The following is a 57,809-nucleotide window of genomic DNA, read 5'->3' as shown; positions in this document are numbered from 1 at the left end:
CAGGATGGAGGGATGACAATATTGTAACAGCCACTGCGGGCTTGCTGGGTGCACCTGTTGAATATCAGCTCTATACACAGCCGGTTGTAATCCCACCCCACCTCTCACCACTACTCCAGAAGCCCCCCACCAACTCCAGGGACCCAGTGGGAATGCTCTTCTCCACATCTTTTTCTTTCTTTCTTTCTTTCTTTTTTTTTTTTTTTGTCTTTTTGCCATTTCTTGAGCCGTTCCCGCGGCACATGGAGGTTCCCAGACTAGGGGTCGAATTGGAACTGTAGCTGCTGGGCTACGCCAGAGCCACAGCAATGCAGGATCCGAGCTGCGTCTGCGACCTACACCACAGCTCATGGCAACGCCGGATCCTTAACCCACTGAGCAAGGCCAGGGATCAAACCCGCAACCTCATGGCTCCTAATCGGATTTGTTAACCACTGCACCACAACAAGAACTCCTTTCTCCACATCTTTACTCGATCTTGTGTCATTGGAGGGCAGCCTTCCCTGGTCCCCAGGCCTCAGTAATCTCCTTGCTCTTCCACCGGGATCCTAGGATGCTCGGTCCATAATCAACTTGTGGTTCTTCTTCCCTCTCCTCGCCTCACCAGTTGCAGGATCTTTGCCTTATCTGTCACTGTCTCCACCATCCTAGCAAGGGGACTGGCCCACAGAGGAGGATCCCTAGGTATCTGTACAATGGAGCAGAAGTGAACCTTAGGGTTGGGGGAGCCTGCAGCTGATGGCTTGGGACAAAGCTACGCAGCAACAGTGACTTGGTGGCGTTTGCTGTATAACCCACGACCACATGCAGCGCAAAGAAAGGCCTTCACAGTGTTTTACTGCACACCTTTCCCAGTAAGCTCTGAGCACTAACTACACATACCCCCCCCACACACACTCACACACACACTTGTAAATACTTACATTTATACATTTTACTTATGCCTATTAAACTCTATGTACATTAAAAAACTAACGTTTTGAACATTAGGAAATAATTAATATATTTTAAAGGATAAAATGATGATATACGTAAAAGTTCTAAACTTTTCCTTCCAGGCATTCCTGTTGTGGCGCAGGGGAAACAAATCTAACTAGCATCCATGAGGTTGCAGGTTCAATCCCTGGCCTCACTCAGAGGATTAAGGATGCTGCATTGCTCTGGCTGTGGTGTAGGCTGGCAGCTACAGCTCCAATTCTACCTCAAGCCTGGGAACCTCCATAGGCCGCAGGTGCGGTCCTAAAAAGTAAATAATAATAATAATAACAATAATAATAAATAAAAATAAATAAACTTGTCTTATATCTCAATGGGCCATCTTGTGTATCCCATACTGGAGGCTGCTATTAAGATGCTGCGTATAAGTTCCTGTCATGGCTCAGTGGAAACGAAATTTGACTAGTATCCATGAGGACGCAGGTTCGATCCCTGGCCTCGCTCAGTGGATCAAGGATCTGTCGTTGCTGTGAGCTGTGGTGTAGGTCGCAGATACAGCTTGGATCCCATGTTGCTGTGGCTCTGGTGTAGGCCTGCAGCTACAGCTCCTATTTGACCCCAAGCCTGGGAACCTCCATAGGCTGCAGGTGCAGCCGTAAAAACACATAAGAAAAAGATGCTGTGTGCTTTGCAGGCACTATGCATAGGGCCCACAGCAACCTTATTGTTCAGGGCCAATTTGCACAAAATTCTAGGTTTCCACCAAAGATCAGATCAGATGCTGAAGCAGATTATTAGTATACCTGGGAGCTACCTGAAACCCCACATATTTAACTTCTATTTTAAAAAAGAAAGAAAAAACTCTCAATAGCATCCTCTAAGGATGGCAATTAAAGAAGACCTCTAAGACCACGGGGTAGTGGTACTTAAATGGCAGATTTTTTTCCCCAGGGGGATATTGAACGATGTTTAGAGACATTTTTGGTTGTCACAAGTGGAGGTGTATTGCTGTCATCTAGTGGGTGGAGACTAGAGATGCTGCCAAACATCTTTTTTTTTTTTTTGTCTTTTTGTCTTTTTAGGGCCATACCCTCACCATATGGAGGTTCCCAGGCTAGGAGTTGCATTGGAGCTATAGCCGCCAGCCTACATCACAGCCACAGCAATGCCAGATCCTTAATCCACTGATCAAGGCCAGGGATCAAACCCGCATCCTCATGGATGTTAGTCACGTTCGCTAACTGCTGAGCCACGATGGGAACTCCAAGCTGCTGCCAAACATCTAATAAGGCACAGGACAGCCTCCTACAACAAAGAATTATCTGGACCCCACCCACCCACCCCACTCCCAAAATTGAGAGTTCGAGGTTAGAAAACATTGGTTTCAAAGAAGATTTAGAAGATCTGTCTTGGTCTTGCCCAGTTCTGCTATTTATGAGCTATGTGACCGTGAGCAAAGCACTTAGCTTCTACAAACCTAGTGTCACCTCTTTAAAGAGTATGGAGTCATTCCTTTGTTCACCCATTCATTCATTCAACAGATATTTCTCAAGAAATGAGGACACACCAATAAATAATACCCAATCTACGCGCAGAAAATGGCGAGAACAAGAAAATGAGCCTACGACTGCTCCCCTTTCTTTTTGGCATGCAGAAGTTTCTGGGCCAGGGATGGAATTTGCACCACAGCAGAGACAATGCTGGATCCTTAACCTCTAGGCCACCATGCCTCCCTTTATAATTCTGTGCTTCACTCAGCAAACCCAAAGCAGAGGCTCTGAGGACCACACAAGGTAATACAGAGGGGAGAGTGTTCTCTCAGTTCCCTAGCACTAACTCTAGCTATTGATTTTCTCTACCTATTCTAAGCTGTAAATGGATTTCTTTTTCATATGTTACCAACTTGAATTAAAATGAGTATGCCTTACAGTTGCCATCAGCCAGGTGGCAGTCACACCATAGCCGTCACTAACTACATGCCTGCGAACTTGGTCAGTATTCCTGGAGGAAGAGTTCCCTCTGTGGCACAATGGGATCAGCAATGACTCTGCATTGCCAAGATGCCGGTTCGATCCTCAGCCCAGCACAGTGGGTTAAAGGATCTGGTGTTGTCAGAACTGTGGCAGAGGTTGCACCTGTGGCTGGGATCTGATCCCTGGCCAGGGAACCCCACATGCTGTGGGGCAGCCAAAAAAGGGGAAAAAAAATATGTCTTCTTGGGGGACTAAAACTCTTTGGTGAACCACTGAAGGATGGTTCAAGGTAGGATTGAGATCCACTGTTGTCTGCAGGCTTTCCATGGACACCTCATGGCAGGAGCAAGAATGTACCAGCATTGGTTTAGATGCTTGCAGACAGTTCAAACTTCTTTCCTCATATGGAGCCCAAGCCTACCTACTTTCAGTTTTGGTTGTGCCCTTGGGAGATACACAGGCAAACCGAATTCTGCTCAGCTATACCGTCGGTTCTCAACCCAGGCTACATAATTAAATACATTAGTAAGTTTGGGTATATATATGTATACATACATACATACATACATACATACATATGTATGTATACATACATACATACATACATACATATGTGTATGTATACATACATACATACATACATACATATATTGTGTATATACACATACATACATATATATGTGTATATACCCATACATACATATATATGTGTATATACATACATACATATATATGTGTATATACCCATACACACATATATATGTGTATATACACATACACATATATATGTGTATATACACATACACATATATATGTGTATATACACATATACACATACACATATATATGTGTATATACACATACACATATATATGTGTATATATACATACATACACATATATGTGTATATATACATACATACACACATATATGTATATATACACACACATACATGTATACATACATGTATGCATACATACATACATGTGTGTATACATACATACATACATACATGTATATATATATATAGCCTTTTGTGTTTTCAGGGCCGCACCTGCGTCATATTGCGGAAAGTAACCTAATGTCTTTTCTATCAAAGGAAATCTTGGTTACCCATTTTGCTCTGGTTTCCACGAAATGCCCCTGTGACCCCCTTCCTCTTTACCTCTTTTCCCAGCAACAATTTGTTTCAATTAGCCAACCCAAAGAATGTGCACCCTGACCTGACCAATGGGAAGGGGACAGGTACATCACCTGCGTTAGCGATAAACAGGGGAGGGTCCTTTGTTCCTCGGGCATGCTTTTTGGAGTACCCGCACCCTTCTGCAGAAGTAAAGAGCCTTGTCGAGATTTCTCCTTGTCCACATGTCTCACTTTCCGACACTGGTGACCCGAGCCAGAGTTATCTTAATTTCCAACAATGTGGAGATTCCCAGGCTAGGGGTTGAATTGGAGATACAGTTGCCAGCCTACACCAGAGCCACAGCAACGTGAGGTCCGAGCCACGTCAGCGACCTACACCACAGCTCACAGCAACACCAGATCCTTAACCCACTGACAAGGCCAGGGATTGAACCCACAACCTCATGGTTCCTAGTCGGATTCATTTCCACTGCTCCACGATGGGTACTCCAAGTTTGTATATCTTTTAAGCAAATTTATTTATTTACCTATTTACTTGTCTTTTTTAGGGCAGCACCCAAGGCATATGGGAGTTTCCAGGCTAGGGATCGAATGGGAGCTACAGCTGCCAGCCTACACCACAGCCATAGCAATGCTGGATCCGAGCAGCATCTGCGACCTACACCACAGCTCACCGCAACTCCAGATCCTTAATCCACTGAGCGAGGCCAGGGATCAAACCCCCGTCCTCATGGATACTAGTCAAGCTGGTTACCACTGAGCCACCAAGGAAACTCCCATTAGTAAGGTTTTGAAAAGGCTCATACTGGACTCCACTCTAAATCAATGAAATAAGAATCTCTGGAAGTAGGCCCAAGCAGCTGTCATTTTTAAAGCCCCACCCCAGATATTCTGATTTCATGACCCAGTAAGAAGAAAGCCTTTCCTGACCACCCCCAAGAAACCACTGCTTCCTCCTCATCTCCTAAAGCAGTGGGTCCCAGTCCTAGCGGTGTATTAGAGCCATGTGAAAAACACTGAAATGCCCGAAGCCCTGGCTGCACCCCAGACCATTCACTCAGAATTTCTGAGCTAGGGCCCAGGCACGAGTAATTGCTAAAGTTCTCCAGCTGAATCCCAGCGCACAACCAAGGGCGGGAACCACAGACCTCAGACCTACAGCATATGCCATCAAATGCTGGTCTCCTGGAAGAGGGTCAGTCCACACTGGCTTGAAGCTGCATTTGTTTAAAACACATTTACATAACCTGTGACTTACTTTCTGCCTCTGGGCATACAGTCGTCACTTGGTATCCACGGGGGGATTGGTTCCAGGCCACCGAGGGTACCAGAATTCTAAGATACTGAAGTCCCTTCATGTGGCTTCGTAACTGTGGGTTCCACATCCGCAGATTCGACCAACCGTGGATCAGAAACATAATACTACACATTGGGCGGTTGGTTGAATCTGCGGATGCGAAACAGCAGATATGGAGGGCTGAACTTAATACATTTGCCAACTAGCCTTCGCCAAAAAAGCTGGACGTCTTTTTTTTGTTTGTTTGTCTTTTTCTAGGGGCGCTCCCGCAGCATATGGAGGTTCCCAGGCTAGACGTCTAATCGGAGCTGTAGCCACCGGCCTACACCACAGCCACAGCAACAAGGGATCCGAGCCGCGTCTGCGCGGCTGCACGAAGCTCACGGCAACGCCGGATCGTCAACCCACTGAGCAAGGTCAGGGATCGAACCCGCCACCTCATGGTTTCTAGTCGGATTCCTTAACCACTGCGCCACAACGGGAACTCCCATAAGCCGCGCATCTCTTTAACATAACACTTTGAACGTCACAGGTACTCGGTATTCAAGGAAGAATGAGTAGATGGACAAACACATGGAAGGATGTATATTTATTTTGTCAGGAACTTTCTGATCACATGGATGCCACAACTAACATGCTAGTTTTGAAGATAAGGTAGAAATAAGGAGATTCTGCAATTTGAAAAATCATTACAAAATAATAGAATGGTCGAATAAGGCTCATGACCTCCCCACACCCCAAGTCAGAGAAAGAAATAAAAATGTGGGCGGGGGGCCTTCCATGCAGCCTAGCTCCCAGCCTACACCACAGCCACGGCAACGCCAGGATCCAGAATTGTCACTGCTGTGGCTCGGATACCACCCTTGGCTGGGGAATTCCTCATGCCCTGGATAAGGCCAAAAACAAAATAAATACAAGCTTGAAAATGTTTAACTCTAAGGTAAGGCCACACAGCCCACGGCTACCCGTAGAGTGGGCGTCAAGAGAGTGGTGCCAGAAATTCTGCAAAGTTCCAATAGCTTTATTACATAGAGCATTACAAAGTAACACAGTCTTTGTAGAAGCCTTCGCTACATAGGATCTAAATGAAGGTAGCTGAGACTTCAGAATTTGGTCATCAAGGAAGGAATATCATCATCACCTTCAAATACCATTTCTGAGCAAGGTTTTCTTTTTTTATCCTGTGTTCTAGACCTCTGTGGTTAATTCAATAATCTTAATATAGCCTTTGTTTTAATACAATGTTCAGAGAGCTCTGGCCTTCCTTAAAAATAGCTTGAGGCTAGACCAAGATTGAGGATTTCCTGGAAGGCTAGAGTGGATGAGAGCACGCATGCGCACCAGGTGTGGTACTGCTCCCGGGGGTCTCGGCCACCTGCTCCAGGGCTCGGGTGCCCTCTGCTGGCGGTTTGGGCAGATCCAATACGGTGGGCGCATTCTTCCTGGGATTCCCAGTCACCAACATCCAATGGTTCTTGGGCTTCTCCACTCTGTGTGAATCCAAATATGTGTGAGCAGCGACCTCCACTTCCTTTCCAAAATAGGTACTGGGGCAAGAAAGAAAGAACAGTGGTTGGGAATGGAATTTACAACCCTAAGTAAACTGTTAATTTCATCTCAAAAAAGCACCTAATTCAGCAGACTGCTGCCTAAAGCCCTTGAGGGTCTCTCAAACAGGATGTGTTTGCTGGCAAGTTTCACCCCATATGGGTAAGGATGAGCTGTACAGGATCCCATTATAGCAAAAATCCTCTGTGGGGAAGGACTTGTATAATAGAAGAGGGCCTAACAGGATTTTTCACACCATCAAAGTTCTTGCAGTGGAGTTCCCGATGCGGCTCAGGGAACTGACTAGCATCCCCATGAGGACACAAGTTCAATCCCTGGCCTCCCTCAGTGGGTTAAGGACCGGGCATTGTTGTGGCTGTGGTGTAGGCTGGCAGCTACAGCTCCGATTGGACCCCTGGCCTGGGAACCTCCATATGCCATGGGTGCGGCCCTAAAAAGACAAAAAATGAAATTAAAATAAAATAAAATCATTGGTGTTAAAAAAAGTTCTATGTGGTGATACTTCATTATCAAAGGACTTTGTGTGTGTGTGTGTGTCCATCCTCTTTAATAACGAGCTTTGCCTATATTCACAGCCCCCACCCCCCAGCATGGCATTTTGCTGAACCCTGCAATACGGTACCTTAAGAAAAGATGCCGGTGGGCCACCAGCCCTCGATTTGTGTGGCAGTGATTGATAAGAATTTTTGCATTTGCCTTTAAAGATAAAGAAAGTATGTTATTTGAAATATGAATTAAGGCCTCCAGTTTCCTAAAAGCAAAAATTTGGAAGTATGCTCTATATTCATTTATACATATGTATATGAAACATATGTGTTTCTATATGTATGTGTGTGTGTGTGTGTATATATATGGAGTAACCCAAAAGCCAAACCATAATGGATTAATTAAATACAGTATTATAGATACACGTATGATGGAACATTATAAAATCATTTAAAGTCATATTGGAGAAGATCTTTGACAACTTGAAATATAGCCAATGGTGTTTTTAAGTGGAAAAAATAAAGATATTCCTGACTCTTATTTTTTTAATTAAATTAAAAAATATATGCATGGGACAAGAAATGCTAACCATGGGCTTTCTCTGAAGGTGGAACTATTGGTAATCTTCATATTATTTGTTGTGCTTTTCTGACTTTCCATAAGAGGACATGTATTGTGTTTATAATCAGAAAACAAAAGGCTGAGTTCCCATCATGGCTCAGCAGTTAACCAACCCGACTAGTATCCGTGAGGATGCTGGTTCCATCCCTGGCCTTACTCAGTGGATTAAGGATCCAGCATTGTCATGAGCTGGGGTGTAGGTTCCAGATTCAGCTTGGCTCAGCTCAGATCCCAAGTTGTTATGTCTGTGGTGTAGGCCTGCAGCTGTAGCTCCGATTCAACCCTTAGCCTGAAAACCTCCATATGCTGCTAGTGTGGCCCTGAAAAGCAAAAAAAAAAAAAAAAGAAGAAGAAGAAAGAAAAGGCATATTACTTCAAAATCCTGACTCATGTAAGCTAAAAGCAGTGTGAGATGAGAAAAAGCAAGCCCTGACATCTGTGAGCTGGCCTGGCATCCAGGGCTATTATGCCTTAGTGTTCTCCTGTGGAACATGATCAATTTCATACGATGCCCACATCAAACAGGACCATGCTGCGACCACGATGGGTAAAGACAAAAAGAAGGCCACTTTGTAATCATGTCTGAACACAGCAAAAAACATAGGCATTGTCCAAGCCACAACATACAAACACCCTCCTCTCCCAGAGGACAGGAGTGACAGCTGCTTCTTTACTAAGGACAGCAGTCCCAAGCCCTGGCCTGCCCTCCATAGATCAGATGTATTCAGATACCCCTTCTTCCTAACAGTATCCAATCCAGGGCAAAGCCCCAATTCCTGGGACCCTTCCTAAAATCTCCCAAGCCTGGCCCTAATTCTATAACATGTCCTTCCTGACAGCCTCTTACTGAGACGCCTCCGCCCCCTCCTCCCCGCCCCCGTGACAAGTAATAAAAGCTGACTTTCTCAACCACAGGTGCTCCAGATGGTCTGGGTGGAGGGTGGTGACATGCGGACAGCAGCTGGACAGGTTATGAGGTGTCCCGTTTTGCAGCTGTGCCTGAGTGAGGCTCAGAGACCTGCCTCAGGCTATGGACGAAGTTAGTGAAACCAAGCAGGGCCCTGTGGGCTCCTGGGCACACAAGCCTTCCCAAGTCCCCTATTGCTTGTTTTTAGGGAATAAACTTCAGCCTCCATGACCTTCCCTGAGTTCCAAGGGACAGGTTCAAATAGTTGCTAATTGGGGAAGGGAGGGGATGCAGAGACCCGGGAGGACAGTCAAGAAACAATAGTGCAGCTTTGGGGCAGGTCCTGGTCCCTCCTCAGGAATACAGACAACAAGATCTCTGAGTTCTTCTGCCGCACTAAACCCCCCACCAAAGGGAAGATGTTAATGAAGCTTTCTTTATGCTGCAAAGAAGACCACCAGACCACTGGACACCAGCCTTGAAAACAATGCAAGCTTGCCTCTAGCCTGATCCTTATCTGCAGTCCTATTTTTCACTCCCCAAACTATAAAACCATCTCCCAACCTCTCCTAAGGCGGGCACAGTCTTTGAGGCATTAGATTGCTGGGACCCTCTTTCGTCTGGCAAAGTAATAAAGTTATTTTTTCTCCTTCACCCAAAACTCTGTCTTCTCCGTGTTTCTATTCGGCACCGGTGAGCAGAGGCTAAGTTCAGGCACCATTAGCCATGGAGACCAGCACTCCTGGTGGCCTGAGCTCCCCAACCATTCCAACACAATAACGACTTAGGACAACCACCACCGTTAAATTAATGACAATTCCCGCACAGGAGTGCCCTCTGAGCCAGGCACTTTATTCTAATAAGCACGAAATGTACTATCTGTGGGACTTCAAGGCTTCTCCAAGGAAATAAAATGAAAAAGCCTCTAGCCAAGATAACAAGCGCCAGACCCTTATCAGCCCGCCTGTCTCACTGTAATTGTGACAATATTCTTAAGGACCTCCCCACCCCAGCAACTTGGCCTACTCCTTCCTGCCCTTCAGGGGCAACATATGCCTCCAACCAACCAGCAAGAGTATCAGAAGACCCTCACCTTCCCCAGCCAACCAGCAGGTCAACAGGTGTATGGCAAGACCTCTCCTTCCACTCCTTTATCTTTGGGCTATAAAAACAGACACCACCAAGCACCCAGGGGCGGCTCTCCCTGATTATCAGGAAGTCAGCCCTTGTTGCAATGTTACGGTGTCTCTTGGCTCAATAAACTTGTCCTTTCTACACCTTGGTTTACATCTGGAAAATTATTTTTCCACTGCATGCAGAGACCACACCACTAACTTTATAGGTTAGGCATTATCCAAGAGAGTAGAAGTTGAATGTTCTCACGCACATAAAAAGTAAATATGTGAGGCGATGGATGAGTTAATGAACTCAGAAGCACAGGGGAAATCTTTCCACAGTGTGTGTGTGCGTGTGCGTGCGTGTGTGTGTGTGTGTGTATAACCATCGCAATGTATGTATACTTTAAATATTTTACAGTGTTGTCGATTATACCTCAATAAAGCTGAAAAATAAAAATTTAAAAATTTTAAAAAATAAGTTAGGCATTATCATCCATCCCCAATTTCCTGATAAGGAAGCTGAGATTACTGACAGTTTAAATCATGGAAATGAGAAGCACCTCCAAAGAGAGCAAAGGCCAGCAGAGGAGAGGAAATTCATTGAGGGTGCATGACTATGGACCACATATATATTCTCCATGTTGGTGGAAAGACCCTTGCGAAGCTGGGTCCACCTGCAGAGCCCCAGAGAGATGCGCACTGTGGGGGTAGATTCAAAGGGGCCCGTAACTGGGGTCCCCCTTGCTAGATGGCCTTTACATCTTTCCCGGCTCAAAGTCCACACTGCCCCAGGGATCTCTAACAGCACCTCGCTCCCCATCTTCTGGGCACCCCGTGAGAGCAGCATAGCCTCTGGTCCTCGAAACAGCTCCGTGCCCACCAGACCTGCCTTCCCATTAGGACTGTGCAAGGCCCAGGGTCTTGAGAAAATGTCCAGCAATGAAAATGAGAAAGATACCAGACCCCTGTACTCACATGTGCGGCTACCCTGCCCTCTCCTTCTTCAATTCCCCCAGATCGCCCAGTCTCTTTGGAAATGAAGACTCAGGAGTTCCCATCATGGTTCAGTGGTTAATGAACACGACAATTATCCATGAGGACTCGGGTTCGATCCCTGGCCTTGCTCAGTGGGCTAAGGATCTGGTGTTGTCATGAGCTGTGGTGTAGGTCACAGATGAGGCTCAGATCCCACAGTGCTGTGGCTGTGGTGTAGGCCAGCAGCTGTAGCTTTGATTAGATCCCTAGCCTGAGAACCTCCATGTGCTACAAGTAAGGGCCTAAAAAGCAGGGGCGGGGGTGAGGGGGAATGAAGACTTAACAGAGACCTGAAAGAAAGCAGTGTCATCTTCCTTACAATCTCAGGGGAGTGGTTCTCAGTCTGAGTTCAGGGGCAGGGCCCGGGCCTCTGTATTTCTATAAAGCTCAGCAGGTGATTCTGTGTGCAGCCAGAATCCGGAGGCACTAAGGCAGGATGCTGCTATGAGGCAAAATTGTGCCTCCTGAGCTTGAATTAGAAATGAAAGGGAGTAGTTCCCATTGTGGCTCAGCAGGTTAAGAACCTGACTAGTATCCATGAGGATGAGGGTTCAGTCCCTGGCCTCGTTCAGTGGGTTAAGGATCTGTCGTTGCCATGAGCTATGGTATAGGTCACAGACGTGGCTCAGATTGCTGTAGCTCTGGCTCTGGCTGGCAGCTGCAGCTCCGATTGGCCCCCTAGCCTGGGAACTTCCATATGCCACAGGGGCAGCTTTAAAAAAAGAAGAAGAAAAGAAATGAAAGAGAGAGAGTGGAAGTACATAAGGCATACACAGCATCAGAGCCAGGACAAGCTCTGCTTCCCACACAGGAGGAACTCACATCCCTGTCACAGCCTCAGCACATGTGCCATCTTCCCCAGGCCATGCTCACCGGGATGGGGAAGCCTTCGTACTCCAGGCGTAGCTGGGGGTCGGGGAAGGCAGCCTGCCAGCAGTTCAGGTAGGAGTCCTCATCTGTCAGGTACACCTCCTGGAGCCAAGACCTCTTAGACGACTTCATCAGGGTCCTGTGGTCACTTGATAAATAGAACTGAAAATGACAGCGTGCAGATGAACCAATCACAGCTCTTCGAAAAATTGGGGAAGTCGGCAGCCGTCAACTGCTGGACCGCTAGTATGTTCCAAAGCGGTCTTTGAAAAACCTTCTGATTATACGAGAACACTCCGTTTTTCTCTCCCTCGTAAATGTCGTCCCAGAAGGCTGAGACCACCCACCCTCATATCACCTCCAACTGCTTTCCCTTCCTTTGAAGACCAAACCCAAACTCCCTCTCCTTCTCATGATTCTTCCTCTTTGTCAAGGCATAGGGCCTAGATCAATATTTTACTCATCATAAAAAATGTCACATGAAACTTAGTGCATGAAGTGAATTGCTCTTAAAACCAACACCAGCATAGCCAACACTCACAGGTGAGCCTCCAAGGGGGGCCTCGGCCCCTCAGCAATTGATGTCCACACTTGGACTTAACAATCTGGCTGCCGTGAACTTTGCCAAGAACCACCCCGTCCTGCTGAAAAGTTCAAAACGTTTGTACCTTGTTAGCTGTTTACTGATTCACCCTCATCCTGAACCCAGAGGTTATTTCTGCATATTTTGCTAGATTTTCATTAAACACCTTTTATATGCAAAGCTGTTCCCTGAAGCACTATGGGGAAGGTGGAAATGAGTCATTGCCCTCAAGAAGTTTTCTGGGAGCTCTGGTGGGGGCACACGCAGCCTAGGAACCATGAGCTTGCAGGTTCGATCCCTGGCCTTGCAGTGGGTCAAGGCTCTGGCGTTGCCGTGAGCTGTGGTGTAGGTCGCAGATGCGGCTCGGATCTGGCATTGCTGTGGCTGTGGTGTAGGCCGGCAACTGTAGCTCCGATTCGAACCCTAGCCTCGGAACCTCCATATGCCACAGGTGCGCCCTAAAAGCAGAAAAAGGAAAGAAGAAGAAGTTTTCTGAACATCAGGAGAGATGACTGAGGGTAGAAATGGGGGCGCCTATAAGGTCTGGCCATCCTGCAGGGATGCAAAGAGCTGTGGGAGGACATGCTCTCCTAGCGGCTCAGGAAAGACTCCCAGGTAGTGATGTGGTGCCAGAGAGCCAGAGATGGGGGGACAAGGAGAGTGGGGCCACCCCACCTTAAATGCCACATTGAACGGCAGTGTTTAATTCAGAGGGCAATGGCGATGGGATGTGAGCGGAGCGGAGCTTTTAAAGGTCAACCTGACAGCACCCCAACTAGCATGGGATGAAGTCAAGCTAAACCTCAGGAACCAAGCTATGGGGGCCTGGACTGAGGAACCGGCCCTGGGGATGAAAAGATCAGCCAACGGAGTTCCCTGCTCCGCAGCAGGTTAAGGGTCCTGCATTATCACTGCTGTGACTCAGGTCGCTGCTGTGGCACAGGTTCAATCCCTGGCCCTGGAGCTTCCACATGCCCTGGGTGCAGCCAAAAAAAGAAAAGATTGGCCAAATTCCACTATGAAGGGAGAGCAAAGGGACTTGAAAGTTACCTGGACATGAGCAGGGAAGAGGTGGGTCCAAGGTACACTGTGGCTTTGGCCCTGGCTGACAGGGAGAGTGACAGTGCCATTCAGAGCAAATGGCAAGGACTGACTATCTCAAACCCCAAATTCATTCTGTTAATATAAAGAAAAAATAATAATGAAATCAGGAACAAACCTAGAGGGCCTCCATCACCAGATTTTTTATAAATACCTCTGCGTTGCTTGCTAATCCGAAGACAAGAAACAGGAATAAGAGGTATGAGAATGTGAGAAGAGATAAAATTAGCATTGAGATGATGAGATGACTGTCTACCCAGAAGTCGTTAGAGAATCAACTAGAATTAATAACAGTGATGTCGTCAAAGGTGAGTATAAAAAAATCAATGCCGTTCTTCTATTTCTGTAGCAGCTGTCAAAAGGACCTCCCTCAATAGCTTCCAAAATAGAAGATACCACGGAATAACCTTGACAAGATCAGTGTCTGATCCATGCAAAGAAAAGCACAAAATGCTACCGAGAGATAGAAAAGAATAAGTGAATAAATGGAGGGACATCTAAGAACAAATATTATAAAGCTACCTAATATGGGAATTTACTCAATCTTATAGTGCCCATCAAAATATCCTGTGATTTTCTTTTTTTACCCACAAGGGCAGAGGGACTTGAAAAAAAATTATTACATTTAACTGAAAGATTCATTCTTAACATGATTCAAAGAGGTGTAATGAGAAGGAGCTAGCCCTATAAGCCATCAAAGTGTATTATAAAGCTATAGTTCAGGAATAAACGTAGACAACTCTAGGGAGTTCCCAGTTGTGGTGCAGCAGAAACAAATCCGACTAGCATCCATGAGGATTCGGGTTCAATCCCTGGCCTTGCTCAGTGGGTTAAGGATTCCAAGTTGCCATGAGCTGTGGTGTAGGTTGCAGACATGGCTTGGATCCCGTGTTGCTGTGGCTCTGGTGTAGGCCGTTGGCTACAGTTCCGATTGGACCCTAGCCTGGGAACGGGAGCGGCCCTAGAAAAGACAAAAAAAAAAAAAAAAAAGAAAAAAGAAAAAAATTCCCAGCACTGATTTCCTTAGTGGTATTATGGTAATAATAATTATTACATAACAATAACAATAATGCCACATCATACAAAAATAGAATCTGTGATTGAGTGAAAAATATGATACCAGCTCTGCTTTTCAATAGCCGAGTGACTTGGAGCAAAATCACTTACCTTGTACTTCAGTTTCCCCAACAGTAAAACAGGGGTAAAAGAGTCCCTACTTCAAAGGCTTGTTGGAAAGAATAAATGAGTTAATATATGTGAAGCACTTAAACATGTAATAACATATAATAATCTCCATCTTATAGAGGAGAGAGATTCAAAAAGGTTAAGTAACTTTCCCAAAGTCCCATCCCATAGGTACACATCTCAGCTGGAATTCGAACCTATATTTAATCTGGTTCTATTATATCCCCTAGCCTCCCAGATAGAGGTTAAAAAAAAAAAATCAGACTTATGTGCCCTGATTTATACAAATTTGTGAGCATTTGCGACATTAAACAGATGTCAGATTATTATTATATAACCTGATCATTTCATTTACAAGTGGAGGTGGTATAAATTTTTGCTTTATACCAGCTGCATTGCAAAAAGGGTTTTTCCCCCTTGCTCCTTAGCTCTTAAGGATGTTATTTTGGTAATTCGTGAGGTTAGAAGGAAAGAATTGGCCCCAAAATTGGAAAAGCTGCTGGTTGAAGCCATAATGAAGCCAGAGAGGGGAGCCATGCCTGTGGAGTTCTCTGCCCACTTCAGTTCATCGGCCCCCCGTGGAAACAAAAATGACTGGTCCAAAGGAGACATGCAGGGTGATGACTCACCATTCTGCCCTCAAATCCTCCTGCTATCCCCAGGCGAAAGTTCTGCCCGTATCTGACGACTTGACCAATGACCTCTCCAGCAGCACTGTCGGCGAAGAATGAGTAAGATGTAAATTCTCTGTATTAGGATCGTTCTCCAGCTTTTTTGTTGTTGTCCTTTTGTTGTTGTTTTTTGACTTCCCTGAGGCAATATGGAGTTCCCAAACCAGGGATCATATCCGAGCCACAGTTGCAACCTACAGATCCTTTCACCCAGTGTGATCGAATCTGTGCTCCAGGGCTGCAGAAATACTGCCGATCCTCTTGCACCACAGGGGAAACTCCAGCAGCTCTTTTTTGTGTATGCGGTTTTGTTGATCATTTCTTGATACTATCTATTCATGCGCCATAATGAAATAAGTCACTACCGCAAAGGTCTTCTCTTTTGGCCGTCAAATCTTGCTGGCACCTTATTCTCTGCCTTCCAATAGAGTCAAAACACAGTGTTCCCACTTTGTGAGTCTGGGGTGGGGTGGGGGGGACTGAGCCTGTCGCCTGTCCTGCTTGGAGGAATTAGGCCACATGCACTGACGTCTCTTTCTAACTGAAGTACAACTGTTACATAATGTTATATTTCGTTTTAAGTGATTCCACATTCATACACATTATGAGATGATCATCACAATAAATCTAGTTACCATCTGTTACCATTTCCAATGACTGCTGTAGGAGTTCCAGACGTGGCTCGGGGGAAAGAACTGGACTAGTATCTAAGTGGAATCAGGTTCAATCCCTGGTCTCGCTCAGTGGGTTAAGGATCTGGTGTTGCCATGAGCAGTGATGTAGGTCACAGATGCGGCTCAGATCTGGTGGGGCTGTGCCTGTGGAACAGGCCGGCAGCTGCAGCTCCAATTCCATCCCTAGCCTGGGAATTTCCATATGCTGTGGGTGCAGTCCTAAAAAGACCCAAATAAATAAATACATAATAAAATTACAATGATAGCATTGACAATATTCCCTGTTCTGTATGTGACAACCCCGTGCACTGACATCTTTAGAGGGAAGCAAAATAATATACACTTGTAGACACTTAAAACAGTCTTCCCTCCTAATCTTCCAGAATACGGGAACTGTGATCAATTTTTAGTTGTTTTAACAAAAATTATCTGTACTCCAAGAAAAATCTAAATTCAAAACTTAAAGGACTGGTTATATCCCCATCATATAAACTTGCTATCACAGTTTAGTAACAAACTGAAAGCAATGATTTTTCATTGTAACAACATATCTATTCTCTAAAGATTTAAATGCTCATAAAAATTCAAGTATATTCTTCGTGGACAATTAATTTCAAAATAGCAAATACTGGAGGTCCCGTCATGGCTCCATGGTTAATGAACCCAATTAGGAACCAGGAGGTTGCAGGTTCAATCCCTGGCCTTGCTCAGTGGGTTAAAGATCCGGTGTTGCTGTGAGCTGTGGTGTAGGTCGCAGACGAGGCTCGGATCCTGCGTTGCTGTGGCTGTGGTCTAGGCCGGCGGGCCATAGCTCCGATTAGACCCCTAGCCTGGGAACCGCCATATGCCGTGGGTGTGGCCCTGAAAAAAGACAAAAAGACAAAAGATAAAATAGCAAATACCCATGTATTGCCTCTTTGCATTAAACTATATGTAGCTGATGTGGAAAAAAACATAGCAACATAAAAACAATGAAAGTGCTCAGAGGAGCCCAGAGCATTCTGAAAGGTTATTCAGAAAACCCACTTTACTTCTAGGCAGAATCTGAATTTAATTCCCTAACTCCAATATGTTTGAATTAAACATTTGGAATTGAACTCAAATTACGCATCATCCTAATGTGACTTGAACTCAGATTACCCATTAGTCTGATGTTTAAGGTAAAGGGATTCTAAAGGCCCCTTGACAATAGTTCTCAAAATAAGCAAGCAAGACGAAAAGCACAAAGTATGTTCATACAACCGTTGCCTCCAATCAGCACTGCTCAGTCCCAGGTGCATCCTTAAACTGCAAGTGAAAACAGATATTTGTGACAAAAATAAGCTGAAAATTAAAGTATCTTTACCACAAAATGGTGAAAGTGTTTCTGCCAACCGGGATCTTGGTTTGAGCTGCGCTCAGGCCACAAGGCACCTCTAATTCATCACTCAGATAGGCTTTAATTTCATCTGGAGTCATACACAGGCTCAGGTCCCCACCCAGAAACAGATCGGCTTCCACCTCAGGATGGTCGGGATTCACAAGCATCACTTTGTCGCCATAGTGAATGTATCCATCTTCGGATACAGAAAGCTGCATCTACAATTTAAAGAGGAGTTTTTCAAGTAAACCACGCAATTCCTTAATAGCCAGTGTCAAGGCCACTGTGAGGTCCCTCCTTTCCTTCTCAGACCAGGACCTATTTCAATAAAGGATTCACTTTAATTACATCAAAGCCTTATTCTTCCTTATCGTGCCACGAATCTGCTCCCCATTTGGCAACTCAGAGCCTGCAGTAATCCCACATGAAATAAAATAAAGCTGATGAAAAAAATTACATGCGTGGATTCCATTATTAACTTACTCAACATTCGCTGAAAATTTCTTGAGCACCAACCAAAGGGCACTTAACTTATGCCTGTATTAATCTAGTCATTTCTTAATTTGGGAAAGGCAGATAAACATAATAGCAAGCGTCTTGTGCTTCTAAAATCTTAGGGAATTACAAACTTTATGATCGTCATATCTAAAGAGAAACTGGTATTTTCCAAATGATACCTCACTTATGGAATTTTTACTTGCTTAACATATGCTCCCACTTAATTTGATAGACCTTTGAAAACAATGCTTGAAGTTAAAATTACCGGTCTCAAAAGATTCTCTTTCAGTCTTCTGTTTTTCTGTATGAGAAGCTGTCCCTCATCCCTCTTTGCTAAGAAGTCTCTCATGCGCTCCTAGTTCAAGAGAAAAATGAGTGAAACACAAAGCATCAACAACAGTCCTCGATAATACAGACAGATACAGAGAGATTTTAGGTCAAAAAGCACCCAAGTTGAAAAGCCAAAACTGGGGAACAGAAAACGAAATGTGAACATCATGGGAATGATGGAATTTTTTTAGCACAACTTATTTTTTATTTCACTATAGAATGTTCAGAAAGATGAGAAAGACATAAAAAAAAGAAACATCACCTGTAATTACTCCAACAGGTGACAATCATGAGAAAAACATTTGAAAGCCATATAACTCCTCTACTGAGCTCTCCGCTGGTGTATGATGGATACTGAAAGTGCCTCGGCCCCACTTAACTAGCTCCATAAAGGAATGGCCCCGGGTCTTGGTAGGAGAATTTCAAGGCAGTGAATTTAAGGTCAGTAAACGGGCTACTATAGGGACCCTCAGGAGAGTCTGTGTGACACGGTGGGGGTGGGGCAGTGTTTCTGCTTACAGCCTGCCTGCGCACTGGACCTCCGCTTCTGAAATTTTAAGTCTCTAAGGAACTGCGGGAACTTTGCGGGGCTCTAGACTGTGGGAGAGGCAGGGGCAGGTGCCTCGAGGGTTAGGGGACCTGCGTTTGGGAGGCGCGTGGAAAGAATAGACGGGCGTGAGACCTGAGTTTGCGTGGAGGCAGCGACATTCCTGGGGCGTTCAGAGAGAGGTGGGATTTTAGGGACTTGGGCGTGTGCTGGGTGACAAAGGAGCCTGGGAAGCTCAAAGCAGGGGCCCGAACTTAGGCGGGGCATGGGAGTGCCTGGGCCACCGGCGGACTGCGCCGGACGCACCCTCCGTACCTCTTCCAGATAGACGTCCTCGTTCCAGTTGCCCATCCGGACTCCGGGACCATACAGGTTCTTCGCCATCGCCCCCAGCTCTCCAGCTGACAGGCTTCTGGCACACAGTGGCCCTGTTAGTGTATCCGTCGCCATGACGACCCGGCCCCGCGCGATTGGCCATGGTCCGGGACCCTGCTGGCCAATAAGTGACAACACACTAGTTGCGCGGGCTGGGGAGGGCCGTCACCCCACCATCACCACCACCAGGGGCTGTCACCCCCCCACCACCACCACCCTGACCCACTTCCACCCTTAGGTTTTTCTTTAATTTAACTGCAAAGCAGGCTGGAGGAAAAACTCGAGCCTACGGACCTGATTGTCCTAAATGCTCGCTGGAGCGAAATTTAAAACTGTTTTTTTCTTGTAGAATTTAAATGAAAATTGCTTTTAAGTAGAATATCCCCCGCTTTAGGAGTCAGCAAAGAGTTTTTAAATGGAAGCATAGGTTGCTCGCAGCCTATTTTTATCAGCAGCAGCAGCAATTTCATTCTAATCATTAAAAAAATACATGCTCAGTGAAGAAATTTGGAAACCAAAATAATACAGGAAGAAGGAAAGGAGAATTATTAAAACTTTGCCTCCTAAGAAAGAAATAAGTCGTGTTATCGTATTTCTGTTTTTATATTTCTGAGGTGGTCCTTATTTTCACAGACTTTACAGCATTCTTCTTCTGTCCCCCAGTCTTTAAGTGCAAGGACAAGCCTATGATTTGCAAGAATTCTTGATAACACTGGAATATGGTGGAGTCCACATTTTCAAACCAAATACAGTTTTATGAGTAGAAGGGGTGACCAGTTACTGCAGGGTTCCCTGGGGCTTGATGCTGATTGAAAGCATCCAGTAATTCACCTTTATTTCATGTCTACTAGGACAGGACAGAAATGCAAGACACAAGCACATTTCTTGGTCCCTCATCATTTTGATTATGGTCTGGGTGGCAACCTCTTTGCATTTATCCTATTTGGAATTTATTGAGCTTCTTGGATGTGTAGATTAATGGGGTTTTCTTTTTAATCAAACATGGGATTTGCTGTTATTTCTTTGAATATTTTTCTGCCCCTTTCTTTTGCTTCTGGAACTCTCTACGACTTGTATGTTGGTGCACTTAATAATGTCCTCATTTCTTTAAAACTATGTTCATTCTTCTTCCTTCTTTTCTCTCTCCATTCTTCGAACTGCATACTGTTTCTATTGCTTTATCTTCAAGTTTGCTTATTTGTCCCTCTGCCAGCTCCAATCTATTATTCCATCTATCAGGTGAACTTTTCATTTTGGTTCTGATTTTTTTCAACTCCAGAATTTCCATTCGGCTCTTTGTTTTTAATCATCTCTTTATTGACCATCTCTATCTGATGAGGCATTGTCCTGAGACCTTCCTTAAATTCCTTAGCCATGGTTTCCCTTAGTTTTTGGAACATATGTATGATAATTGCTTTGAAGTATTTGTCAAATAAGTCCAACATTTGAACCCACTCAAAGCCTATTGTTATTTTCCTGTTTATTTGCAGGTCTCATAATTTCTTGTTGAAAACTGAACATTTTAGATATCATATTGTAGGAACTCTGCAGACTAAATTCCTGCCCCCAGTGCCTGTTGTTGTTTATCCAACCATGTATCGGTTTAGTGACACTGACTAGACTAGTTAGGTGAGGTCTGTTCCCCAACAGTGGGCAGCCCTCTGATGTCGCTCTTCAGGGGTACAGCCTTGAACAGGCACAGGGTCCCCAAGCCCCTAAATAAATCAGTATGATAACATAGCATAAAGAAGCATCTCACAACTGATAACACAGGTGGATTTAAAAGCCAAGCGTTAGGAGTTCCCATCGTGGCGCAGCGGAAACAAATCTGACAAGCAACCATGAGGTTGCAGGTTCGATGCCTGGCCTCCTTCGGTGGGTTAAGGATCTGGCGTTGCTGTGAGCTGTGGTATAGGTCGCAGACATGGCTCAGATCTTCCATTGTTGTGGCTGTGGCACGGACTGGCAGCTGTAGCTCTGGATTCGACCCCCTAGCCTGGGAACATCCATATGCCGTGGGTGCAGTCCTCAAAAGACAAAAAACAAACCAAAACAAAACAAAACCTCTCAAATCTAAGATTAAAACAGAAATAAACACTTGTGGTGCAGTGGGTTAAGGATCCACCACCTTGGCTCACTGCTGTGGTGTGGGTTGGATCCCTGGCAGAGGCGGTGCCACATGCCATGGGCACAACCCAAACAAAACAAAACAAAAGCAAAAAAAAAAAAGAAAAAAAGAAGTGCACCCATACATTGGTAGTCTCTGAGTAACTTACTCAGTTCATTGCATAGCAATAAATATCTTTATAAATTAGGCCACCATTCCTTCCTTTTTATAGTTACTATGATTTGACATAAACCACATATATACTGGAAAACTCATTTGCTATTTTTTCCCGCGATTTGACGACGCTCTTGGAAAGATTTAATCGGAGCCTCTCGTTACTTGTGAAACATCTGGAAAGAAAGAAAAGCCAAAGAAATACTTGGACATGATCATTTTTAGAAAAGATAAGTAGGACAAAGTTCAAATATTGAGAAAGAGAAAGGAGACTTGAAATCTTAGAAGCAAGTAACTTCCAGGCTGCTGAAAATAAGTTTTCAAGTCCTCATTGGACAAGAAACATTGTTATAGTCATCAGAGTGTCCTAAAGGAAAAAATGAGATTGAAGCTCCTTTCACTCAGCTCGTGCAACCACTGTTGTCTCTGAGCCTCAGTACCTTCATCAATAAAACTGAATGAAGGCTGGAGTTCCCATCATGGCTCAGCAGAAACGAATCTGACTGGCATCCATAAGCATGCAGGTTCGATCCCTGGCCTCGCTCGGTGGGTTAAGGATCCGGCATTGCCACGAGCTGTGGTGTAGGTCAAAGATGCAGCTTGGATCTGGCGTTGCTGTGGATGTGGTGTAGGCTGGCAGCTACAGCTCTGATTCTATCCCTAGCCTGGGAACCTCCATATGCCGAGGGCACGGCCCTAAAAAGACAAAAAAAAAAAAAAAAAAAAAAAAAAAAAGGATCATTTTACTGATAATTCCCTAGGAAGCATTTCCAAAATACTCTGTGGTATGTTCATAGGGAGAGAGGGGGAAAAGTTCTGCTGCAAATCTGTTTGGGAAATGTTGGGTTAATAGTATCCTTATTGCAGCCCTTCTCAGAGCCTTGAAGCAATAGCTCTCACTATAAACCCACAGAAAGATAACTCATACAGCATAACTCAAGCTAAGTTCACCGTGGAATAAAACTTTTTAAAAATAATCTGGAGTTTCTGTCCTGTGGTTAAGGAACCCGACTAGTATCCATGAGGACACGGGTTCCATCCCTGGCCTTGCTCAGTGGGTAGAGGATCGGGCATTGCTGTGGCTGTGTGGTAGGCCGGCGGCTACAGCTCCGATTCAACCCTAGCCTGGGAACCTCCATATGCCATGGTTGTGGCCCTGAAAAAGCCAAAAAAAAAAGGAGGCCACAATTCTGGACAAGTTAGTTACCTATGTGAGGCCTGGCGCCAAAGGTCATGCATTAAGCCTCCTCCAAAAGGATGTCAGCAAAAGTTTCCACCCTAAATAACTGGCCTTTGACAAAGTAGGCGGGCTACGGACAGTCTTGATTTTGTCAATGCCTCATCTATTCTGTCCTCTCCAAAGACCACAGGGTGGTTGTTGGTGTGTGATGGGAAAAAGGTCACTCATTCTCTTTTGTGTTCATTTTCCTTTCTGATTGCACCAGACCCCAGGGGAAAGACCGACAGTGATGCACCTGTAATTCTCCCTGTCCAGACGTGGGCACCCGCACCCCAGGGGCAAACCTGCAGGACCCAGGCCTCTCCATCCCTCCTTATCGCCCGTGGCCATGTTGCCGAAGATCGGCAGTCCCCCTCCATCAAGGCTGACCTCTTGGATGAGAGGCTTGCATGTACTCCGAAGTCCGGATAGCAGAAAATGTTCCTTCTGTTTATTATCTTGACTTCTGAGGAGCATATACCCTGCTGAAGAACCCCTCCTGCTCTACTCATCTCCCCGGTGGGCCAAGGGCAGGGCTTGGCAGCAGGACCTCGGCAGAGCCATTGGAAGAGAGCCGATGTCTGGTGGTGGTGGTGGTGCAGTCTGGAGGAGCAGCCAGCACCCAGAGCAAGGGCTGACCGGGAAAGAAGCTCCCCCAGGGGACTTTGGGCTGTCCCACAGGACGGAAGCAGGCAGCCGGCCGTCTCTCCTAGATCTCAAAGATCAAGGAGGATGTTTAGGTTCTAGGAGTGTTGTTCTTTTTTTTTTTATTTTTGTCTTTTTGTCTTTTTGCCATTTCTTGGGCCGCTCTTGCGGCATATGGAGGTTCCCAGGCTAGGGGTCTAATCAGAGCTGTAGCTGCCAGCCTACACCGCAGCCACAGCATTTTGGGATCCGAGCCACGTCTGCAACCTACACCACAGCTCACAGCAACGCCAGAACCTTAACCCACTGAGCAAGGCCAGGGATCGAACCCTCAACCTCATGGTTCCTAGTCAGATTCGTTAACCACTGAGCCACGATGGGAACTCCAAGGAGTGTTATTCTTTTTAAATCACCAGAAATTAATTTCAAACGCTCCCTGATTTTATTTATTTATTTGTTTGTTTTCACAGCCGCCTCGACAGCATATGGAAATTCCAGGCTAGGGGTCGAATGGGAGCTGCACCTGCCACCCTACGCCGCAGCGCGCAGCAATGCTGGATCCCTGACCGATGGAACCCGCATCCTCACTGACACGATGTCAGGTTCTTAACCCACTGAACCACAACGGGAACACCTTTTCCCCCTTTTTAAAGTAGGGGAGCCCCCTTTGCCAACAAAAGCAAGACGGAACTGAATATAAAAAACGGACTCAAATGGTGAGGCCCCGAAACATCCACCTTGCCCCCCCACTCCCCACCGGCCCCGAAGGACACTAAGAGTCTAGAGAACCTGGTTTGAAAACCACTGGTCTGGTTTGTCCCAAGCTGAATTTGACAGGTGATGAAGTTGAGGCTCACAGAGCGGGACGCAACTCGGCAGTGCCAGGAGGTCTCCAGGAGGAAGAAAGGCAGGGGCTGGGATTCATGGCACTCGCCTCACAGCCCAGGGATTTTTCTACCTCCCACCCCTTCCAGGCCCTTCCGTGGGACCCCTCCCCTGTTAACCCCCGACCCATTCATCTTGTCTTTCTGGTCAGAACAAAGGACTGCTTCAGAAAGATGGAAATGGAAGCTATTCTCACACTGAGGGCCAGGTTTAGAAGGCAACCAGGATGAATCCATGGGGTTCATGTCTCCTACCCTTTTACGATAGCGAAGCCAGTCATTAGAGATGTGCCCTGAAAGCGAAGCAATCATGCAAACATTTACAGTACAACAGGACACTGTTGAGAAATGAACGAGTTCCAGGAAATTCTGGAGGGTGTCAATGCGAAGACTCATTTCCCCAAACCGTCAGCGTTTCTAGTTCCTTTAATCTGATGGGAAAAGACAGCGTGTCCCTTCATTTCACAAATCAGGAAACGGAAGACCAGAGGTTATAAGAAATACCCAAGTTAGTCTCAGAGCCAGAGCTAAAACCCACCACAAGAATGCAGGGGGAGAGGGGGAAAAGAGAAAGGAGAGAAAACGGAGAAAAACACGGCCTCGGATTTTCATAGCATCTTTAGGGGTCGCATCCCTTGATATACATTATTTCATTTGAGTACTGCCATTAAGGGAGGCTGGAAAATAATTCTGTGTCCTATGGCTAGCTCTGAGAATTTTCTTTCTTTCTTTCTTTTTTTTTTTTTTTTTTTTTTTTTGTCTTTTTAGGGCCACACCCATGGCATATGGAGGTTCCCAGTCTAGGGGTCAAATCAGACCTGCAACTGCCAGCCTACACCACAGCCACAGCAACACAGGATTTGAGCCGTGTCTGCAACCTACACCATAGCTCACAACAACGCAGGATCCTTAACCCACTGAGCGAGGCCAGGGATCAACCCACGTCCTCATCGACTAGTTGGGTTCATTAACCGCTGAGCCACGATGGGAACACTAGCTCTGAGATTTAAAACACAAGCTCTGGGAGTTCCCATTGTGGCTCAGCAGTAATGAAACCAACTAGTATCCATGAGGATTCGGGTTTGAGCCCAGGCCTCACTCATTGGTTAAAGGATCTGGTGTTGTTGTGAGCTATGGTGTAGGCCACAGACATGGCTCGGATCCTGTGTTGCAGTAGCTGTGGTGTAGACCAACAGCTGTGGCTCCAATTAGATCCCTAGCCTGGGAATTTCCATATCCTGTGGGTGTGGCCCTAAAAAGCAAAAAACAAAAACGAAAAAACACAAGCTCTGGAGTTAAAACGTTCCTAGTTCAAATCCAAGAACTAACCACTTGCAGGCTGTGTGAGCCTCAGGCAATGTCACAACCTCTCTGTGACTCAGTTTCCCATGTGTAAAATGAGGAAATAGTACTACCTACTTCATATGGCTATTGTAAGGCATAAATAAAACGCTGCGTGAAACACCCTGGGCACAGTGCCTGGGACAGAGTAAGCGCTCAGTAACTATTGCTGCTTATTATTTTGGAAAAACCAACACTGAGCGTGGCTTAACTAGGGAGTTTTCTGTTTGCAAGATTTACAAGTTTGAAGTTCCAGGGATATTTCATTTTGCAAAGGGGAAAACAAAGAGCCAGCCACGAGAAGAGGCTGTCTCAGGTCAGCCAGCTCCTGGCCTTAGAATTCCTACTAATTTCTTCTGTTAGTCTCCAGGGTTCTAAGTAGGAAGCTGGGAGTCGAAGCATGTCTTCTGTACCTAATTCACAAATAGACAGTCATGGTGGTAAAGCCTAATATTAGGGCTCCGTGCGGTAGCAGCGCTCCATATGGGGAGTTCATTAGCTACAAAGGGACCATTCTCCCTTCTCTTAGGGTGAGAGCTGTGCGCCCGTCGCAGGGTGGCCTGAACTGCCCCAAAGCACAAAGCCAATGCCAGTGTACAGCCTGGGTGGAGCCCTGGACTCTGCCTCCAAGTCCAGTTCCCTCCTCCCATCATATGGCTATCCCCCCCCCCAACACACACACACACAAGAAACGGGGAGAGAAATTATACACACCACAATCCTTGCGTTGTTGAATGTCTCTTCCGATAGCCTTCCAGGGACTTCTGTGAGCTCCACCAAACTGTGGCTTCAACCAGAGCAGGGGATATTCTGTTTGTCAAAATCTGATAAATACCCTGAGAACACACCTGGGGAACACTTCCTCTGCTCTTGTGGAGACAGAGAACTGCAGCAATGACGCTGGAAGGCAATTTTGCATGACATTATGAAAAGCCATAAATAAATAAATAAATAAGAGGAGAGATGTACTAAATTCCTCTAAATCCTGCTTCCAGGATATCATACCAAAAAGGTGTTTATTTTACCAGAAAAAAAATTGCAAAGAACCCACAAGCCAAATATTCAATAGTAATAGATCATTTCAGTAAATTACAGAGCATGTATGTTTTGGAAGGTTATGCCACTATTAGAAATCATGATATAAGAGCAATATTTAATGATTTAAGAGATGCTCACAATATAGTAAATTAAAGTGAGATTGCAAAAGAATTTATGATGTAAGCTGTCCACTTTATGTTTAAAGTATGTATTCATAGGAAAAATAATAATAATTTATAAACACACATAATGATCTATGTGTACATTTATATATGCATACATGCTATATATAATATCATATATAATCATACCCTTGTATAATCTACATATCTATCTGTATATAATTATACACATATATAACCTATATATCCACAGCCAATGGGGCGCGGGCATTTTCAGGCTTTCCATATGAAAATACATTTTGTTCCTACAATGAGCATGCAGTTTATTTTGCAATCATAAAAGAAAAGGAAAATATTCTGAAGACATTCTGGCCCAGCGGTGTTCCACACCTACACTAAGCACAAGCGCAGGACTAGTGGATAAAATGTCCCGGTGGTTTGAGAAGTTAGGACCAGGAATGGGAGCCAGCTCTCTGCTCAAAGTCCTCCAAGCACTTTACTCAGCAGATGTTTGCAGCTTTTATATAATCACTTTGGACCATTTCTCACGCGCATTGGTGGTTTGTCAACCAGAAGAGCTTATAAGGACAAGGTCTTTTCTGACCTCTGGAGGGGCGTTGAGTCCATGATTGGACAATTGCGCCCTCGTGTGGCACCTCTTGGGTACAGCTTTTTGTCCATAACCAGGACAAAGACATGGTGACAAGATGGTCTATGAACTCAGGATGAGAGAGAAGTTCACAAGTGGGTCTCTGTTCTCAAAGGGAGTTGTTAAGTTGGGCTTCTAGAAATTATAATGCATCTTCCCTATAAATGGCATTAAACATTGAGGCTAACAACCAATTCAGTGTCAAAAGCCTATTCAATCATTGTCTGCTTGTAATAGTCTCAGCTTCCTCTCCTGTAAATAATACTGTTTTACATTATGTTCTGAGAATATCAAAATAGTTGAGGTTTCCCAACAGGATGCTTTTATTGCCCTTGATGTTTCCTCTATTTGAATTTCCTTAATCAAGGCACTTCTTCCCCATGTAATTTCTACTCATTCATCAGGACTATCCCAAAGGCCATCTCCCTCAACAATATCCCCAGACGGGATGAAGCCAGTTGTTCTTCCCCTGGATCTCAAGGTATTTGTACTTTCTCTGCAAATCGCTATGATTAGCAGTTTTTCTTGGCACTGAACAATTTGGACCAGTGTAAACTCCACGAGGGCTTTTGGTTTCACTGGTGTATCCTGAGCACTAAGCCCAGCGCTGATAGGTGCCCAAAACTGCATGTTCCGCTACGTATTCCTCCCTCCCAGCTCCCCAGTTCCATCTTTAAGGACGGTCTCCACACAGTCCAGTACAAGTACTTACCCTCAGTTACGGTCATAAATGTTATTCCCTGAAAATACCCAGACACACCCACCCAACACCAAGGCCGGCTGCACATGGACTTGGCCGTTTCTTGCCTGCCACCACCTATGAATGGCTGTCTACCCAGATCTTCTGTGAACCCCAAAGTGAGATCCCTGTGGCATTATACAGGTCTTGGCTTCCTCAGCATCATAGCCTGATGGCAAGGCTTCCTTCCTCTCATACTCAAAGCAGGCTCTGAATTCCTCTCCTGTCATCCAGGTGAATTCCTACCCCTTCACTTCTGCCAGCCAGCTTCCAGAGTGCCCGCCCCAGGTTTGGCTGCTTTGTCTGGTCTACTGAAAACCCAGGGTGTCTTCCCAGGGTCGATGCAGTCCCCCTACCCACACCCATGAGCCAAGGCACAGTCCTTCTACCCGACTCTAGGGACAGAAGGTGACTGGTGTTCATTTGATAAACAGATTTCTCCATCCCTGTAACCTGGGCGCCCTGGGACAGGCCGAGCAGCTGGAGGGATCGGGACCCCAGCCGGTCTGAAAACCACGCTGAGCCCCAGATGGGGGCTGGCCGCTGTCACGCTGGTCAGACCCCAGCCTTGTGAACCCAGGTCAGAACACATCCCGCTGCCAGAGCTGTTCCTTTTACAGAACATTCCCCCAGATGGTGGTGACAGGCCCCCCACGATGATATTGCCAGAATAGAACCCCCCACCGCCCCGCAGCATCTGCTGTTCCATCCTCCCCATGTGTTTGGTTCCCAAAGAAAAGTCACTGTAGAACATGAAGATTTTTCCTCTCTCTACCAAAACAGCACTCCAAAAACCCTACTAGTTTTCCCCTGGAAAATACCCATGTTCATTTGCTAAACCTGGATCTACTATGTGTCAGATCCAGAAGAAGCTCCTATAGTCTTGAAATGAGCTACCGGTGAGGTCATGGAATTTTCTGGAGACTCCCACACTCAGTGTGTAAGAGAAGAGTTCCTGCAGCCTATGGTCCCTCATCCATTTCCGGACCATCCTCAGTCAAGAGATGGCAAGATAAAAAAAAAAAAAAAAAAAAATTCTTTTCTTTTTAGGACCACACGTGCGACATATGGAAATTCCCAGGCTAGGGGTCGAATCGAAGCTACAGCTGCCAGCCTATACTGCAGTTCACAGCAACACCGGATCCTTAACCCCCTGAGCGAGGCCAGGGATCGAACCCTCTTATGTCAGGTTCTTAACTTGCTGAGCCACAACGGGAATTCCTATAAAAAATTTTTTTTAGTAAAGTAATTTTTTTTTAAAATTTAGGAGTTCCTGTCACAGCTCAGCAGTTAACAAACCCAGCTAGTATCCTTGAGGACGTGTGTTGGATCCCTGGCCTCGCTCAGTGGGTTAAGGATCCAGCATTGCCATGAGCTGTGGTGTAGGTTGCAGACACAGCTTGGATCCCGAATTGCTGTGGCTGTGGTGTAGACCAGCAGCTACAGATTCGATTAGACCCCTAGCCTGGGAAGCTCCATATGCCACGGATGCAGCCCTAAAAAAAAATAAATAAATAAACAAAAATAAAATAAAAATTTTTTAAAAATTTAAAGAGTTAGCAAGATAATAAAAGTGCATGCCCTGTGCATCACCAACCCTGTTTACAGTATTTAAAATCTATGCACAAGCGTGTATCTCGAACAGATGCTGAAAGTAGCCAAAAAGATAAATAAAATAATCTAGATGTCAAACCACAGGAGGTTGGTTTAAGTAAATTATAATACACTTTTCCAGTGACATATTAGACTGCCCTTAAAAATGATAATGAGGGAGTTTCTGTCATGGCTCAGTGATTAACGAATCTGACTAGCATCATTGAGGATACAGGTTCAATCCCTGGCCTTGCTCAGTGAGTTAAGGATCCAGCATTGCTGTGGGCTGTGGTGTAGATCGCAGATGTGGCTTAGATCCTGCATTGCTGTGGCTGTGGAATAGGCCGGCAGCTACAGCTCCAGTTTCACCCCTAGCTTGAGAAGCTCCATGTGCCGAGAGTGCGGCCCTAAAAAGCAAAAAAAAAAGAAAAAAAAGATAATGAGTATCTACATTTATTTACATAAAGAGATGTCCACGTGTACTAGACTATAGAATGACCTCCCCCCCCCAAATTCACGTTTACCTGGTTCCTATGAGCATGATATTATTTAGAAGTAAAGTCTCTGCTGATGTAATCAGGGTTCAAAGAGGTCATACTCGATTAAGGAAGATCCCCAAATCCAAATGAGTCGTGTCTTTATCAGAAGAGGGTCGTTTGGATGGATACACAAGGGAGACCACGCGGACCGTGTGAAGACGGAGGCAGAGACTGGAGCCCTGAGCGTAGCAGACAAGGGACACCAAGGATGTTCCGAAATCCTCAAAAGTTAGAAGGAAGACGTGGAACAGATCCTCTCAGAGCCTCTAGAAGGAAGCAACCCTTGATTTCAGATCTCCAGCCTCCAGAGATGTAAGGAGATGAACTTCTATGGTAGCCACAGAGTTTGTAGCAATTGGTTACATCAGTCATAGGCAACTAATCCATCATGTAAATAGCAAACTAGATAACATCCTATACAGTGTGATGCTATTTATGTGATGCTATTTATTTTATACAAACGGAAACCCCCATAGAGAAGCCCGGAGGGATGCCTAAAAATACGTATGCGTCCCCTGAGCCAGCTTTCTGAGCTCTGCCCTGTATTAGACAAAAACCAGCAAACAACACACACCACCAACTCTGACTCTCTCATGACTTTAGTGACTTTGCCGATGTTTGGATGCCAAGGAAAGAAAATGGGTCATGCCAGCAGAGCCTGCTCCCATCCTGCTCCCACCTCCTGACTTTCCCAACAGGTTATCGCCCCATGCAGGCTGGCAGAAGGCCCTGATGCTGCTGCTTCGATCCTGTGAGCGGCCCCCTGGCCAGTTTACATACCCAAGCCACCTTGAAATTCCATAGCTAATAGAGCTGGTTCTTAAACCCAACACAAATACCCACCGACGCCTCGGTAGCCCATAACTGGGTGGGGGGGCGGGGAGATGGGAAGCAATTGAACTTGTCCAAACTTGCAGCTTGGAAATGTATAAGGCTTAGAGATAAGACATTTAGAAAGAATTCTTTTCAATGCTTCCTCCCTGTGTGATCTCTAGAATACCCCTTGAAGGTCAGAAGTGTGCCTTATAACTGATGGATGCTGCACCCCTTTGGTACAGCCTGGGGCCCGCTCATGGGAGAAAACCCCTTCTCTGTAGCTCCTAGTTTCCCTTGCATGCCACCTTCCATGCCTTGAGAGTGTCCACAGCTGGGGCTAGAGCTATCTAAACCCATTTCCTCACCCCAGGCCCAGGGGGAGAGGGGAACCAGTCCCCATTGTCCTCAGCTCCTATCTGACCTCACACACTAGCTGGCACTTGAAGCCAGGAGTTGGCAGCAGGGCTGAACCCAACTCCCCAGGCTGCTGGCAACAACAGCATGTCCAGAATTTCCAGAGAAGTGTACTCAGCTACTCCTTCCAGATCCGTACACAACCTGCTAGCTTTTTCTTTCATTCTCACAACTCATCCAGAAATTCTAGCTTCACCAACGTGCACCTTTCCTGTAAGTCCTTATCAGGGAACATGGACGAGTTACCTCTTACAGAACAAAGTGGAAATGACCTAGAATCCAGCTCTGCCTGGCAAGTATCTCCATCTCTTCTGTTCTTGGGTCATTGCCCATGGCCTTGCCAACCCCAGTGGGAAGGGATTAAGTTTCCAGGGCAGCTGCTTCCTCAGAGGAATCTGGAGCAGCTGAGCAGGACTTGACCTAATGGGCTATGACTCCAGCCAGCCAGAGCCCATGATCTAACTCTTTTCTAAAAGGCGTGACTTGTCTACACCGAGGAAAGTTTCTCTGGGAGATTTTAGTCTGCCATCACATGTCGGTGCTTCCCACATCGGTAACAAAACACAGATCTACCTTACTATGGGTGACCTTAAACTTCATTTCAACCCTGCCTCTTCCGCCAAGAGGTTCTGGGTCCCCTGTCTTAAAAGTAGCTGCCAGCACCACAGCCTCCCTCTGTCCAGGTGTCAACAAGACTGGATTAAGGTCTGTGTACCCACGACCACTGCCCCCTGCCCCCCTGCCCCAGCTTTCTGGCCACCCAGGTTCATGGTACTCATGGGAGAATGAAGAATTGGGGAAGGAAGTTGGTTAAAAGCTCCTGTCTCTGGATGTTCGCTGGCAATTCCCTTTACTCATGCCGAATTCTACTGCTATTTTCTCTGCTTTGCAGAAAAATTCTTAATTTTCGTTACTTCGTTAGGAGTCTGTTTGCCCATATCTTTTCTTTTTAGAGTGGCACCCAAAGCATGTGGAGGTTCCCACACTAGGGGTCAGATCAGACCTGTAGCTGCGGCCTATGCATCTGCTGAGACCTATCTGCAACCTACACCACAGCTCACGGCAATGCCAGACTGTTAACCCACTGATCGGGGCCAAGGATCAAACCCTCATCTTCATGGATACTAGTTGTGTTAGTTACCGCAGAGCCACAGTGGGGACTCCTGTTTGCCCCTTCTTCACCAGTGGAAAAGAACTTGACAAACGACTCCATCAAGGACTCATTCTGTGCCTCTGATCCGATGTTTCCCCTTTCTATGCCCCTATTTCTCATCTATAAAGTGGGGATAGGCGTTCCCTGGTGACCTCGTGGTTAAGGATGTACCATGGCCACTGCTGTGGCTTGGATTACTACTGTGGTGCAGCTCCGATCCCTGGCCTAGGGAATGTCCACTTGCCATGGGCATGGCCAAAGAAAAAAATAATAATAATAAACGAAAAATAAAATGGGGATAGCAATACTTCCTACTTTGTTTACTGATTGCAACGAGTAAGTGAGGCAATGGATTTGAAGCGTGCCAGGCTCAGGCTAAGTGCTCATGAACGGTGGCTGTTACAACCATCGTCTCCTGGCCATCATCACAAAATGCTTCTTCTGTCCTCTTTTCCTCCAGCTAACAGTCCTGCAACAGGCTGAGATGTTGGATCTTCAACCCAAGCGCTCCGTGAGTACCTGTCTGGCAAACTCTTAGTAATCCTCCCTTACGCTCACCTCTTAGGAGGCTCCGTGCCTACAGCATTTCCTCACTGTAGTCCCTCCCATGGATCGAATGCTTCCCTTTTAAATGAAGTCCCATTTTAAGGATCCAACCTCCACTGCATCCCTCGCCCCCATCTCCTGTCCTAGTCTCTCCGCCCTGGGTCTTGCAGTGTCTGCAGCCAAAGCTAGTGTCCCTTTGGGTTCGCTTGCTAAAGACACCAGTCTGCCCACTGCAGATGCAGTCCAAGCGTCTATGAAATTTCTATGAGCCAGTTCCATGTGGGGTTTACGTAACACTCAGCATAGACTGTCTTCTCCCATGTTTCCCGCAAGACGTCTTTGTACAGGAACCAGCCTAAAAGATTTGGCCGTGGCCTCATCCCAGCGCCTTCTCAGATCCTTCACCCCGCAGCTCAGGTGTCAAGATTGCAGCCATTCTTTCCCTGATCCTTTCGCTGGATGAGAATATTCTGAGCACTACTGCAGGTTCTGCCAAATATAGCCATAATTCCTGGCACCTTTTCCTAACAGTTTGGTTGCCATGTGATAGAGCCACTCAGTTCTCGGGCAGGGTGAGATTCAGTAACTATCAAATGCCAATCTTTGTTCAATATGCAGATGGTCCTTGTCATCCCCCAAACTACCCTCACAGCTACACCTTTTCCCCTGGAAGAGAGCAGAGGAACAGGCTGCAGTGTGCTGAGGTCAGAGCAGCCACCTACCTAGATTCCTGGAGAATGTCCATTCCTTGTCCATCCTGACGCTGAGCTCCGGAGGGTGCCCCTGGTATTAAAGCAGCACTGCAGGGAGGTCCCGTCCTGCCTCAGCAGTTACGAACCCGACTAGTAATGAGGACGAGGGTTCTATCTCTGGTCTCGCTCAGTGGGTGAAGGATCTGCTGTGAGCTGTGGTGTAGGTCACAAACACAGCTCGGATCCCTCACTGCTGTGGCTGTGGCATAGGCTGGCAGCTGCAGCTCTGATTTGACCCCTAGCCTGGGAACCTCCACATGCCGTGGGTGTGGCCCCACAAAGGATAAAAAAAAAAAAAAAAAAAGGCGGCACTGCAAAGCACCCCTGTCAGAAGGATCCTGAGCAAGCAGAAGCGCTAATGGAGAACCCAGGGGAACAGAATACTCATCCTGCACTCATCCTCAACACCAAGGGCTGCACATGCCCTGGCATATGGCTATTCCAGATTTAACATGCTGATTCACACCCATGCTGCTTGGCAGAGAACCACGGACCAAAACTACCTAAGTGTCCCTCTGCTGCAGTGGCCTCCCCAGACCCCCATCTCAGCTCACCCAGACATCACTCCCCCCACCACTATTCATCAATGAAGGGCAAATATACAGCCCAAGAGGCTGTCCCTTGGCCTCTGCCCCATACCACCCGCTTCTTTCCAGCTGGTCAGGGCAGGCTGTTAAAAATACCTTCCTTGGCTACCAGCCCTGGCTGGACCCATTCACAGAAGCAAGGCTGAATTGATCTGACATTTGATAAGGAAACTTTGCCCCAGTAAAGCAGCATTAGAAAAAACAGAACATACAGATCTAAGGATTTCCTAAACTCCATTCTTGAGCCAACCAAGCTGGTGTAACACAGACTCAGTCAGCCAGCCCTCTACCATGGGAAAAAAAAAGAAGAGCCACCCACACTCAGAACAAATCAACTGGGGACCCAGGGGGATCAAAAATGCTATTTCTGGAGAATATACCTGGCCAGCTTAAACCTCTTTTTGGCAAGAATGAGAACTCCTAAGAGGGAAAAAGTGGGGGCATTTTTTTTTTTTTAATTTCAAGGAGAAAGGCAGAGGCTTATAATCATCCAGGCACATAAAACTTCATAAGCGAAGGAATAAAAACAGAACTGGCCTCAAACTCCTTGTCTACTGGATCAATAAAACTCTGAGAGGAGAATTTCCCATGATGGCTTATCAGGAACCTGACATAGTGTCCATGAGGATGAGGGTTCGATCCCTGGCCTCGAACATTGGGTTAAAGATCTGATGTTGCCACCAGCTACGGTGTAGGTCGCAGATGCACCTCGGATCCAGCATGGCTGTGGCAGACAGCTGTAGCTCCAATTCGACCCCTAGCCTGGGAACCTCCATATGCCACAAGTGCGGCCCTAAAAAAATTTTTTTTAAATAAATTCATAAAAACTGTTTTAAATGCTTTATGTGCATGTATTGTCTTATTCAGTTTAATCGCACAATCTATGAGATATACATTACCCTCATTTCATAGACGACAAAACAGATGCAGAGAAGTTAATTAAATGTATACATAAAAGGGAAAAAAAAGAGCCATGAGGAAGTAGACAGACTTTTATGTCTAATAAAATAGATTTTCAGAAATAAGGACTTTTGAGGAGGTCTTATGGTGGCTCGCACTAGCAGGTTAAAAACCTTACTAGCATCCATGAGGATGCAGGTTCGATCCCTGGACTCATTCAGTGGGTTAAGAATCCAGCGTGGCTGTGGCTGTGGTGTGGCAGCTGCAGCTCTGATTCGACCCCTAGCCTGGGAATTTCCACATGCCACAGGTGTGGCCCTAAAAAGAGAAAAAATACAAGGCTTTTTTGCAGTGACATCATTAATATGTTTGAGTACATACGGTTAGTCCTCTGGCCCTGGGTTTCCTCATCTGTACAAAGAGGGTGGGCGTTCCTTCCCCTTGTAATGTTCTAAGGATGCTAAGAGGATGTTCTAAGTATGCTAAGAGGATGTTCTAAGTATGCTAAGAGCCTTGCAGGTCGGGCTATTTGCGGAGCTCTTGGCATCTCCAGATCATGATTTCCAAGAGCTGAGATGTTCATCCAGAATTCTGAACGCAATCCGAAGAAAGGACCCAAACGCCCCTTTGCTCTCAGCAGTGACCTTCACGCCTCCACTTCCCATGTCATCAAGAGAGTCCTGAGGGGGCTGCTGGGATCCGGCTGGAAGCGTCCAGCAGGAAGAATTCTTTATTAACACACACAGGAAAGCCGAGCTCTCCTTGTCGCTGGTCCTCAGCTGGTGAGCCTCACTCTCCCCCCTCTGGCTAACTCATTCCCTTTGGGGCAAAGGATTGGGCAGGGCTCCTCTCTGGTCATCTGCTTCAAGAGATAAGTCTTGATGACTCTCTGTAGCCTCCCAGTCGGGAGATAAATTTCCGATTTGGGAGGAAATCACACCCCCTCGCCCCCAGTCCCCAGCGGAGTGGCTGCCTCTCCCCCGCCTTCAGCGATGGTGGGAAGTGACCACACCCACTCTTCCCAACCCTGGGGGATTCCAGCATTTGAAAGCTCAGAGCTGGAAAGATAAACATCATGGCTTATCCCTCACTCCCTCATTGTTCCTCTTCAGCAACAGAAAAGGAACCGAGAACCAGGCTGCTTGGAAACTCACCCATCCGCAGGCGTTGTTAAGGGAACCGCTGCTTTCATTTACACTCACGGGCTCCTCCTTTTCCTCCTCATCTACGCCCCCACCCACCCCTTAAGGAAAAACAAAACAAAACTTATTTCCAAGGTGAGCTTTATGCGTCTGGCCTTTTGAACCCCCTCCTCCTATATTTCCAGAGACAAAACTTTATTTTTATTTTATTTTTTTGTCTTTTTGGGGCCACACCCCCGGCATGGGAAAGTTCCCAGGCTAAGGGTCGAATTGGAGCTGTTGCTGCCGGCCTACACCGCAGCCACAGCAACGCAGGATCCAAGCCTCGTCTGCAATCGACACCACAGCTCACGGCAACACAGGATCCTTAACCCACTGAGCGAGGCCAGGGATCCGACCCGCTTTCTCGTGGATACTAGTCGGGTTGGCTAACCGCTGAGCCACAATGGGAACTCCTGGGGACAAAACTTTTAAAATGGTGTATTGAACCCCAATTCTGTCCATCAATTGCAAAGCACACATCACTGTAAAAGAACACGATCCTTCACTCCCACTGCCTCCCGCATGAGTCTTAGCTGCCGACTGAACTAGATTCCTAATGCGATTGCCAAATGTGGGGAGCAATCCATTTATTTCCAATCCCAGTCTTTATTCACTCTTCCCTCAGTCTGAAACATTCTTCCTTCCCTATCTCTGCCTCTCGAAACCCTTTCCATCTGTCCCAGGCCAGTTGATGAGACCTTCCTTCCAGAAGCCTTCCCCATGCTGGTATCTCTGCCCAGAGTCCCTCTCTCTTCTCCAGAAATCCTCCAGCCTTTCCTTTGTCCCTCGGTGTCAGCACTGACTCTATCCTGCCTCCTATTCAAGTTCTTTGTCCCTCTGCTTATCTTCCCGATAGACCAACGCTAAGCAATTCACAGGCAGCGTCATTTCATCAACGCGCTCCCGTTGCACTCCGGACATTCGGCCTGGACCGTGGCCAGGGCAGTGGTGATGGTAAGAAAGGGGCGGCGGTGGGATGGGGAGAGGGGCGGACCTTTGTGTCCTGTCTGTGGTCGGTGTGTGCATGGATTTATTGAGGGGACATTTACACCTCACGGTTTCCCAAAAGAATCTAAGGAAATTTTAGAAACCCAGCACCACCCAAAGACAAAGAGTAAAAGCAAGCACTGTGTGCAAGGCACCTGGGGTGAGCTGTTTCCTACAGTGGATTGCTGGATTTATCTCTGAGTTTCCTGGATGAAAGGGAAACATGCTGGCTCGTATACTTTGCATTGTACATAAACTCTGGAATCAGATCGGAAAGAGAAATTTTTCCTGGCACCGTGTTCAAGGAGAAATTTATCAAGTGAGTCCTTAGAGAACAGACGTGAGGGATCCCAGTGAGCAGCATCTCCCACTGGCTTTTTGCAAAAGGACACAGAGAGCCTCGGGTGGGCAGCGCTTTGTGTTCAAACACAGTTCGGAGGGAGAAGGGATTTCTGCAAGAGAAAGAGACGGCACGGCCCATCTCCCGGGGCCTTCCCAACATGTGTAGAAGTCTTGAGAACCCAGAGAAAGGAAAAGTTGGTTTGAGTCCGCTGAATGTCAGATCTCAAAGACCCCTTCGAGAGCCATCTTAAAGATCTTGGCAGCCAGCTTGCAACAACACAAGTCAGGCAGAGGCCCAGAGCGAGCCAGGAGCTCATACAAGAAGCCCTCCTGGGGGAGCAGACTCGAGAGGGGCTGGTGGGGCTCTAAGGACACACAGCGTGTCCCTCCACTGGTGACGTCAAGGGACCCACTGTTCATCCAGACGGTGTGCCCAACCCTGCCCAGCTTCAAAGAAGATTCCAGAGAAATGTGTGCACCACAGAGGTGTCAGACAGGCCGTGAGAGAGACTTGGGGAAAGACACAGTTTAAAACAATAACACCAGGCCCCAGGTCCGAGGGAACAACTAAACACGAGACCCCTGGAGAGATTCTGTTGTGGCGCAGTGGAAATGAATCTGACTAGTATCCATGAGGATGTGGGTTCGATCCCTGGCCTCGCTCAGTGGGTTAGGGATCCGGCGTTGCCGTGAGTGGTGGTGTAGGTCGCAGACGCGGCTCGGATCCCGCATTGCTGTGGCTGTGGTGTAGGCCAGCGGCTACAGCTCCGATTAGACCCCTAGCCTGGGAACCTCCATATGCCACAGGTTCGGCCCTAAAAGGCAAAACACAAAGAAGCACAAGACCACCAACACGGCAGTCAAGGATGCCTATTTCCTGAGTCAGAAGGGGCTGGGAGTGTCCCCCTGGGAGTTTCACAGACAGGAAATCGAGGTGGCAGTTGCTCGTCTCGATGGACCTGCTGACTTCGCATGGGAGCAACAGAGACTCTGAGGGAGAAACTAAAACGCAAGTGCTCACATCTGTCTCAGCCACAGAGAAAACTTACCATCTTCAGTTCTAAGTGGGCTGCTTCTCCCCTCATGAAGAGGGGGGCACTTGCCTTTGGAGACTTCATATACACCCCAGGAACAGCAGCCCCTCCCCACTCCTGCTGAAAGATCGCTAGGCTTTTCAGCTTGAGATTAGGATGTCTAGAAAGAAGTCTCTCTCTCTCTCTTTTTTTTTTTTGTCTTTTTAGGGCCGCACGCATGACATATGGAAGTTGTCAGGCTAGGGGCCAAACATTGCAACTCCAGATCCTAACCCACTGTGCAAGGCCAAGGATCGAACCTACATCCTCATGGATACTAGGCGGGTTCATTACCGCTGAGCCACAACAGGAACTCCCGAAGTCTCTCTCTTTTGCTTTCCTTTTTGTGCTTGACCACCTCCTGGAATGTGGCCTCAGCCCCTCTCACACAGGCGACACCAGAGGCCTGGCCCCTTCTGAAGGCCTTTCTGGATGAGAAGAAGGGCTGGTCTCTCAGTGTGTTTGACTCCAGTGAGACTGGGGAAGCAAGACCTCGTGGTCACCTCAGGCCACCACAGACATCGTGAGGTTGGCAAAGAGAGACTTCCTGTCGTCCTTATCAGTAGGTGCCATGGGAAGGGAGAGGTCAGAGACGGTGCATCGAGAGGCCCGAGGTGAGGACACCAGGATACCCAGAAGGAAAAGTAATCCTGCATTCCCTTTCCCGTGAAAGTGCTGTAGCTTTATTCTGGGTAGCCCCAGTGTGGATCTTTTGTAGCCATGACAGAGCACTTCCGTGATGGCAGTTCTTTCTCTGCATTTCGTTGCACAGTGTCCAGTTGATAAGACCAAAGACACACTGCCTGCTGAGCCCGAGGTGGGGGCATCGGAACCAGTGTACGGGGGAGGGTCGCTAGGTTGCTGACGCAGTGAGGATGCTAAAATGCTGTCCTGTGGAAGTGGATGCTAAAATCTGGTGCAAACCCCACCCCCCCATTCTTATCATTACCATCATTATTACCACTGCCAATAGCAACAACGGTCAGGGTGGTACCGTGGATCTGATGAGCTCGGCAGTCAAGTACAACCCTGGAATCTGTGTTTTCCCAGAAGAAATATTAGATTATTGGAGTTCCCATCGTGGCTCAGTGGTTAACAAATCCGATTAGGAACCATGAGGTGAGGGTTCAATCCCTGGCCTCACTCAGTGGGTTAAGGATCCGGCGTTGCCATGAGCTGTGGTGTAGGTCGAAGACGCAGCTCAGATCTGGCATTGCTGTGGCTGTGGTGTAGGCCGGCAGCTGTAGCTCCAATTGGACCCCTAGCCTGGGAACCTCCATATGCTGTGGGTGCAGCCCCAGAAAAGACCAAAAAAAATATTAGATTATGTGTTCATTTGGCCGAAAAGTCCAGAGCATCGAGTTCACTCATTGATTACATGTTTTCTTAAAACAAATTCTTAATAACTCATCCCATTACAGGACTACCATCTTAAGCATCCACTCTGCGCCCACCACTCTATCGCCACTTGACGGGGATACTGTGTTTGTTCTCCATGCCAAGTCCACAGGGCCGCTGTATCCCCTCCCATCATAGAAGAAAGGGCGTTGAGAGCTTGGGTACCACAGGGCCAAGGTGAGTAAGGCAGCTCTTAAGCTACCTGTTCGCATTCCTTGGTCCACTAGGAAGCAAAGGTCCATGTCAAAGGCACCCGCAATCCTGCCCTCCGCCTGCCAACCTAGAGGATGACTGGGAAAATACGAGATAAAGAAACCACCCTCAGAATGGCTTTCCATCACGTGAGATCCCCAGAGTCCGGATCCGAGAGCAGCCAGACCAGGAGATTGCCTGCAAAGGTCTTCAGCCAGCCTACCTGCAGAGCACCAAGGGGCTCTCGTATATTTGACTGCATTCCCTCCTCCCAGGACCCTTTGAGTTAGAGTTCTCTGTGTGGCTGAGAAAGAAAAAGAGCTACAAAGAATGGGTAAATTGCTCAAGGTCTTGGTTAATCTCTAACAAACCTAGGATTCAAGCCTCACCTTGCTTCTGGATGGAGGCAAGCTACTGAAATGCATGCTCAGGAAAGATCATCTTTTTTTGTTGTTTTTTTTGTTTGTTTGTTTGTTTTTTCCTTAAAAAAAAACGGGGGGGGAGTTCCTGTCGTGGCACAGTGGTTAATGAATCTAACTAGGAACCAAGAGGTTGTAGGTTCGATCCCTGGCCTTGCTCAGTGAGTTGAGGATCCGGCGTTGCACTGAGTTGTGGTGTAGGTCGCAGACGCAGTTCGGATCCCGCGTGGCTGTGGCTCTGGTGTCAGCCGGTGGCTACAGCTCCGAATGGACCCCTAGCCTGGGAACCTCCATATGCCACGGGAAGCGGTCCTAGAAAAGGCAAAAAGACCAAAAAAAAAAAAAAAAAAAGACAAAAAAAAAAAAAAAACCCAAAAAATAGGACTGCTAGCTTTGAGGGAGCCGTTGGGTACACACAGCACAGCAGCAAAGGGATAAGTATAGTTTAGGTCTTCTTCTTCCTTTTCTTTTTCCCTCTCCTTCCACCTCCTCCTCCCCTTCGTGTCTGAAAGGGACAGGGTCTCTGGGAGGCTAGAACTCCCTTTCTGCTTTCTTTCTCTCGGGCACGGGGTCATCTGGCGCTCACGTGACGGCTGCTATAATTATGAGCGCATTTGTGTGGCGCTGGGCGGAGGGAGAAGAGTTAGCTCAACAAACGAGGGGCCGGGAAAGGAACGGCCTTGATCTAAGCAGCAGCCTGGTTCTAATTTTAGCAACGACGGAGCGCTGGACTTCCTGGAGGTATCAGATTGCCTGCGCCAGGCTGACACCAGACATGTGGAAGCGATTCAGATCGCAAGAATCACCAAATCAGGTCACGCCCATGGCTCATCCGGCCCAGGCTGCTGTCTCCCAAAGTGGGGACAGGGAGTCTCAGACGGCCAGAGCTTAGCCATCTCCCTGTAAACTCCCTTCCTTTAGGGAGAAGTGCAGAGGGAAAGAGAGGGAAACAATTCTCCCTAAGGAATGGCCAGCAGAGCCGGATCTCCAACCCAGGGCTTCTGGCATTGAGTCTTCTGTGTACCTGTCTCATCACCTCTCCAGGTGAAGGTTGTAGCCTGAGGCTATATTCTTTCCCTTCTGAAGTGTGAGACATGAGGCATATTTTAAAGTAATTTTCAGAGTTCCCATCATGGCTTAGCAGTTAACGAATCTGACTAGCATCCATGAGGACACAGGTTCGATCCTTGGCCTCACTTGGTGGGTTAAGGATGTGGCGTTGCCCTGAGCTGTGGAGTAGGTTGCTGATGTGACTTGGATCTGGCGTTGCTGTGGCTGTGGTGTAGATGGTGGCTACAGTTCCGATTAGACCCCTAGCCTGGGAACCTCCATGTGCCGCGAGTATGGCCCTAAAAAGCAAAAAAAAAAAAAAAAAGTAATTTTCCCTCCTGATGCCATACATTTCTAACGAGGTAAAATTTATGTATGGTGAGGAGTTCCCTTCGTGGCTCAGCAGTAATGAACCCAACTAGTATCCATGAGGATACAAGTTCGATCCCTGGCCCTGCTCGGTGTATTAAGGAGCTGTGGTTATAGGTCAAAGACATGGCTCAGATCTAGCATTGCAGCTGCTGTGGCTGTGGTGTAGGCCGGCAGCTACAGCTCCGATTTGACCCCTAGCCTGGTAACTTCCATAGGCCACAGGTACAGCCCTAAAAAGACAAAAAAACAAAAACAAAAAAACTCTACATACGGTGAAATGCACAGGTATTATGTTTAGGATTTGATGGATGTGAAAAACATGTATACCACCCTGGAGATAAAGACCACTCCCATCAACCCCAGAAAATTCCATCACACCGCCCCTTTCCAATTGGTCCTCTGAGTCCACTACAGGCCACTGCAGTTCTGATTTCTACTGTCAGGTGTTTTTTGTGGTTTTTTATTTTTGCTTTTTAGGGCTGCACTCGGAGCATGTGGAGGTTCCCAGGCTAGGGGTCTAATCAGAGCTACAGCTGCCAGCCTACACCCCAGCCACAGCAACACCAGATCTGAGCTGTCTCTGCGACCTACACCACAGCTTATGGTAACCCTGGATCCTTAACCCACTGAGCAAGGCCAGGGATCAAACCCACATCCTCATCGATGCTAGTCAGGATTGGTAACTGCTGAGCCACGAAGGGAACTCCCAGTTTTCTGGTTCTTAACTTCAAATAGATGGCAGTGTGGTGTCTGGGGGAGGGAGAAGTTTCTAACAGGCTCTCAGCTTCTTGCAGTCCCTTCTCTGAATGGTTTCTGCTGCACTGCTCTTGTCCAAGCCTCCTCTTTGGGAGCTGAGGGGAAAAGAGCCTTAACTCTTGGGTCTCCAGCCTCTGAGCCCACGGTGTGGAAAAGGAGTTCAAACAAAGCCATAGTGATCCCTGGTATATTGTCAAGTTAGAAGTCACTCAACTGCGTTGCCTGCCTCAAGTGAGGCTGGCCCCCCTGAGAGTTTTTTATTCCCTCCTCCCAGATCTCCTGGAACAAAGTCTGCAGGCCTTCTAGTTACTGAATAATGACTCTTCATCCTACAATTAACCTGAATGGTTTTCTCATTAGAACACAAGCCCATGACTTTGTGCTTTCTCCCCAGTGAAGCCATTGAACCTTTGGTCAATAGTGCAAGTAACTCAACTTGAGAGCGCCTTCAATTTAATTCTGTGATCTCACTGGGCAGGGATTTTCTACATCCATTCTGAAAAATTTAGCATTGAACTTGATGTGTCAACACTGCTAGAAGTGTAATTCTACCAGCGGCTGGTCCTGGACTTGAGTCTTCTGATGTGTGTGTCCTGGGCAACTCAGTTGTTCCCAGTGGAAAGCACGTGTGCATCAGGAAGTGGTACTTCCCTGGGGGCATCTCTCACCTGGGCTCACCTGGGCTGTTTCTCCCCTCAGGGACAATGAATGTATATCTTGCATGTTCCCATGCTAGGACCCCATAGAACTCTCATAATGTTCTCAAGAGTTTCCCAAAGGACATTTCATTTCTATACCTCCAGCATTCAGCATAAGGCCTGGCTCCATAAAGACTAATAAACAAACTAATCCATAAACCACATTAACTCCATCTGGGGAAGGAGAGATGGGTTTGCCCAAAGCACTGGCTCCCCCTTCTCACAAACCAGGGTACCCTTTTCCTGGCCCTGAGCCAAGGCAGAGCCTCTGAAGACCCACTTTCAATATCGTGGTCTGAGGGTAAGTGATGGAGAACCAGAGGGGAATAAATCACCTACTGAATTTTTCCAATGTCATTTGACTGTTGGCTGTCCCAGACTCCCCTTCAACCGTCCCATCACCTGTGTGCCTCCCTTTCAGGTAATCACAGCTTTGTCCTCCTCGAGGTCCCTCTCACCACCTTTTCCATTGTCTCTGTCAGAGGCTGACTTTGGGTACCCAGCTCAAGGGACCGCACCTACCACAAAATCAAGGAATTGTCAGTTCTTTAAAGAAAGTCTTCCATTTTCTTAATGTTGTTTCTAGAACCATAATCCCATCAGTGAAATGCATCATTGCACCAACTGCAAGTTTCACTAAGCCTTCATCTTCCCCAATATCTTTTACAGTTTTCCCTTAGGCTCCCTCAATATATGCTTACAGGTCTCTTAATCACCCCAGTGAGAGAAAGAGAAATTTCCTTTCCAGTTTCACCATCCCTGCCTCCATCCTGAAGTCTGGTGCCATAACACAAATGCCCTGAGTTGTTCCATTAAGCATGTGATTTTTATCCACAAGCAGAACTCTAGCTTTCTGGGTCAACTCTGCACTCAGGAAGCATAAATCCTTGTATGGAAAACAGCTGACCTGGAGCCATGCACCTTACAAGGCAGGAACACACACTCTCCCCGCTCTGCCCCAGACTGCTACCCCAATAGCATTGAAATCATCCCCAGGCGTCACCAGCCATCACATGGCATAGTGCGGCAGCCGCTCCCAAAATAGAACCAAAAAGAAGTACTCACGGGTCACTAAGTGATGGAATCAGAGCCAGAAGGGAGCTTACAAATTTTTCTGGCCCAACTCGTTACATGTTTTAAAAGGAGAAATTGAGGGAAACGATTTGCCCAGGTCACCCAGCAAGTAAGCAGCAATGTATGCTTTTAGTTGATGTCTCTCCAGCTATGAAGCTGTCTTTGTAAGGAATATCCTGGGATGATACCAGACATGTGGGCACCTTTCTAGTAACCTGAAGAAATGAATGGAGTCTTCTATAAACCTGGACACAAAAAGCTAGGTGAGCAATGAAGCAGAGTTCGGTCAAAGTTCTTGGACGAACAATGATGGAAGCAGGAGAAACTCCTGGCAAGGGCAGCCTGCATTCTCATTGTTCTGGAAAGACCTGGGCCATGGCCAGTAGGACACCAATCCACTCAGGCCAGAAAAGCCAGCCCTTGCAGAGTTGGAGGGTGCATGTGAGGGGTTAGCCCTATCCAGACTTTTAATTTCTAGAGCAAATACCATCAGTGCCACTGGCAGGGTTGGGGGAGGGGATACAGTGGCAAGAAAGTGTGTGTGAGTGTGCGTGTGAGTGTGTGTGTGTTTGCACACCTGTGGGCATGAGTTGGGGAGATCAGAATGTACAGAAAAAAGGAAAGAGTCACGTGAGGAAAAGCCCAGACAGCAGGCACTTAAGGCATTCTCTGCCCTTGGAAAGTAAATGTAAAAACAGGGGTTCCCATCATGGTGAGCAGAAACAAATCCAACTAGGAACCATGAAGCTTCGGGTTCAATCCCTGGCCTCGCTCAGTGGGTTAAGGATCTGACATTGCTGTGCTTGTGGTGTAGGTCAGCGGCTGCAGCTCTGAGTTGACCTCTAGCCTGGGAACCTCCATATGCCGCATGTATGGCCTGAAAAAGCAAAAAAAAAAAAAAAGAAAGAAAGAAAGAAAGTAAGTAAATGTAAAAACAGCATAGCCACACTTGAGAAAAAGCAAAAAGAAAATAAAATCCCCCATAGTCCTATCATTTTGATGCAACAACCACTCAGCTATTCCCTTCCAATCACTGTCCAAATGCAGCCATTTTTGCATGTTGCTGTCACTGTGTGCAAATCATTTTGTAAAGTATAGTTAATCAATAAGGCAGAGAGTTCGTCCTCCGTATCTGTGGGATCTGTATTTGCAGATTCAACTAACCAAGGATAGAAAATAGTTGAAAAGAAGAGAATTCCATAAAGTTTCAAAAAGCAAAACTTGATTTTGCCCTGCACTGCACTTGATTTTACATAGCATTTACATTGTATTTACAATCATTTACATCAAATCATTTATATTGTCATAGGTGTTATAAGTAACGTAGAGTTGATTTGAAGTACAGGAGAGGAGGTGTCTAGGTCCTATGGGGATACCATGTTATATGAAGGACTTGAGCATCCACGGATTTTGGAACCCACAGGCGCTCTGGAACCTATCCCCTGAGGATATACCATGGGACAACTGTGGAAGCACTTTCTCCATATCGAGGGACCACCGTAAAATAGTGATGACGGTGAGCTTTCTGTCCTTACAAATTATTTGCTGAGGCTAATTCCCAGGGGTGGAGGTCAAAGATTATACAGTATTTTGAGTCAAACCCAAAAGAGTTCCCACCAATGACCCTCCTACCTGTTCACAGCAAAGAGGAGGCTCCGTTTCCCTAGAGCACCCTTCAGAGATGGAAAAAATGACTATTTTCACAAGACTAGAAAACCCTTACGTACAAGGACCAAGTCTGACACCTCCAGTGATGCCTTGTAACACCAAACACACAGTAGATGACCAAGGCCAATCCAGGCTGGAGACACTGAAGGTTCAACAAATTCTCTAAAGACTCATCTTTAAGAGAAAAAATATGAAATCACCAAACAGCACTCAATATGAAAGTGACTTTTTCAAATGAGGGGGTGGGGGTGGGAGAATCCAAACAAATCACCATCATTTAAAGAGCAGAAATGCAACAAATTCACAAAATTGAAAAAAAAAAAACACACACACACACACAATCTTCACTTATTAACTGCTTGACACCCCTTCTTTAATACCTTTTCACCACATCTTTGGCTGCATCCAGTGTGTGTGTGTGTGTGTGTGTGTGTGTGTGTGTGTGTGCATGTGTTTTAGGGCCTCACCTGAGGCATATGGAGGTTCCCAGGCCAGGGTCTAAATCAGAGCTACAGCCTCTGGTCTACACCACAGCCACAGCAACGGGGGATCCGAGCTGCGTCTACGGCCTACACCACAGCTCATGGCAACGCCAGATCCTTAACCCACTGAGCAATGCCAGGGATTGAACCCACATCCTCATGGACCCTAGTTGGGTTCGTCACTGCTGAGCCATGATGGGACCTTGGACGCATGCTCTTTGACGTCTTCTTCAGACAACGACAATTTTCAGTATCCTTTTCGGGAGCAAGAACAGAAAATGTATTCAGTCTTTCCTCTGGCACAGCTGATCAAAATTGTTTATTACTCTTCATGGGTTATAAACTTGTCTTTCAGCTTCAGGACTCAGTATTGGATAATATCAGATAGAGGTTTAGAACTGTAAACCCTGGGAAAACCCCTTGGTCAAATTTCTTCTGGATCTGAGAGAAGGTCATCTTCATTGGTTGATGATGATGCTTTTACCATAAGTTGAAGCCAGAATTTGTTTTCCTGATTTGGGCCCATCCCTTGCAATTGACTTTATGCTACGTGGAAAACAATCCAGGCTGAGTTTGCATCTCTTTCAAACGTTGTTTCCCTGCCAGTAGCAGACGCTTCCTGTGCTGGCGGCTGTAGGGCACATTCACACGGGGTACAAGCCCTGGCCCTACACTTGGTGACAACATGGCACTGATGAATCAGACAATGAGTGTTCCTGCAAGTCATTCCTATATGGAGGATGGGGCGTGACGATGTAACGCTAGGTGGAAGGGATTCTGAGTCACCAAGATGTACCCCCTCAAACCCAGACTAGGTGTATCTCTAAGTGAATTCCAGATCCCAAATCGACCTCAGTCATCCCAGCACCAAGTGATACGGAAGGAAATGAATGGAGAGGAAGTTGGAGTGGAAAGAGGCAGTAGTCTTAACCGAATGTGCTTAAAAATACCCTATTTGTTTAAATCGTGTAAACACATACGACCATGTGAACAGAATCCCAGGGCTCCTCCTAGGACTTGGAGAGGGTCCATGTGAGGAAGGGCGCCTGCGGCTGAAGCCTCATCTGCTTCATCTATGCATTACTCTGAATTAATTCATACATTTCTTGAAACCATGGAAATTTTTCTTTTGGCCGCACCCAAAAGAAGTTACCAGGCCAAGGATGGAAGTTACCCGGCCAAGGATTGGATCTGAGCTGCAGCTGCAACCTATGCCACAGCTGTGGCAACACTGGATCCTTAACCCACTGCACCACAGCAGGAACTCCAACAGTGAGAATTTTTAATTACCTTGGCTGTATAGGGTGTTCTGTGCAACTTCTTTTTGGCCACGCCCTCGCCGTGTGGAAATTCCCAGACCAAGGATGGAACCCGAGCCACAGAGGTGACAATGCTGAGTCCTTAACTGCTAGGCCACCAGGGAACTCCCTGTGCAACTTTTTTTAAATTGCAACTGAGAGAGTCTACTGAGGAGACATGTATTTGCATTTCAAATAATTATCATCCCCACTCCCACTGCCACCGAGGCGATTAAGAGGAAGCTGCAGAGTTCTCTGGTGGCACAACAGGTTAGAGATCTGGCATTGTCACTGCTGCGGCTCGGGTCACTGCTGTGGTGAGGGTTCGATCTCTGGCCTGGGAACTTCCACAGGACATGGGCATAGCGGGGGAGGGGAAAGAGGCGGGAAGCTGGGTCCCATCACCCTACTTACCCCCAACTTTATCTATTAAACAGACAACCACCAGGGGACAGGGAAGGAAGCTGGAAAACTGGTTGGAATTGGTAGCTACCAAACTATTTGGGAAGTACTGGGGGGTTTCCAACCCCCAATACCAAAGGATGGATGGTCCAAGATGACTAAAGGTGACTGAGGGTCTTGAAAAAAGGGGAGGATTGCTTAAAGTATTCGTGACTTGCTACCAGGCCTGTTTGAAAGGGAGAGAAAGAAAATCAGAGAGAGATGGCAGGTGGAAAGTGGGGTGGCAAGTGTGTTTGAATTCGCACAATTTGAAGGGTCAAGGATGCACGGATTTCCCATAGGGGGGCTGACACAACAAAAGCAGCCACTACTGTCTTCTTGCTGGTATGCCATTCAAAAGGGAGAGCCAGCAGATAAAAGAACCTCACCAATGGGAAGCCCAGAGGAGTAAGAAGGGGTCAGGCCAGGAGTCCCCATCATGGCTCAGAAGGTAATGCACCCAACTAGTCTCCATGAAGATGCAGCTTTGATCCCTGACCTCACTTAGTGGGTTGAGAATTAGCCATTGCTGTGAGCTGTGGTGTAGGCTGTAGACATGGCTTGGACCCGAGTTGCTGTGGCTGTGGCGTAGGACAGCAGCAGCAGCTCCAATTTGACCCCTAGCCTGGGAACTTCCATATGCCACAGCCATGGCCCAAAAAGAAAAAAGAAAGAAAAAGGGGTCAGGCCAGGCCAGAATGGATCTCCTATATGAGGGACTGTGAAGCTCAGAGGGCCCCTTTCAAAAGGACCTCTCCCAAGACTCACCCTTGGGCCCACAGAGGATCCACCGTCTGAGCACCTGCTACCCAGACAGCCCCGACGAGGCGCAGCAACCATCAGCAGAGAGAGGACCCTAGGAGCATCAATCCTCAATGGGCTGGAAGAGAAAGTAACCCCAACAAGGGAGAGGAAGCATGTGGAAGAGAAGGTCAGCCCCACACATTCCAGGTCCCCCAGGATGAAGCCAGGCTGGGCAAGGAGGGAAGAAGGCATTCAATTCAATGGGATCGTGAACGTTTACACCAAGGCTTCAGCTCTGCCGGACACACCACGAAGGGAAAGGAGTGGGAAATGTGTTGTAGAACAATTGCAGGCAAAGAGGAAACGTTTTTTTGGTTTTTGTTTTTTTTTTTTTAATTTAGCTCGAAAAGTTCAGTCTATTCAATGAGTTTTTCATAAGACTGAAGAAGTAGGGAAAATAGATTAGGAAGTCTGCAGTGGGACAAGGATCACCCTTCACACAGGTTTCTCTGTTCTCTTCCACATGCCACAGATGTGCCGGCCTGAAGCTGTCACGATTATCTTCAGTCTAATGAGTTCCCCAGTTAGTGGAAAAGTGTTTCTCTAACAAATCTCTGGTTTATTAATCAGAGTGATAGGAAAAATAGGGCTTAATAAAACGGGTGGGTGTTCCCGTCATGGCTCAGCGGTAAGGAACCCAACTAGTGTCCATGAGGACACGGGTTTCATCCCTGGCCTTGCTCAGTGGGTTAAGGATCTGGTATTGCTATGGTGTAGGCCGGCAGCTGCAGCTCTGATTCCACCCCTAGCCTGGGAACTTCCATATGCTGCAAGTGTGGCCCTAAAAGGGGGGAAAATTAAAAAAGAAAAACAAAGAGAGACTGTTAGAGAGACAAATGAGTCATAAGCAGGGAATGGCATGGACCTATATTTCATGCCAATAGTGCCCTTGAAATAGATCACCGGCCAATCCATGGCCAGTTGGCTATATTGATAACTCACTCCCCCTTTTAAAGCATTCAGTTTTCTTGGAGAACAGGCGCCTTCACAATAGGTCAGTAAATAGGCCCTTGGGACCTGACTGCAGGATTCTATCTCCTTTTGCACTTCAGCAAAGTGGAACTATGGTCCAAAAAGAAGGGGTTTGAGCCTAGGAAGGGACAGACAAAAGGTGCCCACCTGTGCAACAAATAATCGGGGCAAAACTCAGAGCAGGATGATGTGGGTCAAGCCCTACTTCTCCCACTCAAATTTCATAGTAGCTTTAGGCAGAATCATTTTATAGATCATATCTGTAAGGCCGTTTTTCAGATATGAATACTGAGTTCAGAGAAGGCTTTTATATCGTAAAATGAATGTAAGCCAAAGGTTCTCATTCCAATCTTTTCCAGTTTTTCTAGGTCTCTCATCCCTCTGATGTTCAAGTTGAATGGCTAGAAATCCCAGACCCTAAATGATGAGAACTCTATCCGGACCCTCCCCAGCAGTTCCTTACATCCCCCCCTTCACTTGGTGGAGTTAGCAAACATTTTACTGAGCATTTACTATGCACCAAGTACCTTCAAGCAGAGAACAAGGTAAAGGAATCTTGTAGGCTTTCGTAAGGCCCCTGGGCTTTCTCTCTCTTTCTGGGGCTACCTTAAGAAACCCACAATTGGGAGTTTCCGTCGTGGCTCAGTGGTTAACAAAACCGTCTAGGAACCATGAGGACGCAGGTTCGATCCCTGGCCTCGCTCAGTGGGTTAAGGATCCGGTGTTGCCATGAGCTGTGGTGTAGGTCGAAGACACAGCTCGAATCCCACGTTGCTGTGGCTGTGGCGTAGGCTGGTGGCTGCAGTTCCAATTAGACCCCTAGCCCGGGAATCTCCATATGCCACGGGTGTGGCCCTAGGAAAAAAAAAGAAAAGAAACCCACATTTCTCTCACTGGATCAGGCAGAGCAAATCTGGTGCTTCCTTGAACTCATCTCTGCCTCCCAGGCTGGGCTCAGGGGGTTTGCCTGTCTCAGCCTCAGCTCATCAAGGTGTTTGCTCAAAAGAAATCATCACTGCTTATGAAACATGCCCCTCACTCTCCAAGAAGGCGCAAATGAATGCAGACAGTTTTGGTCTTAAATGGAAACCACTACTGCCAATTCTCCTTGGGATGTTGGCAGCTCAAGTGAACGAACATGAGGGTGTGAAAGCACTGGTGAGCTTGACAAAAATATAAAGAACCTTGTCTGTACACAGAGGCTCTCAGTCACTGACCCACAGTCTAATGTTATCATTTCCCCCACGTCCTGACGCCCTCTTCTTCCCCTTTCTTAACCTGCTGGGGAACCGTGGAGTTTGACCAGACAGAATAAATTGAACCTTAAGGGAACCTGACTTTGCAAAGAGGAAATCTGGGTAGGAGTGGTGAGTTGGAGAAACGTGACTCTTGGCCCCAGACTCATGATGCGTTAGGCTAGCGATGGCTTCCAAACAAGAAACAAACTCTTCCAAATGCTGCAGGGGCTGAACTTCACATCTGACAGGACACAGGGGAGCTCCTGACTCCTGCAGGAGAGAAGCTAATCGGCCTCCTCCGGAGAAAGACAGCCATTCCCTTCTTCAAAAAGAGTCCTGTGTTCTGTTTCTCTCAACACACAAAAATAGTTTCGATTGTAATTTGAAAAGGCAAAGACCGACGGGAACTCCAGGGACAGCCTTGGCTTTGGACCTCATTAAATAGCTCTGATTTCTTTCCCCTCTGCTTAAGGAGATAACAATAGTGCCAATACATACAGCCCAGAGCATCCTCTGCCAAGAACTGGATTCGACAGTATTTTAATAAAGTAAAACATGATGTTCAGGGATAGAAAATTTTTACCTTTTGCAGAAAACGAGCGTGTACAGACTGCGGGAAACTGGCCCCCAGCCAAGAGAGATGCGAAGACAAGCCCACGAAGTTACTGAGCAGAGGCAGATACCGGCAGAGGAAGACAGCCATGCCATGAACAAGTGGAGCTGGAAGGATGAAGGAATGGGACAGCTGGTAAACACACAGTCTCCAGGCTCCAGAAAGAAAGGCAGGCATTGCTGTGGGAGGGAACAGCCTTGAAACCAACCCGTAGAATCCTTGGAAGGACCTAAAGAAAAGAAGACAAGTCAATAACACACTGACCTCCCTCTTCAAAATAAATAATTTTCAATTCATTTCCATCTTATTAAACCATTCCAATCAAAACTAAGATGTGAAGGGTTCCCCCTGTGGCTTGGCAGTAATGAACCCAATCCTCCAGAAGCCGAGGGGTGGCCAAAAAGGGGAAAAAAAAAAAAAAAAAAAACCTAAGCAAGATCATCTCACTTGTCTCCTCAGACTCAACAATGGTTTGCATCCTGCTCAGGGTAAAAGACAAAACTCCTTATAAGGATGTATGGGGCCCTACCTGATCTGACCATGGCTACCTCTACGACTTAATCTCCTGCTGGGCCTCTTCCCTCCCTCCCTCCTGCCACTGCAGCCATAGTGACCTTTCTGCTGCTCCTTGAACATGCCAAGCTTTCAGGACCTTTGCCAGGCTGCACGCTCTGCCTAGACCACTCTTATTCCAGGAACTCATATTTATTTATGATACCTTCATTTCGTTCTCGTCTCTGCTCAAATGTTACTTTATCAGAAAAGCCTTCCAAAGACCCTATTTAAAGTAACATTCCCTTCGTTCCCCCATTCTCTATCGCTTTAACCCTGATTTGATTTTTTTTCCCACTTAATGTATCCTTATCTATCATTATATTACATATTTTTGTGTTAGTTTGCTATATGCCTTTTCCTCTGGAATGTCAGTTCTGGAGTTCCCTTGTGGTGCAGCAGGTTAAAGATCTGGCACTCTCACTGCAGTGGCTCAGATCGCTGCTATGGCATAGGTTGGATCCCTGGCTGGTGAACTTCCATGTGCAACAGGTGCGGCCAAAAAAAAAAAAAAAGTAGAATGTAAGTTCTGAGGTTCTGAGTGCTGTACCTCCAACCCTTGGAACTAGGCCTGGGCACATTGTAGATGCTCAATAAATATTTATGAATGAACAAAGGAATGAGTCAATTAACTTACATACCAATACCTTTTTTTGCAATCGACCGTACAGATAGAGCCAAATCACATTGAACATAGGGAAAAGCACTCCCAGGATAGAAGTGAATCAAATCTGCAGCAGACTTACAAATCCCAAACCTGGATCAGTAGGGACTAGCAGACAGGGTCATCTGTGAAACCGTTCCCCTTGGAAATTACAAAAAGTGCTTGATTCTCTAGGCAGTGAAATAAAAAGACAACTAAGGGAGTTCCCGTTGTGGTGCAGTGGAAACGAAACCGACTAGGAACTATGAGGTTACAGGTTCAATCCCTGGCCTCGCTCAGTGGGTTAAGGACCCAGCATTGCTGTAAACTTCGGCATCGGTCACAAACATGGCTCAGATCCTGCATGGCTGTGGCTGTGGGGTAGGCCAACAGCTATAGCTCTGACTGGACCTCTAGCCCGGGAACCTCCATATGCAGAGGGTGCAGCCCTAAACAAACAAAAAGATAACTAAAGAGTAAAGTGAAAATAAGACAAGCAATGGATTCTGGAATGGGCAGCCCAGATCCCCCTTCAAGACAGATAGAAAGAGTCCCCTTAGTGCTGGACATGCTGCCAGATGTCAGCCCCGTTGGCTGATGACAGCTGCCTTATCCAAGGCCATACTCCCTTCTTAGGGCTTCTCACATCCAATGGCTTTTAGAGGCAGGGGTATAATACTCACCTCAACTCACAACCCTGAAGGGTCCTTCTAGCTTCAGAGGCCTCTGTAGAATTGGCTGGAGCTTCCTGAGACTGACTCACAGCCCAGTTTTTCCCTCTGCCCATCCTGCCAAGACACAGCAGCAACCTACATGTCCACTGCTGGATGAATAAAGACAATGTGGTCGTATACACGGTGGAATATCATGCAGCCCAGAGAAAGATAGAAATCCTGCCATTTGCAACAACATGAGCTTTGAGGGCGTTATGCTAAGCAGGACAAGCCGGGACCTAGAGAACAGACTGGTGGTTGCCAAGGGGGACGGGGAGGGAGTGGGATGGACTGAGAGTTTGGGGTCAGTAGATGCAAACTATTACATTTAGAATGGATAAGCAATGAGGTCCTGCTGTATAGCACAGGGAATGCTATCCAATCACTTGTGATAGAACATGATAGAAAATAGTATAAGAAAAAGACTGTACATATACATATGACTGGGTCACTTGGCTGTACAGCAGAAATTGACAGAGCATTGTAAACCAACTATTCTTTAATTAAAAAAAATTTTAAAAAGACAAGTCAGGAAGAGACAAATACTGTTTGATCTCATTTATATGTGGAATCTAAAAAAAGCCAAACTCAAAGAAACAGAGAGCAGAATGTGGTTACCAGGGACTGGGGCGGGGGGCAGGGGTGGGGGCTGGGAGGATCAAGGACTTGGTGTTTAGGGTCACAAACTTGCAACCAGCAGATAAACAAGCCCCAGAGATCTAACGCACCGCGTAGAGATTTTAGTCAACAGTACCGTATTATAAACTTTAAAGTTGCTAAGAGACTAGATCTTTATCATTCTCACCACAAAAAAAGAAACGGTAATTATGTGAAGTGATGGAGGAGCTGGTTAAAGCTAATCATACTGCAATGTGTAAACGAATCCTGTTGTACACTTTAAACCTACAGGGTATTATATACCAATTATATTTCAATTAAAAAAAAAAAAAAGACAGGCCTCTCTAAGCGGATCTGTGATCACAGCTGGAAGGAAGGCAACATCTGGACAGTGGGGAGACCCCGCAATGGAAGCTTACTTCCTTCCCCATAGCTCCCCAACTGGCTGCCAACAACCCCTTTTTTTCTGGGGCCTGGGTTCTTTTCTCCTTGGCTTCCTAAGGCTCCCCTCTCCCCTGCTCTCGGGTCACCGTGTGCTGCAAGGCTTCAAGGACCTGGGCAGACTTCTAGGCCTTTGCATCTCAACCTTCCCTGATAATCCCTTCCGTGGACCCACTTCTGAGAATGCTGGATCTTGTGCTCTGGAATGTGATCCCACATTTCCAATTCTGCTCGTCTTATTTATTTCTAGGGCAGAAAAAAGAAAACAAGAACTCTGCATACCTACAGCGGAGACCTCCCCTCTCAGACATCCAAGTAACTCTTGTTCTTTTTGGTCTTTTTAGGGCCGCATCCACAGCATAGGGAGTGTCCCAGGCCAGGGGTTCAATCAGAGCCGCAGCTGCTGGCCAACGCCAGAGCCACAGCAACACTGGACCTACACCACAGCTCCCAGCAACACCAGATCCTTGACCCACTGAGCAAGGGCAGGGATCAAACCCGGGTCCTCGTGGATACCAGTTGGGTTCATTAACTGCTGAGCTACAATGGAAACTCCGAAGTAACTCATTTTTTAACTCTGAGTTCCTCGCTAGAGACCAACACAGATGACAGCCTGGAGACAAACAGGCAGGGTGACCAACTTGTCCCAGTTTGCCTGGACTTTCTGGTTTTAGCACCGAAAGTCCCACATCTCAGTAACCCCTCCAAAATCCCCTGGCAGTAAAATAGGACATGGTCCTGATGCTCAGAAGGGCTTGAGGATTAACTGGACAAAGGCATGGATATCATGAGAATCTTGAAAACAGCTTGATCTGGCAGCTAGGTAAAGATTTAATGTAAATATATCAATACTGTGAAGAGCAAATAGAGCTCGCCCCTCAAACAAGCAATAGGAGTCCCACTAAAATTCTGACTCAGAGAATTTGTGACGTTCCTTGTATGTATTGCAGCGCGAAAGTCCACTTTCTCACACTGCATCCTCTGATGAGGGCTGCACTGGCCATTTGTCTTGGATCTTAGTATGAGGAATAGCTGAGTTTCTCCTGTGTGGCAGGCTTCTGGGTTTCCTATGGATATTTAATGCTGTTTTCCTTTTTGCATGGATTGTTTATAAGACCCAATGTCAAATTTGCATTCAACCCTTGATCAAAACAGACAAGATATATGGAACATATTTTGGGCATTATCTTCACCCACAACTTTCTTTTCTTTTCTTTCTTTCTTTCTTTCTTTCTTTCTTTCTTTCTTTCTTTCTTTCTTTCTTTCTTCTTTCTTTCTTTCTTCCTTCCTTCCTCTTTCTTTCTTTTTCTTTCTTTCTTTCTCTTTCTTTCCTTCCTTCCTTCTTTCTTTCTTTCTCTTTTTTTCTTTCCTTCCTTCTTTCTTTCTTTTTTTCTTTCTTTCTTTCTCACCTTATTCTCTCTTCCAATTCTTGCATTAGAAACTGTTGCATTCGGGAGTTCCCATCGTGGCGCAGTGGTTAACGAATCCGACTAGGAACCATGAGGTTGCGGGTTCGGTCCCTGCCCTTGCTCAGTGGGTTAACGATCCGGCATTGCCGTGAGCTGTGGTGTAGGTTGCAGACGCAGCTCGGATCCCGCGTTGCTGTGGCTCTGGCGTAGGCCGGTGGCTACAGCTCCGATTCAACCCCTAGCCTGGGAACCTCCATATGCCGCGGGAGCGGCCCAAGAAATAGCAACAACAACAAACGACAAAAAAGACAAAAAAAATAAATAAGAAACTGTTGCATTCCATCTGACTGTAGCGACTCACTCAGTTCACTGCAGTGGCGCAGGTTCAATCCTGGGTCCAGCACAGTGGGTTGAAGAATCTGGCATTTCCAAAGCTGCAGCCTAGGTCGCTGCTGCGGCTCAGATTCAATCCCTGGTTCAGGAACTTCTATGTGCTGCGGGTACAGCCATAATAAAAACTTTTTTTTTTTTTTTTTTGGTCTTTTCTGCTATTTCCTGGGCCGCTCCCTCGGCATATGGAGGTTCCCAGGCTAGGGGTCGAATCGGAGCTGTAGCCACCGGCCTACGCCAGAGCCACAGCAACTCGGGATCCGAGCCGCGTCTGCAACCTACACCACAGCTCACGGCAACGCCAGATCGTTAACCCACTGAGCAAGGGCAGGGACAGAACCCGCAACCTCATGGTTCCTAGTCAGATTCGTTAACCACTGCGCCACGACGGGAACTCCATAAAAACATTTTTTTAAAGGAAAGGAAATGTTGCATTCTATTTGTTCATTCATTCTACAAATACTCATTGAATAGACAGTTTTTCA

At 46.7% G+C, this 57,809-nt stretch overlaps 1 protein-coding gene and 1 long non-coding RNA gene across 7 annotated transcripts; one reads left to right on the top strand and one right to left on the bottom strand.

Annotated features, from left to right (window-relative positions):
- On the bottom strand, nt 5,924-34,182 carry CFAP161 (cilia and flagella associated protein 161). 6 transcript variants are annotated; one of them, XM_013989014.2, is made up of 10 exons: nt 33,981-34,182; nt 30,315-30,595; nt 26,364-26,549; nt 19,220-19,396; nt 18,293-18,382; nt 17,515-17,747; nt 15,454-15,538; nt 11,959-12,117; nt 7,541-7,614; nt 5,924-6,896 (listed from the first exon to the last, which is right to left on the bottom strand). In XM_013989014.2, exons 4-10 carry the CDS (start codon nt 19,352-19,354, stop codon nt 6,662-6,664), a joined length of 1,011 nt encoding a protein of 336 aa, XP_013844468.1. In that variant the 5' UTR covers nt 19,355-19,396; nt 26,364-26,549; nt 30,315-30,595; nt 33,981-34,182; the 3' UTR covers nt 5,924-6,661. The 6 variants fall into 6 exon arrangements, with proteins under 6 accessions (XP_013844468.1, XP_013844464.1, XP_013844465.1 ...); XM_013989010.2 differs by having other exon boundaries at nt 19,220-19,393; XM_013989011.2 differs by lacking the exon at nt 30,315-30,595 and having other exon boundaries at nt 19,220-19,393.
- On the top strand, nt 35,492-41,105 carry LOC106507704. Its single transcript, XR_001303895.2, has 4 exons — nt 35,492-36,279; nt 36,610-36,774; nt 37,538-37,635; nt 40,505-41,105. It is a non-coding gene; the product is annotated as an uncharacterized LOC106507704 (long non-coding RNA).

Source organism: Sus scrofa, chromosome 7, assembly GCF_000003025.6.
Source record: "Sus scrofa isolate TJ Tabasco breed Duroc chromosome 7, Sscrofa11.1, whole genome shotgun sequence".
Lineage (NCBI taxonomy): Eukaryota > Metazoa > Chordata > Mammalia > Artiodactyla > Suidae > Sus > Sus scrofa.
The sequence above is the reverse complement of the archived record's forward strand: the minus strand, read 5'-3'. Positions and strand labels throughout refer to the sequence as shown.

Bases quoted from the DNA above. Each gene is read 5' to 3' on its own strand.
- CFAP161 (XM_013989014.2), bottom strand. From the start codon at position 19,354: ATGGCGACGGATACACTAACAGGGCCACTGTGTGCCAGAAGCCTGTCA. The intron at 18,383-19,219 runs GTACGGAGGGTG...CTCTTGAACTAG, and splicing joins AGGACGTCTATCTGGAAGAG to GAGCGCATGAGAGACTTCTT. The intron at 7,615-11,958 runs GTGAGCATGGCC...TTATCTTTAAAG, and splicing joins ACGAAGGCTTCCCCATCCCG to GCAAATGCAAAAATTCTTAT.